Consider the following 67,818-nt stretch of genomic DNA (forward strand, 5'->3'; position numbering starts at 1 on the left):
TCTTGCCTCAGCGAGAGTTATAAGTGAGCTTGCTCTCACGACCAACGACCTCTCGGTCGGGATTCTAAACTCTCGCCCCAGCGCGAGTTATAAGTGAGCATGCTCTCACGCCTCCAAACTTTCGCCCCAGAGTGAGTTATAAGTGAGCATGCTCTCACGCCTCTAGACTCTCGCCCCAATATGAGTTATAATTGAGTCTGCTCTCATGACCAACGACCTCTCGGTCAGGATTCTAGACTCTTGCCCCAGCGCGAGTTATAAGTGACCATGGTTTCATGCCTCTAGACTCTCGCCCCAGCGCGAGTTACAAGTGAGCATGCTCTCACGCCTCTAGACTCTCGCCGCAACTCGATTTATAAGTGAGCATTCTCTCACGCCTCTAGACTCTCTCCTCAGCGCGAGTTATAAGTGAGCTTGCTCTCACAACCAATGACCTCTCGGTTGGGATTCTAGACTCTCAACCCCAAGCGGGTTTTTAGCAAATAGAGCCTGCATTAAACCACCACTCGAGATCAGCATAAAGAAAGAGAGCGCTAGGGAGGAAAGAAGCAGCATGTATAGTTATCCTGGCGAGGTAAATGACATCAAGGACTGGGTCCAGTCCGTCGGACCTGAGCCTCCTTCAACTAGACTTGGGGGGAGGCTTGTGATACGGTACATAATGGTGGGGTCCAATAAAGCTGGGATGTCATAAGTCAAGGGGGCGTGACAGTCCTAAGTCAAGGGGGCGTGGCAGTCAGAAGTCAAGGCGACGTGCTAGTCAGCAGTTAGGAAAAGAAGAGGTAGGACCATCTGACGACATCATCGACGTGGTTTCCGGTCAGGTTCTCACAGACCAGGACCCCAGATTTGCGACACCCAGGTCTGAGACATGGTGGGCAGTCAGGGTGATGCCTGACCTGCTCTGATTGGTCGGGTTTCCACAACTCGGTTATATCCAGGCTTTGTCCTCTTAGCAGGCCAACTCCCGACCATACCGAGCTTCCCCTAGTCATACCTGGTCGGGACAGAGGGTGCTACATAACAATAAGGTCAGAGAATCGTAACTGTCTGTCAGAGAATAACTACTGTATGTCTGGGAATATTCCAATGGTCTGCGGTTATCTGCAAATAGAACCTTCTTCCAGTCCACCAAAGGGTGCCACGCGTCCTCCATCACCAGACAGGTCCTGACACCCGACATTCCTTGACATCAATCAGGCTCCAGAGGTACGCACTGTCATATAAAAAGGGGGTCCTCTCCCTTGCACAGGTACGCTCTCTCTCACATTCGCACTTATTTTCTACTTTTCTTTCTCCTTCCTACACTGTTCTTCTGGGAAAAAAGTACTTGACTTGAGTGTCGGAGGACCTGTTCCAGGGACTTTTTCCTTGGTTTCTGACCTCTAACGTTCCGTGTGCTTGTCTGAGTGTGCATAGAGCTCAAGTACCGCCGGCTCAGTCACTGTTGTCCGTCAACACCATGTGGAGGTCCGTTCTTGTGGGCGCATACGAGAAATGTGTCCCAGTCATCTCTCCGTCAACATCAACAACTATTCATCCGATCTTTATCTGACTCAGATTTCGGACAAGATCAATAGTTAAATTAAGAATAAAAATAAGTTAAAACAACATTAAAAAAAAAACGACGCCCTTCCCACTTTTGCTAAAAATAATATTAATCAATTAATTGAAAAATACTTTTTATGTTAGATTTTTATCAATTAAATATTTATTTTTTCTTAAGTTTGTTTCTCTATTCACTTAAGGACAAGGACGGAAATGGGAGGGGATGACATGGTCCCCCCCTCTCACTCTCGAAGTCAATACACACCTTTGTCCATAATATAAAATTTTTGATTTCGTCCTTGACTAAGAAGTTGATTGGGCAACTATACTAGATAGTGATCCGCCATACAATCAATAAACTCAACCCCTAACAAAAAAAAAAAATTATGTCCCATGGTTGATCATCCCGAGTAACTCCTAATTACTAGACTTGGCTAGCTCTCTAATTGATTGGACTCCAATTCAACAATTATATTGATCAAGTCTTATATATGTTTATATGTTTTTTTACCTAAGCATACGAATCTATTAACTCTCGTAGCGCTCACAGTAGAAGACCATTATTCTTACTCCTCCGATTACATCCACATTTAATAATTCATATAGCTAGATAAAAGAGAAGTCCGACGTATAAAGTTTCAGTGAATACGAGATTTCAGGGAAGATATTTTATAAATGACTATTTTCGATACTAGAAATAGTGATATTTAGATCACTATTTTACAATTTTATTGTTACAATGAGACTCCCTTCCAATCATTCATACAGATACCACATCACATCGATATATCTAACAAAGACACATTTGTGGACCCAAAACATAAATACCGCTTTTGGCTCTCAACCTCCCCGAAGATGTGCCGGAATTTAAATCAAATAACGAAGGACTACAGCGTTCATTGAAGGACTACGACACACACCAACACAAACGACCACTTCGGCGGCGTGGGCCAGAAACTCCACCAAAAGGGCGGTCCCGGCCCCTTCTTCTTCTCATTCCTCAACCTGACAGCTGCCAGCGACCTCCAACGCTCAACCACCACCTCCTCAACCGCAATTAAATTCGTCCGACGACCGGTCCACATATAAATAAAGCAAGGCAGCTAGCAGAGTCCATGTACATCTCAATCCAACCACTCGCCATGGCTCGCTCCAGTGCTGCCGTCCTACTGGTGTCCCTGGCTCTCGCAGCCGTCGTCGCCGCACTCCTGGCGGCGTCGCCGGCGGAGGCCATCACCTGCGGCCAGGTGTCCTCCGCCCTGGGACCCTGCCTTCCATACGTCAGCGGCAAGGTCACGGTGGTGCCTGCCGCCTGCTGCACCGGGGTGAAGAACCTCAACAACGCCGCCAAGACCACCCCAGACCGCCGCATGGTCTGCAAATGCCTCCACTCCCTGCTGACCAGCTCCAATGCCGGCAAGGCTTCCAGCATCCCTGGCAACTGCGGCGTCAATATAGGCTACCCCATCAGCCCCTCCACCGATTGCTCAAAGTCGGTTGCTTCTCCATAAACTGAAAATTAAATCGATGCTAATCTAAAACTTAAATTCACATATATATATTTTAATTAAAATATTCTTGGTACTTAACAACGTGCAGGATACAGTGAGATCGATGGGTGCGTGGATCAGTACGGCGTAAGTAACAGAATAAAGATGGGAGCGTGCTTGGTGTTCGTGCAGCAGTTCTCCGATCCTATCACGTAGCTTTTGTTGTACGTACGTAGCTAGTGATCACTGGCTGTACTATACGTATTTTGTTGCATGCATATACATATATATATATATATATACACGTATATATTATATTTAATTGGTGTTTTATATGCATAATAAACTCATGAACGGATGGATTTAAATCGTCGTGAATAATCCGACCGTTAAGATGCGAGGAAATTTGGATTAACTCGACGAATCATCACCCACCCATAGATTAATATATCATTCTATTTAATTAAAATTTCAAGTCCAGCTGTCCCATCAGCGGGGGTATGATATCAATTTAATAAATCTTTCATGTGGACCCTAGCACGGGCTAACAATGATTGAATAAGATAATAAAAATGTACAGGTCGGATCCTCTGGACCATTTTTGTAGTCTAGAGGATCCTCCCTTACCATGTATTGGTGGGGATGTATGGTCTCCATCTATTTTATATATGGGGATCATGTATCCCCACCAATGCATGGTAAGGGAGCATCCTCTGGACCGTAAAAAGCGGTCCAGAGGATCTTCTCTCAAAAATGTATGTCCGAGCAGACTATAAGACTGGATATGGAACTTATTCTATAATATAATTTGAAATTTAAATTTATTTGAATAATTTCTCTAAGTTATAAGTTGAAGTTTATAGAAGAAGTTTTATTTATTCAATCAATTATTTTCTTATAATCTTTTCTCTCTTTTTGTTTGTCCACAATTTCCTATCAATCTAAACAAAAGAGTTTCGATTTGTCATCCTTCCCTTGTATTCTCTTCATTTGTATATCTATTGCAAAAAATAGGATATAAGTAATGAATTCCAGACATCCCACAAAACAAAAAAAATATAAACAAAGCAACATGTTTAATTACTAACATATTCTTTATTTTGTTGCCTCCAAAAATGTATGCCCGAGAAGGCTATAAGATTGGATTCTCGGGGTTTGAATTTTTTTTACCGGCCGGATATATTCCGAAAAAAATTATGATTTAAAATTTAAGCTCGTCTGTAATGATTCTATTTTTTTATTCCTCTGTTTTTTTTTACCTCGATCGAGTAATATCATTGAATTTTAATACAAATTATAAATATTATATCGTTTTTTTTTAAAAATACAGACAGTAAAGTGGATCTTGTTTGTCTAACAGTAATTGACTAATTAGTACTAATCTGATTGACCGACTTCATGATGTATCCGCGGTCGATAGGTTAGATGTGTGATAGGTTGGCTCCTTGGCCAGGGCGGAGCCACGTTGTTGGCTACTCGGGTTGTAGTCCAGGGTCCAACAACGGTGGAAAGCTGATCTCCTTGAGAAGAAAAGGAAAAAAAATAAAAGGCTAGTCCGGGTGATGTTAACGTGGAGATCCGCATTAGTGGCCCATAGCTCGGGTAATCCTCTGGACTCTAAAGTTGGCCTTTGGTGGGTAGCTTTTTGTCAGGTCAGGTGGTTGTCGGGTCGGCAGTTGTCGGATCAAGCGATGCAAGGTAATATCAATGCAAAAGAGAGAAGATAGCAAAGAAGCAAAAATAGTAATATCAATGTCTCAATGTACCTCGCGATGCTATCATCATTATCTTATACCTTATATAAGGAGCCTTGTATAAGGAGCAAAGAGGCATTCGAGCTCGAGTGCAGTTTGATCTGAGTCTGGTACTTGGATCTGACCAGTTGGACTTAACTTGGATGTGACTCGAGCTAATTGGAATAGAGCTCGACTATCAATTGACTAACTCAACTTGAGTTCGATTATGAGTTGACTAACTCAATCTGAGTGTGTTGATCAAGTCTTGAACTTGTCACATGGCCTTGCTATTTTCGCATAGAAGGATAAAATTCGGTTAAAAATTCACTTTCTTCATTGATGGTCGGACTAAGAACAATCAAAAGCTTATTTCGATTATCAAAGACTTCTGTCAAACTTTGGTTAAGAGCATTCGTAGCACTGCGATTAAGAGCATTCGTAATATGCGTCACATGTTGCAGTTAACAACATATGGTGCACGTTGCAGTTAAGAACATTCGTAGTGCGATGTGTGCGTTGCTTTAAGAACATTCATAGTGCTCTGTGTGTACTACGATTATGATCATTCATATACCACATAAATTATAATATTACATACAGATACCACATTTAATTATAATATCACATACACACAATTATAAAATCAAAACTCAAACAATTATAATACCATATACAACCATAACCACCACACTTAAGTAAAACAATAATTTACAATTAGTAAGAGAAAACAATCCAAACTAGTAATAAAAATTCACTTAGTAATATAATTTCTTTCCTACATATAAAACTATAAACTCAGATAACTAAGTGACTGTGATTTCTATTATATCCTTGAGAAAATATATTTCATCATTTGATCGAATTAGGTCTACCTTCTCCACAAAAATAACTCAGATTTCACATGGTTCTCATAAGTAAAAATGGGATAACAAAGATATAAGTTTATTATCATTGTCTCTCTAATAGCTTGACTACTAGATTTTCTATTTTTTTTCTTGTGACCTTCAATAAAACTTTTGATCCTATAATTGATATATCCGTAGGACTTTCTTTTTCCTTAAGCACGAGTTATATATAAACATATAAAAAATCATTAGGAATAAATAATAATTTTACTAAGTGTATCTACAGAACTTTTCATAAAGTTTGATAACTAATAATATCTATCATCATGTAAGTCAAATGGGCATAACTTCTAGGACTCATTGTGTAAATATGGTCTTACTTTACTCTCATTATTCTTTTTTTTTTTTTTTTGCTGAGAATCAAAATATGTCCAATATATTCATATATAATTGATTGTCTATTTGAACCCATAAAATATATCTAACATGATAATCCTAAATACATCTAAAATATTTTAGTAAATCATAGTTAATTTCAAAGTATTCCTAATACAATAACATCCATTAAAAACAAGATTTGTTAATTAATACTCACTTGAAAGGCGGATGATAGTGCCCTCTTTCCAAATAATTTCCATTGATTTTGATCCATGGAATGAAGATTGATTTTGCTTAGATTTGATTATTATAAATATTACCTTTGCCCTCAACCTTGATATGTGGAATGACAACATCCATAACCTTAATTTTAAAATAACTAAGTAGCTTACAAAGAGAAATTTTAACAACAAATTGAATGCAGCAGCACAAATTAACTTATAAACAAAAGAACAAATTAAGGCTGTTGAACAAAGAAACAATAACAACAGAACATCTGTGGCTAGCCTATAAATGCATGAAGGGAATAGCTAAATTGTTATTTAAGAGTTAAGAGAAGGCTAATAAGTAGCAGGATAAAAGAAACTTTGCTTTATTTTTTAAAATGTTCTAATATTTCATTAGAAATATTAGGTCATCATAATTTCTTATGATGGCTTCTTTGACTAAATAAAACAACACATTGATTTTTAAGTGATACTTTTAGGTTTGAGTGACGAGTGAAGGGTGCATCCACCAATAAATCCCCTATTATTTAGGAACACCGAAACAAATTCTCACAATTTGTCCTGAATTAGAAAACTTGCCTGTTGTCTTGATAGACTTTAATCAGAATCACATGACTCAAAATACTAAGGCAAATTAGTAGTAGTAAACTCATATAGGTCTTATAAATCCTCCTAGTTAGCTAACAACTTCTAATGTCAGAGGACTAAATTGGGATGTCTCCCACTCAAGGCTTGACACTTTTTTTCTAAGCCCAAACTTTCTTGTCGGTGACATGTGAGACCTAGTGACAACTGCACCTCACATAAACAACAATCTTTCTAGTTGGATCATCTCGTCATGCCTATGAGTAGGTTGTTTTTGACATCATTTGTAAGAAGATCTCTACTCTTTTTACAATTTTCAAACTGCCCTAATATCCCACTTCATATTTGAAAATGAAATGGGAAAAGGCAAAATAAATTTAAAGAAAAGGATTGATTAAGGCAAAATACCCAGAGCTTTCGGCGATTGGGGGCTTAGAGTATTGTTGAGACCGATCAACAATGAGGGGCGATGTGAAGCGAGAGCGTCGATACAGAATGTTTGGCTAAAGAGAGGAAGAAGAAGGCGGTGAACATTTTGGCGATGAAGGGAAGAAGAGAGGAAGCGGAATGTTTTGTCTTTTTTTTAATGAAAATTAAGGTAAATATATATCATCAAAAGAATACATAAACTATTTTTGTTGCAACCAAGGGTCCCTACTCATGTCATGTCTAATGAAATGTCTACTCTGAGAAGGTATATGAGGTATGATGTACAAGTGCTCACATGTGTATTATCACACACACACACACTCTCTCTCTCTCTCTCTATATGTATTCATTATCAGAAGTGTTGTAGTCGATTCCCTACCTTTCAAATGAATCACAAGGGATCAGGTATCGACCGGACTCTATTGTCAGTGTCAAGCATCCACCTCCCACAGGCGTGTCTATACTGCATGTACCAAAAAACATCTTTGTCTATCCTTCATCCCTCTATGGATCTGTTTCCAGTGCAGACCAAAATAGGAGCTGAAGGATCTATGGATATATGTTTGCGTCCCCTCCCTTCCCTAGCCTAAGCCATTGCCTAGGATACTCCACTTCCATTAGCATGTGTCATCTCCAAGCTGCACCTATGTGATGATGCATCTATTTTATATAGGTATTTTGATATGTTTTGATGCATCTTTTGACCTCCTTTGTGTACAAATATTTCATGATTTCATCTCTTTATGCTTTATTTAAATACATTTATATGTTGGGATACTGCTCTTGTGCATTTCTTGTGTTAGGGCACGAAATGGAGAGAAAAATAAAGATTGAAGATCAAGTTGGGAGTTTCTAGCACTGAGCACGGGCGCCCATGCCCAGTGGCACGACCTGTGCTCAACTTTCGGTACAGAACACGGGTGGTTGCGCCTAGTGGCACAACCTGTGTTTAGTTTGGCTTCTGATCCAGAGTGGCTGTGCCCAGCGACATGGACCATGCTCAATGACTAGTAATGAGCACGGGTCGTGCTCAATGACCAGTAGTGAGTACGGTCACCCGTGCCCAGTGGCACGACCCATGCTCAATCGCACTCTAAGCAACAACACCCTACAAGTGCGCCCATGCCTTCGGGCACAGCTCGTGTTAGGCTTCTGCTCTAACTACTATTTAAGAAGATCCCTCCATTTGGATAGGAGATTCATTTGGGGACCGTCTGAGGGTTTCAAGGAGGCTTGATGAGGAGATCCAAGGACCATCCACGCCATCTGGGTGAAGGAGGAAAACCAAGAATATCTAGGAAGAGGATTCTTCGATCAAGCCTAAGTCTCTTCTCTCATTTCTCTGATTCTCTGAATTTGTAATTAGGTTTCTGAATTGTGATCATGAGTTGGAATTGTAACCCCACATTTATGGGATAAACTCTAGATTCTAGGATTAGGGAGTAGCTTCGTATGATGTAAATACTATATCTTTTGATCTAAGCATGTTTGAATCTTCTTATTCTATGATATGTGATTTATGGTCTGGATCTACTATGTTAGCACGATGTTGATACCAAAAGTATGATATTCGTATCCCAAGAGGGATTCATAGATGATCCGAAAAGAGAATCCAACCCTCTAATCTGTAGAAAACTGAGATGTAGAGAGTCAGCTATGGAAGTAGATTAGTATGCCACGAGTAGCCCTAAATTATCATAAAGTTTAATGGATTAATCTTAATTCATCGTCACATAGTAAGAGAATGATCATTTAGGGGTCGTGGGGTCTCATGACAAGGCCTTACTTAGGTTATAATCCTTAATTTGATCTATTCCGAAAGTTGTCAGTAGTTGATACTAGTATATCGGTATAGTTCCAAAAGTTTGCACTGGCTACATAAGATAGTCTACCTATACAAATCAACATTGATGATTGAAATTCAAACGTAGATCAAGTGTTTACTTGCATAGAAGTGAAACTGAATTCTAGAATCGCTCTTTCTCAGACTGATAGCATCACTTTATGTCTTGCTACTGTTTTTCTACTACATTGCTACTGTTTATGTGGGTCCCCTCTAATTGGACCATTACTGTCTTTACTATCTTTTTGAGCTAGCTTCCTTTTCTCTCTGTTTTCTCTTTTCATTTTAGCTGTTGATTTATGTGTTTATGACACTGTACATCTATTATTGGGTTTGAACAATTAAATTTGTTTAGTAAGTTGGTATTCAGTTATCATTCCATGTGGATTCAATCTTTATTACTTACGACCCAACCATGCACTTAAGGTTTGTTTACATCAGGTGACCACCTCCCATTCACTTTAAGCAAGTGATCAGCTATCAACAGATTTGGTAAGCCTTTACCTGAGTCATTTTTTGTGGACTAAATATATCTTTTTGGTGTATCTATTCACCCTATTAATTAGGATTTTTGGCAAAACCCCAATCACAAACGAATTTGAAACATTTTTACCGTGAGTCATTTATTGTAGACTAGATAAATCTTTCTGAGGTGAATCTATTCACCTATACTCTTGATATAGTTAGTACCAATGGTCAAACTTAGGTTTTGATGAATGACAAATAGATTAAACTTAGATGGTGTGTTGTCTAACCTTGTTACCAAGTGTGCAGGAATTAACGGGTCTAGAGGACCTGACACCAAGTTGAAGCTTAGTTAGGTCTGAGGACTTGATAATTGGCATGAAGTCCAAATAGATCAAGGAGTGACCATATCTGACAGGAAGTCCAGCTGAGTCTGTGGACATCTGGCCAAAGTCTAGTTAGATTTGTCAATTTGACAACTGGTGGGTTAAAAGGAAAGTCAAGCGACTGTAAATGGTAAGTGAGGTAAGTCATTGGAGGAGAGTGATCTAGTAAGGACAAATTCTGCATTGGTCTAATTTAGGTCAATTTTGGAAGCCTAAACTGAGGCCATGACTAGATCCTAGTCTTGGGAAGATAGGATATAATTTATAACGCTATTTTATTATGCTAACTCTATTTTATAGGGTATATTTTATTTTGTAAATTAACTATTTTTTATAGGGTTAAATACAAAAATAGTCTCGGATGAACAGTATCTAAGATGCCTCAAAGGTATGCGGAGGAGCCTAGGATTAGTGCTTGGAGGTCCCCTCAAGGAGATAAAATTGGCGGATAAGACTTCATGGCGCAAAGGTGCCCTGGAGGTGTTGGAGGCACCTCGGAGACGCATTGGAGGTGCCTCAGAGTGCTTGGAGGCACCCTCACATAGATAGAAGTCGAATGTATTAGAGGTTATCGAGTTCAATTTCCACAAGATCAATTTTAAGGTTGGAGGAGCCTCCGTGGAGGTTGGAGGCACCCTCAACAACCTATAAATGCCCTGTTCGACCAGCAAAATCAATTCAACTGGTCCTCTAGCTTTAAAGATTCTTCTGCTGCTCTGACCATATACGGTTTGCTGTGCTACTCCTCCGTGACATTAGACTACTACCGGCAAACTAACATTAACACATGAGCTCAATCAAGTTAACGTCTTCTAGGTGTTGGTAACAAATATTTTATTGTGCATTTTCTTTATAAACTTTCAAAAGAAAAGTGTAGGGTTGTTACACTTTTCTTATTCCTTGCACTCGATTCTCTTTTCTGACGGTTCTGAAAAAAGTTTTTATGATTGCCCATTAATACGATATGAGGGATCATGGGTCTTGGAGTAGCAGCCAACGAAGGCTCCAAACCAAGTAACTACTTGTGTTCGCTAGTGTTTTTGTTTCCTATTTTATTTTTAATTCCATTATGTACTTGATTTGAAAACTGAAAAAGATACGTTTTTAAAAATCATGTGATTCACTCTCCTCCCCCCCCCCAACACTTCTCACATGCACTGATCCTACATATACATCAACCATACATATATTCTCCCAATACCTCACTGTTAGGATCGGTGATCGCGGCTAGAGAGGGGGGGTGTGAATAGCCGCCCCAAATTCTTTCGTTTCTTCCTACGATTAGGGTTAGCGCAGCGGAAATAACTAAATAGAAACGAAAGCGGAGAATAGCAAACCTCAAACTCGTCGATGTAACGAGGTTCGGAGATGAAACTCCTACTCCTCGGCGTGTCCGTAAGGTGGACGAATCCGATCAATCCGTCGGTGGATGAGTCCCCGGAGAACCGGCTAATAAATACTCCTTGTGGGTGGAGAAACCTCGCCACAATAGCTTGCAACAACAATATGGAAATACAAAGAAGAGCAAGAACAAAATACACAATGAATGTACAAATACTCGCTTGCCTTCTCGTCGACTGAAGTCCCGGATGAAGCACCAACTTCACGGACGAATGCCAACAAGCAACTCAGTCAAAGAAGCTCCCCCGAAGCTTCGGAGCTCAGCAAAGCTCAAGCACAGCTTTCAGAAGAACAGCAGCTCGAGGAGGAAGAAGAAGAGTGTAGTAGAAGCCCTTGAACTCCTTATAACCTCTGATATCCTAAGCCAACCTACGAACCTGCAAGCAAAAAGACTAGAACACAGAAGCCTGAAATAACATAGTCGTTGAGTCACAACGGCTAGTCCTGGACCGATCAGGCTCCAACCTGATCGGTCCACACTGTCCCTGATCGGTCTTGGGGACCGATCAGGCTAAGCCTGGACCGATCAGGCTATGTCCTGATCGGTCCAGGAGGAGTCCGATTGGTCCCTTGGACCGATCAACCTTTCTCCTTCTTCTCTTCTGTTTGCTTCCTGATCGGTCTTCAGACCGATCAGATAATCCACAGAAGCATTCTGTTTGATTACTGATCGGTCACCAGACCGATCAGCCGTATCACTGGATCGGTCCCCAGATCGATCCAGAGCTTGGTTTTTGCCCAAACCAAGTCCCAAACCTTCCAAACCAACATCCGGTCAACCTTGACCTGTTGGTACATCATGCTTAGCATCCGGTCACTCCCTTGACCTGCTAAGACTCTCCACCAAGTGTCCGGTCAATCCCTTTGACCCACTTGGACTTTTCTCTTCGTGTCAAGTATCCGGTCACTCCCTTAACCTACTTGACCTTCTCAACACCAGATGTCCGATCACCCTTGATCCATCTGGATTTTCCCTTGCCCGGCTTCACTCACCAGGACTTTCACCTAGCTTCACTCACTAGGGTTTTCACCCGGCTTCACTCACCAGGATTTCCAATCTGCCCGGCTTCACTCACCAGGACTTTCCAACTGCCTGGCTTCACTCACTAGGACTTTCCCACTGTCTGGCTTCACTCACCAGGACTTTCACCTAGCTTCACTCACTAGGGTTTTCACAACTGCCTGGCTTCACTCACCAGGACTTTTTCCACTGCCTGGCTTCACTCACTAGGACTTTCCACATCTGGTCCAGAGAACGAGCTACCGAGCCCTCTCTGACCACAGTCCGGAGAACGAGCTACCGAGCCCTCTTCGACTTCCATCCGGTCCAGAGAACGAGCTCCCGAGCCCTCTCTGACCACAGTCCGGAGAATGAGCTACCGAGCCCTCTCCGACTTCCCATTTGCCAAGCTTCCATACTTGGACTTCTCCGTGCTAAGTCTCCATACTTGGACTTTTCCCGTGCCAAGCTCCCTGCTTGGACTTTTCACCATGCCAAACTCCCTGCTTGGACTTTTCCCGTGCCAAGCTCCCTGCTTGAACTTTTCCCGTGCCAAGCTCCCTGCTTGGACTTTTCCGAGTCAGGTCAACTCACCTCGGGTCAACCAGGTCAACCTTGACCACGGGTTGCACCCACGATCTCCCAAGCTTGTATCCTTGTAAAACATCAAGGTACAAACATTGTCAAACATAACTCGTCAAATATCAAAACACAACTCGAGTCAAGTCAACTCGAGTCTGGTCAACCAGGTCAACCTTGACCTAAGGTTGCACCAACACTCACAACCGCACAATGTACACTCTCACTTACAGGGTGTGCACTCTCACTCCTCACTATCTCAATATATGCACTCTCAAGGTATGTGTCCAGAGATGCGCCAACCAATCTGGCGAGATGCTCCACAAAAATTGCTCCATCTAATACAACCCTCCTCTCCATATGTCAATACATACATCCACTACAACCTCCAATATCAATGTCTTGGTAAATGTGTCCTCAACTATTGATGTGGTTTGTATGTATCGGAAGTATCTAAGTGTACATGTATATGAAGAAGTGTTAGAGTGTATACTAAAAGTCTAGCTTTTGGTATAAACATTTATCTAGAAATAAGAATCACATTGGTCAAATGTCTACATTTATGATAAATGAAGTTGTTCAATTAATTTATATTGTAGATAACATGGTGTGTGGTGTCACACACAGAGGATCATGTTATCAGTACCTTATAAATTATAAACAGTAGCTCACGACCATAATGGAAAGGAACAAACCATTGGAAGGTCGTAGTGTAATTAGGTATTAGTTTATCTTAACTATATAATTACACTAGTACACTTAGAGTGTATTGAGTAGGATCATTAGAGGTCGTTTCTTTTATACTGACTTTATAAAGAAACAAAGACCTCAGTTATTATGGAAGTGTGTGCTCTTAATCCTAATATAATAACAAGCACATATATTTGATATTTATTTCTTTAATTTATCAATGGGTGAGATTTAGTTCGATGAATCAATAAGTCCGATAAGTTGGGAAATGATATCACTTATAGTGTGTATTGTTGATTATAGAAGGAAACTGTGTCCTAGTGATCTAGGTTGAGAATGTCCCCAAGAGGAGCTCATAAGGATTGTCATGTTAAACCCTGCAGGTGGACTTAGTCCGACATGACGATGAAGTTGAGTGGTACTACTCTTGGAGCTAGATATTAATTAAGTGAGTTGTCAGTAACTTACTTAATTAGTGGACATTTGTTATCTTAAACATAGGGAGACTAACACACTCATAATAAGAAGGAGCCCAAAATGTAATTTGGGATTGGTGCGGTAGTTCAATAATAGTTCTTTAGTGGAATGAATTATTATTGATGAAATTAAGTTGTGTGTTCGGGGCGAACACGGGATGCTTAATTTCATCGGGAGACCAAAACCAATTCCTCCTCTCGGTCCCTATCGTAGCCTCTTAATTATAGAGTACTATACCCACCTATACCCACCTTCTTACCCATCCTATAGGGGTCGGCCAAGCTAGCTTGGAGACCAAGCTAGGCCATGGGTATGTTCATGGGTGAATTCATGTGGCCGTCCCTATTAAAATAAAAAGGAATTTTAATTTAAAAATTTTTCTTATGTGGATAATATAATTTAAAAGAGAGTTTAAAAATTTAAATCCTTCCTTTTATAAGATTCTACAAAAGATTAAGAGAAGAGCTAAAATCTCTTTCCTTATTTGTAGATTAAAAGGTTGATTTTAATTTTGGTAAAAACTTTCCTTTTAATTATATTCATGATTTAAAAGAAAGTTTGAAAATTAAAAAGTCTCTTTTATTAGTTTCTACAAAAGATTAAGAAAAGATTTAATATCTTTCCTTATTTGTAGATTGAAAGGAGATTTTAATTTTTAGAGATAACTTTCCTTTTTGGAAATTATCCACATGTTTAAAAGAAAGATTTTAATTTATAAAATTTCTTTTTATTAACCAATCATGAAGGGATTAAAATTATTGGAGAAATTTTTATAAATTTCTAGAAACAAATTAGGAAGTTTTAATTTTTGTTTTAATTAAAACTCTCCTTATTTTGGGGAGAAGAGTGGCCGGCCATTATAATTTGAAAAGAGAAAATTATTTTAATTAAATAAATTTTCCTTTTCAATGGAAAAAGAATTAAGGAAGTTTTTATTAAATTTTCCTTATTTGCCAAGACCAAGGATTATAAAAGAGGGGGTAGAGGAAGCTTCAAGGGGAACGACTCTATTCTATTTTTCCTCTCTTTTCTCCTTGGATGTGGCCGGCCCTTTCTTTCCTCTCCTCTCCTTTGTGTGGCGAAACCTTCTCATGGTGGAGATATCTTTGGTGGCGGATCTAAGAAGGAGAAGAAGGAGAAAAGAAGCCTCTTTCTAGCATCCCTTGGAGCATGGTGGTGGTGGTGAACCTCTTCATCCTAGGAGAAGTTTTGATGGCGAAACTTGTAAGGAAGAAGAAGGTGCTTGGTGGTTCTCATCTCGAAGATCGTTTCCCACACAACGTCCGAGGTTAGAAGAGGAATACGGTAGAAGATCAAGAGGTCTTTCTAAAAGGTATAACTAGTAATTTTTGTTTCCGCATCATACTAGTTATTTTTGGAAATAATACTAAATACAAGAGGCATACGATTCTAGAGTTTCGAATTTGTTTTCGATATAGTGTTCTTTTATTTTTCTTTCCCTTGTGATTTGATTGTTCTTTTCGGTTAACCTAAAGTTATTTTAGGAAATTAAATATTAGCTTTCTATAAAAGGTTTTGTCTAGTCGGTGGTGGTTGCTCCCATATCCAAGAAGGCCATGTGCCTCGCCACGTCAGTACTGGGAACCAATTATGGAAATTAATATTTAGTGGAATTAATAACTTAAGGTGACTTGGGTCGAACGTGTTAAGTTCCGCGGGAGATCCAAGTCAAAACCTAAAAGAACAAATAGATTAAGTTTTGGATCAAACGTGTTAAGTTCCGCAGGCGATCCAAAATTTAATTTAAAAGAACACATGGTAGCTAGGAAAAGGTTCAGACCTTTGTACAAAATTTTTGTATAGTGGAACCTCTAGGTTTTCCGAGTAGCAACCAACAATTGGTATCAGAGATAGGGTATTACCTCTGTGTATTTGGTATTAGTTTAATTATGCACATGTCATACATAATTTAGGCAGGTTAATAGTAGGATGTGCTAACTTTGTGGATGCATGATCCAACTATTATGGCTTATAGTTATTATGTGTGTGATTGGACCCTTGGACATGTCAAGGACATTTTATTGTGTGTGTATGATTGTATTATAAAATACAGCAGGAGCTGTATTTAGTTTTATTAGGATTTTAATTTTTGATCTAGATACATGTACATTCCTTCGAGGAATATAGGATCGAAAAATGTAAAATTCTATTTATATCGCGGATCGAGTCTTGCAAGGCGTGGAACCTTTTGAGGACCAGAGGCGCAGCGGAACAAGGAGCAAGATGGATGCGACAACTAGACCCGGTGGCGGTGGCCAAAGATGGCAGCAGCTAGGGTTGGCAACACACGGAGGACAACTAGAGATAAAAGTCATAATAGTTGAAAATTAGATTTTCTATTTATTGCTTTTATATTGTGCTGTGTGTGCATGTTGGTTTACATATTTAGTAGGCTAGCATAGTTAAAATTCCTCATTTATAAATAACTAAGTGGGAGAGGGATTTTTAAGTAAATCTCATGGTCTCCATTACTGGTTTGTAAGTGATGCAAACAAGCTTGCGCGTTGGCTCTGAGTGCCTTCCTCCATAACGGATGAGCTTGTTTGTGGATCACTAGAACAGACTTCCATTTTTGGATGACTATAGGAAGTTAATTAAGAGCGTGTGATCTTCCCCAACGGAAGGGGCATAATCTTATTAATGGACTTAGTGTCAAGTAATGGTATACACTTAGACACATTTAATAGTATCCTCCCCAACGGAGTCACTACTATCACTTGTGTGACCAAAGGGAAACCAACTATTGATTTGTCATAAAACTAGATTGGCAACATAATAAAATTAATAAACCCCTCTTACAAATATTTGAATTTGTATACGTCCACACTAACGTGGCATACAAGATTCATGATGTTTGAGGTAATTTTATTTGTCAAAAAGTTATATTGACAAGATAGTCAATGGGTAAAACCCTCCTCTTACAAATGATGAATTTGTATACGTCCACACTAACGTGGCATACAAAATTCACGGTGTTTGAGGTGTTGGTGAATTTAAATAATATTGTTTGAGGAATCAATGTTATTTTAAATTCAAAGAGTTTTGACCAAATATTTGATCAAAGACAGATCAACTATTAATTTTATTCGTCATAAAGTAAAGTTGACGAGATAATAAAATTAATGAATAAAATCTCCTCTTCGATTTTGTATACACAAAATTCATGGAGATTTTAAGGAGTTGATCTTGACCAAATATTTTTGTGATTCTTAGGATGTTTGTCCATCCCTAGTAGTCATACTATAGAAAAAGACTTAGTAGTCCCAATTGTAATGATTGGAAATAGGACTTGGACATTAAGGTAGACTGTCTTCTTAGAACTAAGAACAATTTAGGTGTATTTAATTCATTAGTTGAAACATGTCTAGTGGTGTTATCTACCAGAACCTGGAGTGTAGATACAAGATGCCATTAATCATGTCTGCAATTCATTGCAGGGTTCCAGGAAACCCAACAACTAAATGAAAGGTAAATCACCGTCCACATGAGCACTACTGTAAAAGTGGTAGCTGTTGCAGTGGGGGATGTTTATCCTTTGATAAGAATAAAATATGGATTTTAAGTAATTGTCTTTACGTATCAAGTTTAGAAAGAACCTGATTTCAGTTTCTAAACTATTATAGATATTGTGTCTATTTTGATAACAAAGTTGTTATCAAGAAAAATAGGGAAGTTATCTATTCTGGTATGATGGTTGACAATTTATAATCCAATAACTCCCACGATGCAACAAATGGAAATTAGTAACACATCTTCTAATTTTAAGAGAAAGCAACCTTCGGAAATGAACCAATTATATCTTTGGCATATAAAGCTAGGTTATACTTGAGTAGGATTCATTGGTAGCTGATGAACTTTTGGGTTCATTGGTAGTGGAAATCTTTCCAACCTGCGAGTCTTACTTGGAAGGAAAATAACCAAGAAGCTTTTAAGTCCAAGGGGTATGGATTCAAAGATATGTTGAAATCGGTTCATTCTGATTTGTGTGATCCTGTGACTATCCAGACAAGAGGTAGTATTGAATATTTTGTGTATTTTATAGACAACTATTCAAGATACAAATAAATTTACTTAATGTACCGCAAGACTAAGTACTTTGATTAGTTCAAAAAGTACAAGGCTGATGTGGAGAAATGTTAAAGTAAAAGTCACTATGGTAAGATCGTAGTGGCAAGTACCTCTTGGGAGAATTTAGGAGTCACTTATCAAAAGTAGGGATTCAATCCCAACTAACTGCACCTGGTACACCCCAACAGAATGGTGTAGAAAAAGGAAGGTATAGGACTCTTATGGAAATAAGTAGATTGATGAGTTATTTAGAATATTACCAAAATCATTTTAAGGATATACTCTGGAAACGGAAGTGAATATAGTACCTTCCAAAGACAGAACTCTCTACTCATATAGAATTGCTGAATAGGCGTAAGCCTATTTCGAAGCATATTCGGATTCGGGTAGTCCAGCACATATGCAGAAGAGAGACAATGATAAGTTGGACAGGAATTCACTTGTTTGTGGGTTATCCTAGAGAAATGAAAGTAGGTTTATAGTCTTAAAAATCAGAAGGTCATTGTTGGCATCAATGACCGTTTTTTAGAAAAGGACTATGTAATAAACTATGTGCCCATAAGAAAATTTGTTCTTAAGGAAATAATAAAAAATATGTCTAATCTAGTACCAACTGTACAAGATGAGATACCACAAGGAAACTGCAACACGTATCACAAATGATACACAATTACAGAAAGTGCCTTGTTGTAGTGGGAGGGTTGTTAGGCAACCTAAATAGGTTCATGTTTTGGGAGAGTTTTTGGACTCGATCCCTGGAGGACATGAACCTGATCTCCGGTCATATAATGAAGCACTCCAAGATAAAGATGCAGCATCTTGGCAAAGAGTAATGAATAACAGAATTAGAATATATGTATTCTAATAAAATCTGGAAGCTTGTAGAATCACCAAATGGTGTAAAAGCTGTTGGGTGTAAAAAGGTCTATAATAGGGAAAGAGGGATAGACAGGAAGGTAGTAACTTTCAAAGCAAGGCTTGATGAAAAAGGAAACTTTTTCACTGGTAGCCATGCTTAAGTCTATCCCGATTCTTTTATCTATTTGGCAAGTGGATGTCAAGACAGCATTCCTTAATGGAAGTCTTGAAGAAAGCATCCATATAAAGCAACCAGAAGGGTTCATTGCAAAGGGCTAAGAGCATCTTGTGTGCAAGCTCAATCATTCTATGGATTGAGGCAAAGCTTCAAGGTCTTAGAACATCCGGTTTATCAAAGTCTATGGATTTAGTAACCGGATAAGTCTTGTGTATACAAAAGGTGTGATGGAAGCGTGGTGGTATTTCTTGTACTATACGTAGATAACATTTTTGGTAGTTGGAAACAATATCAAAATGTTGTCAGAAGTAAGGGTATGGTTGTCCAAATAATTCGATATAAAGGACTTGGGAGAATGTATATATTCTTGAGATCAAAGTAATAAGTGGTCGCAAGAAAAGAATATTTTACTTATCCCAAGCTTCATATATCAGAAAAATCCTTGTTCATTTTAAGCATGCAAAACTTCAAGAAAGGTTTCTTAACTTTTAAGGATGGAGTAACTTTATTTAAAGATATGTCTCTGTAGACATCAAAGGAGATAAAGGAAATAAAGGCAGTTCTTTATGCTTCGGCTGTCGGAAGCCTAATGTATGCTATGCACGAGATCAGAAATCTATTTTGCCAAGGGCATAGTTAGCATATATCAAAGTAACTCTGGACAAGGATAGTGGATTGCAGTAAAGCATATATTGAAGTACCTTAGAGGCACTAGAGAATATATGCTAGCTTACAAGGCAGTTAATTTGGTCCTTGTGGGTTGCATGGATTTTGACTTCCAATCGGATAGGGATAATAATAAGTCAACCTCAGGGTTTTGTGTTTACTTTAGGAGGTAAAGTCATAACTATGGAAGAGTGATAAGCATAGGTGTTTTTCTGGACTCCACCATAGAAGTTTAGTATATGGCAAGCCTCTGAGGTAGTCATAAAAGTTGAATGACTCAATAACCTCAAGATAGACTTAGATATGATTTCTGGTTTGTCCAAAGATTATTACAATTTATTGTAATAATATTGGTGCAGTAGCAAACTCGAAGAAACCATAAGTCTATAAAGGCAAGTAAACACAATAGAGCGCAAGTACCACCCAATACGAGAAATCGTATAAACGAGGAGAAGTTGTTGCTGCCTAGAATGCATCAGATGATGACCTATAGATCTTTTCACTAAGGTCCTTAAGGCGAGAGCTTTTGATGGACATGTTGAAGGGTTAGGAATCAGATGTATGGCAGCAGATATGGCAGCTTAGTCTTTTAGTATAAGTGGGAGATTGTTAGAGTGTATACTAAAAGCCTAGCTTTTGGTATAAACATTTATCTATAAATAAGAATCACATTGGTCAAATGTCTACATTTATGATAAATGAAGTTGTTCAATTAATTTATATTGTAGATAACATGGTGTGTGGTGTCACACACAGAGGATCATGTTATCAGTACCTTATAAATAGAAGCTCACGACCATAATGGAAAGGAACAAACCATTGGAAGGTCGTAGTGTAATTAGGTATTAGTTTATCTTAACTATATAATTACACTAGTACACTTAGAGTGTATTGAGTAGGACCATTAGAGGTCGTTTCTTTTATACTGACTTTATAAAGAAACAAAGACCTCAGTTATTATGGAAGTGTGTGCTCTTAATCCTAATATAATAACAAGCACATATATTTGATATTTATTTCTTTAATTTATCAATGGGTGAGATTTAGTTCGATGAATCAATAAGTCCGATAAGTTGGGAAATGATATCACTTATAGTGTGTATTGTTGATTATAGAAGGAAACTGTGTCCTAGTGATCTAGGTTGAGAATGTCCCCAAGAGGAGCTCATAAGGATTGTCATGTTAAACCCTGCAGGTGGACTTAGTCCGACATGACGATGAAGTTGAGTGGTACTACTCTTGGAGCTAGATATTAATTAAGTGAGTTGTCAGTAACTTACTTAATTAGTGGACATTTGTTATCTTAAACACAGGGAGACTAACACACTCATAATAAGAAGGAGCCCAAAATGTAATTTGGGATTGGTGCGGTAGTTCAATAATAGTTCTTTAGTGGAATGAATTATTATTGATGAAATTAAGTTGTGTGTTCGGGGCGAACACGGGATGCTTAATTTCATCGGGAGACCAAAACCAATTCCTCCTCTCGGTCCCTATCGTAGCCTCTTAATTATAGAGTACTATACCCACCTATACCCACCTTCTTACCCATCCTATAGGGGTCGGCCAAGCTAGCTTGGAGACCAAGCTAGGGCCGGCCATGGGTATGTTCATGGGTGAATTCATGTGGCCGTCCCTATTAAAATAAAAAGGAATTTTAATTTAAAAATTTTTCTTATGTGGATAATATAATTTAAAAGAGAGTTTAAAAATTTAAATCCTTCCTTTTATAAGATTCTACAAAAGATTAAGAGAAGAGCTAAAATCTCTTTCCTTATTTGTAGATTAAAAGGTTGATTTTAATTTTGGTAAAAACTTTCCTTTTAATTATATTCATGATTTAAAAGAAAGTTTGAAAATTAAAAAATTCTCTTTTATTAGTTTCTACAAAAGATTAAGAAAAGATTTAATATCTTTCCTTATTTGTAGATTGAAAGGAGATTTTAATTTTTAGAGATAACTTTCCTTTTTGGAAATTATCCACATGTTTAAAAGAAAGATTTTAATTTATAAAATTTCTTTTTAACCAATCATGAAGGGATTAAAATTATTGGAGAAATTTTTATAAATTTCTAGAAACAAATTAGGAAGTTTTAATTTTTGTTTTAATTAAAACTCTCCTTGTTTTGGGGAGAAGAGTGGCCGGCCATTATAATTTGAAAAGAGAAAATTATTTTAATTAAATAAATTTTCCTTTTCAATGGCAAAAGAATTATGGAAGTTTTTATTAAATTTTCCTTATTTGCCAAGACCAAGGATTATAAAAGAGGGGGTAGAGGAAGCTTCAAGGGGAACGACTCTATTCTATTTTTCCTCTCTTTTCTCCTTGGGTGTGGCCGGCCCTTTCTTTCCTCTCCTCTCCTTTGTGTGGCCGAAACCTTCTCATGGTGGAGATATCTTTGGTGGCCGGATCTAAGAAGGAGAAGAAGGAGAGAAAAGAAGCCTCTTTTCTAGCATCCCTTGGAGCATGGTGGTGGTGGCTGAACCTCTTCATCCTAGGAGAAGTTTTGATGGCCGAAACTTGTAAGGAAGAAGAAGGTGCTTGGTGGTTCTCATCTCGGAAGATCGTTTCCCACACAACGTCCGAGGTTAGAAGAGGAATACGGTAGAAGATCAAGAGGTCTTTCTAAAAGGTATAACTAGTAATTTTTGTTTCCGCATCATACTAGTTATTTTTGGAAATAATACTAAATACAAGAGGCATACGATTCTAGAGTTTCGAATTTGTTTTCGATATAGTGTTCTTTTGTTTTTCTTTCCCTTGTGATTTGATTGTTCTTTTCGGTTAACCTAAAGTTATTTTAGGAAATTAAATATTAGCTTTCTATAAAAGGTTTTGTCTAGTCGGTGGTGGTTGCTCCCATATCCAAGAAGGCCATGTGCCTCGCCACGTCAGTACTGGGAACCAATTATGGAAATTAATATTTAGTGGAATTAATAACTTAAGGTGACTTGGGTCGAACGTGTTAAGTTCCGCGGGAGATCTAAGTCAAAACCTAAAAGAACAAATAGATTAAGTTTTGGATCAAACGTGTTAAGTTCCGCAGGCGATCCAAAATTTAATTTAAAAGAACACATGGTAGCTAGGAAAAGGTTCAGACCTTTGTACAAAATTTTTGTACAGTGGAACCTCTAGGTTTTCCGAGTAGCAACCAACAAGAAGAGGTAATCTCACTAGACATATCATAGTCCACCACCTCAGTCCATGTAGAGTCCCGTGTCACTTACGCCTCTATCTCAACTACTAAGCAAGGAATGTTTTTTTTTATCGAGGGCATTTACTTGAGATTGAGGAGGTGCTAGTTTAGTGTTGTATTCCTAGTTCTATACAATCTGTAAAAGAAAAATGTATGTCCGACAGACCTCTATATAATGTACCAAAATGCATAATATGGACTCTACCTAAGTCAACTACTCAGTTTATCCAAATGATCCATCCGATTAGGTGGCCAAAACCTATTAGATCACTGAGATACTACAAACCAGGCATAGTAGATCACTAAGATACTATAAAACTCTATACAAATGTAGGATGCAAGCTCCCAAAATTGTTAATGGGTCTGCCGGGACCTAACTATATGCATGCTCTCCATGAACTCAAAAATGCATGCTCTCTAAAAATGTATACTCCACACCCTTACTCGTGGTACTATCAAAATGCATGTCTTCACAGTCCTAATTAACCTATATGTGTATCAAAATGCATGTATAGTTATAGAGCACGCTCTAAAAAAAATAATGATATCATCCCTGCCTTAGTACCTAATCCGAGTATACGTCAAGCGTCCTGTAGATATGGACTTGTACTTTCTTGAAGATCAACTCCGCATCAAATTTCATCCCTTCAAACATGTTGTGATTCCTTGCCCTCCAATGTGGTATTATAATGTTGATATGGCAAGATGTTGTTCCCTAGTCAAGATGGGCACCCCTCGGTACTAAAGTCTGAACACCCGTAGCATACGCCGGTATCCCATCTCTAGTCACATCCATAACCAAGCTCTAATCGCATCAATAGCCAAGCTCTGATCCTCCCCCATAGCCAAGCCCTGATCCTCCCCCACAACAAGCTTATAGGACTATATCTAAAGAATACATGATTTAGTGTCTCCTCTTCCTGTTGGCAGAAGGTGCATCATATATCCTCTATGTACTCTTTCCTAGCTCGTATAGGGAGTCTCCTTTGTGCTAATAGCCAAAGAGTCAAGGCATGTCTCTGCTGAAGATATTTTTGCCACACTATCTTTACCCATGGCTTCCTGGGCTTAGCATCTCTGAAATGATCATATGCCCTTTGAACACCTCCCATTCTCTAACTAAACCATGCTTCTAGGGTTTGCCTTGTCCTCTCTGGGCTACTTGTGGTTGCTAAGATACTATCTCTAATGTACAACACCTTCTTAATGAGTAGGGAGTCCGTATGACTGACTTGGTACTCCCATATCCCCACGTGTTGTAAATATGTGTGGTGTGCGCATCATATCCATAAAGTATTTTGCTTGTCCTGTATACACCATAGCACCTTAGCCAATAAGGCAAAGTTCCATTCTTTCAAGTTCCTCAAGCTAAAACCACATTCTTTCTTGGACTTGCATAACTCTAACCATGCTATTGAGGGGTTTTTTGTTGTCCACATAAAGAATTTGTAATTACTGTATATGCAGTCTATAACTCCACAGGGAGTGGACTATTAATTGATCCTTCTAGTGAGTGAGTTCATTAATGTGCTATAGTCTAAGATCTTCAATTTCTAAGAAGATATGGGGATCCCAGGTATCTCAAAGGCATATCCCCTACTTAAAACCCCGTGATGATAAGAAGCCGCTCCCGAGTAAGGGTATCTATCCTTGCCATATAAATGTTGGACTTTACTAGGTTAGCTGTGAGCCCAACCATTTGAGCAAACTGTGATAGACAATCCACCAGTGGGTGACTAAAGTCACATCTTCACTTGACAAGAGTAGAAAGTTATCTACATATACCAAATGTGTTATTCTCAGATGCTTGCATTTGGGATGGAAATGAAAGTCCGACCTCAGTCTGTCCATTGCTCTGAGGGTACGCCACGAAAGTGAAGGCTTGGGTTATGCCAAACCCTCGACATCATTCCTAGATCTTGCGTCCTTGGAACCGTCTTCCATTGTCTGAGACCAACTTGTGCGAGATTCCGAATCAGCATAAGATATTTTTCCATAAGAACTGTATAACAACTCCCTCTGTAATCCTAATCAGGTCTTCTACCTTCACCCATTTAGAGAAGTAATCTACTGCTATGAGCAGAAATCGCCTTTGACCTGGGGCCATTGGGAACGACCCACAATGTCCATGCCCCATTGATCAAAGGGACAAGACACTACCGAGGCCTTCAAAATCTCGGTCGGCTAATGGGACAGGTTCTGATGCTTCTGACAAGAAAGACAAGTAGCCACCAGCTACTGGGCATCCCTCTGTAAGGTGAGCCAAAAATACCCAGCCAACTTTGCGAGCTAGCATCCTTCCTCCCACATGATTATCACAACATCCCTCGTGAATCTCATGTAGGGTATACTCCACCTCGTCTGGACCCAAACATTTGAGTAATGGTCGAGAGAATCCTCGCTTGTACAATTACCCCCCGATCAGTGTATAAGCATAAGCTCTCTTTCTAATCGATCTTGCTGATTCAGCATCGACGGGTAAGATACCTTACTGAAGATAAAAGATCATTGGGGCTCTCCAGTCGATCTGTTCTTTCAGGTTGTTCCGCAAGTCAATCTGTTATCAGGAAACTTTGGCTATTAACTTATCCAGGACCCAATTGGTCAAAGAGCTGACCATCTTGGCTAATTCATTTGCTCTCTGATTGTCTGCCTTGAGAATTTTGATTACCGCGACCTCCTTAAAGCCTTCTTTCATTTTGTCATATGCTTCTCTGTAAAGTTGTAACTTTTCATTATTGACTTCAAAGTTACTGACCACTTGCTGAGCCACCAGTTAGGAATCTGAGTAGATGATTACCCGCATGGCTCCTACGTGTCGAGATGCATGTAGTCCAGCCAAGAGCGCCTCATATTCTGCCTCATTGTTGGTAGCTCTGAAGTTTAACCTAACAGCTAGTTGCATGATATCCTCTTGAGGGGATATAAGAAGTATCTCCACTCCATTTCCTTGTTGAGTGGGTGACTCATCTACGTATATCTTCTATGTCTCCTCAGAATCATGTTGATGGATCTCCATCAGAAAGTCGGCCAAGGCTTGTACTTTGATCACTGCTTGAGGTTGGTACTGTGTATTGTACTCTCCCAGCTCAGTTACCCATTTGATGAGATGACCAACTATTTCCATGTTGGTAAGGGCTTTCCTCATGGTACTATTTTTCAGTATTGTAATTGGATGTACTAGAAAATATGATCTTGGCGGTGAGCCATGAGGACCAATCCGTAAATTAATTTTTTGATGGTCGTTATCGAGACTCGACCCCTTTTAATAGATAATTGAAGAAATACACTGGTCGTTGTACATCATACTGCTCTTTCATCAGAACTGCCCCCACGGCCTCAGGGGTAGCTGACAAATACACCCAGAGTGGCTTCCCAGCAATAGGTTTAAATAATGAAGGCAGGGTCTCCAGGTGCTACTTCAGTTCCTCAAAAGTTTTGCTGCATTATTCGTCCCACTGAAACTTGGTGGCTCTTCAGAGCACTTTAAAGAAGGGGAGCGCTCGATCTGTATATCGGGATATAAACCCGGAGAGCGTCGTGACTAGCTTCTGGGCTTCCTTTAGATTCCGAGGTGCTTGCATGTCTCAAAGCGCTTGAACCTTCTCTGGGTTAGCTTCGATCCCCCGCTCGATAACGAGGTATCCCAGGAATTCCCCCCCTCGAACTCTAAATAGGCACTTCAGTGGATTTAGCTTTAGCTCATACTGTCATAGCTCTCCTCCACATCAAAAATAAGGTTTGTTGCCACAGTAGACTTGATGAGGATGTCATCCACGTAGACCTCCACGTTCCGCCCTATTTTTCTCGAAATATTTTGTCCATCATCCTTTGGTAGGTAGCTCCTGCATTTTGTAACCCAATTACATGTCACGTGGTGCACCAAATTAATTAAAATTAGAACGTGTCAATACTTAAGATAAGAGATGTAGTATGGAGTCCCAAGTCGTATTTTTCCAAGATATACTAGTGAATGTGTGCAAATTCTAGAATTGATTCAAATTGATTTCTCCATCAACAAGATCGATTACCCTTCCCATTTAATTCTCATTACAAATTGATCAACAATCACATTCGGATTCTAATGCTTCCTTGAATCTAACTCTTCAACTAAAATCACAATACCCTTTGAACTCATGAGCTTAATTCACTTGCTAAATTCAGAAATTATATTTCAATCTCTATCACAACTAAATTCAACACTTAATCCACTCACTAAGTCTTCAATTCTCACTAACCAACAACAACAACATATTATGGAGGTAAACAATTAAAAACTCAAGTGAATTATCCAACATTCAAACTTAATCCTAATCAATAAACTCTGATATCTAAAGCAAGAGTTTGATCACACATTTAAGAATTAAAACTAAATAAGCAAAACCAAGTTAGTAACATAAATATTCAAAACTAGACATTAGCTAAACACTAGTTATTATCTAAATAATAGTTAGTATCTAACACGGTTTGAAATTGCAGCAAGCTAAAGAAACAAGTCAGAATTAACATAAAGAAATCAGAAATGAATTTCAAACAAAACACCAAGTAGCTGAATAGGGGTTTGGATTACAGAAATCTAAAGGGAATTTGATAGCAAACCTAAGAATTCAAACGGAAATTGTAAAGAAGTGAATCAGATCATAGATCTGAGCAAAGTGATGAACATTTTAACCTAATTTATAGAAAAGCAAAGAAAACAAACGTTTCACACACATAAATCCTTGACGCAAGCTTTCTTCTCCCTGCTGTCAACAGAATTGCCTCAGAGAACGCCCTTGTGGCAATCAGCAGCAGGTCTCGAGCTTCCAACTAATCCAACCAATCGTTCATAGCCTCAGAGAACGCCTATACAGCTCACACCCGATTGGAATCCACATCGCACGAAGAGACAGAGTTGGAATCTGGAATTTTCCCACGCCAATCGATTGATCAGATCGATTCCAGCGTTGCGGATGGAATGGAGAACGTGAGTGTGATCGGAGCCTCAGAGAACGCCCATCCAGCTCCGGTGATGATGGAAATTGCGGATCGGAGAACGCCCCTGCATCCGAATTGCGAAATGGACAGAAACCAAACTTTGTGGACTGGGAAACCCTCTGCCGCTCACTGCAACCACAGACGGTGAACGCCGGAACTCAGGGATTGCTGCCGGTGAAGATCGCTAGCTCATGGATCTCGAATGGAAGAAACGGGAGCTGCGGCGACGCGATGTAGAAGACAGTGAACAGTAAGAAAATCGCGAAACCGAGCCCAGCTCTCATTGTAGCTTCTCGCGGGATTTAAACCCCTCCTCATCTGATCGGACGGTCCATAACCATCCGGGGCTTGATCAACGGCTGGATGAGGTCAGATTTGGATCAAAACTTTTGGACATTCATCAATGGATGAGATCTGCTCCTCATTAGGTCGGATGGACTAGATGTTTGACGGATGGCTCAGATCTCTCCAATCTTCAATGGACAGTTCATAATGCTCCAAGGTTTGATCGCCTCATTAAGCCCTTGATTTGAGCCCAAATGCGGTCTGATTTGATCGGGTCCATGACCCTTTTAATACCTACAAAATAATAATCAAAGATTAGCATCAAATACCATGATAATTGGCTAAATTGTAATTAAGTCCATGATCACATGCAATTATGAAATATAATATATATGTGAGATTAAACTATGAATAAATCATCAAAAGCATGCATTATGAATCAAGATAATATAGCCAAAATCATGGTTATCAATGTCATCCACGTAGACCTCCACGTTCCGCCCTATTTTTCTCGAAATATTTTGTCCATCATCCTTTGGTAGGTAGCTCCTGCATTTTATAACTCAAAAGACATAACTGTATAATAGAAAGTACCGTCTACCGTGATGAAGCTAACTTTCTTCTGGTCTTCCCGGGTGAGAGGAATCTGGTGATATCCTTAGTAAGCATCGAGCATATAGATCCTTTCATAGCCCAATGTTGAGTCCACCATCTAATCGATCCTCGGTAATAGATAGCAATCTTTAAGGTTGGCCCGGTTAAGGTCTCGAAAGTCTATGCAACCCCTCCACTTATTATTGGACTTGGACACTAGGACCACATTAGAGAGCCAGGGCAGGAATTGTACCTCTGTAACGTGTCCTGCTTTCAAGAGCGGATCACCCCGCATGTATCTCTAAGCGGCATGAGACTTCCGGGCTCTGGTGGAGTCTCTATCAATGAGTCATCCGAAGATCATGCCAATTTCCCAGATGGCGATATTTCTCCTATTCTCTTCCTCAAGGGATTCCATTGGCTCCTTACCCCAATCTACCGGCCGAGTTCCCTAACCTCCGCTATCGGGCAGGGGTTTACTTGATTGTCCTCTGGTAGTAGGCGGGTTGGCCAACAACTTTTGAAGCTTGGGCGCTATCTTAGGCAGAGGCAGACCCAGTTCGGCTGCCCGCCGAGAATCTTAGGTGAACTGGACGTAATCTCCTATGTAATGGGTGTGAAACTTATGGTAGGTACAATAATGGGGGCCCCACTGACCGGGTCTAGGGGCTTGGACAACTTCGACTCGTTGCACCACCCTGGATTCCTAACCGGGCAGAAATCCTAGTCGAGCATCTTTGGAGCGGGGAAAGGCTCAAGCGAGAGATTGGGGCGGCCTTCTCTTCGACTTGTTGGCAGGAGCAGACACTTTGTCTGCTTTCCTCCGGACTGCTTGAGCTTCCTTTACATTAATATAGCTTGCTGCTTTCCCAAGCATCTCATCAAAATTCTTCACAGGCTCTCGAATGAGCGCTCGAAAGAACTCCCCTTCCACCAGACCATGGAAGAAGGCACTCATCAAGATCTTTGAGGTAGCGGACGGGACGTATTGAGCTACCTAGTTGAAGAGTTTTATATAGGCCCTCAGGGGCTCTGCAGGCCCCTGCCTGAGAGCGAATAAGCAATGGTTAATCTTCTGATATTTCCTGGTACCGGCAAAATGAGGCAGGAAAGTGTTCTTGAAATCCTGAAAGTAGGTGATGGATCCAAAGGCAATACATCGAACCACTTTTGTGCCGAGCTAGACAGAGTGTTTAAAAACACCCGACACTTAACGACATCGCTATACTAGTGCAACATCGTAGCGTTTCAAAATTTGCGAAGGTGATCTTCTAGATCCTTGCTACCGTCATACTCTCCGATGGTTGGGGCTTATACCCCTTCGGCAGTTTCTCCTCGAGCGCCCTCAAAGAGAAGGACACTTGCAATTCCTCGGGCAACTCCTTCGGCTCCTCCCTGACGACTATGGACTTCCCCTTCTTCAAATCTCTGGGTCGAGAACTTTCGGCCGTGGAGGCCTGGTGCTGCTCATTCTTGTTGTAATAATCCGGCAGGGATCCCGGTAGAAAGCTCGGGGGAAATCCTCGGGTTGTTTCCTCTTAGACCCCCTGTCTGAAGAGTGTGTCTAGTCCTTTGAAACTACAGGCATCCTATGTGGTTGTGAAGTGATGGTGTGCTTTTTGGAAGCCGCTCGCTTCTTGGCTTCCTTGAACAGTTTGTACTCTCCGGCTATTATGGTATCCTCCATCGTCACATTCTAGAACATGTGAAGGAGATTCCCACAGATAGCGTTAAATTGTTCTTGTCCAGAACCTAAGTCAAACGGAGATCAGGGGAGATGGCGTTGGTGTTGACGGAGAGGCGACTTCGACGCACCCTATGTACGCACGTCGCAAAAGCTAACCCCCACATGGAACTCCAAGGTCTATAGTATGAGGAATGGTGGTACTTGAACTCTGCACACGCTCAAACAAGCACCTGGAGCGTTACAGATCAGAAACCAGGGAAAAAGTCCCCGGTGTAGGCCCTCCGACGCTCAAGTCAGGTCCTTTTTCTCTAGAAGAATAGTGTACGATTGAAAAAGAACTGTTGAAGATGAGTGTGTATGTGTGTGTACCTGGCTGAGGAAGAGGACCTCCCTTTTTATATGACACTGCATACCTTCAAAGCCTGCCTGTTGTCAGAGAATGTCGGGTGTCAAGATCTGTCAGGTGAAAGAGAATATACGGTGACCTCCTATTGGTGGAAGGAATGTTCCATTTGCAAGTAATAGTAGACCACTGAAATATTCCATAACGTATGACAGTTATTCTCTGACAGAAGGGTACGTTTCCCTGACATTGTTGTCACTTAGCACTTTCTGTCTCACCCGGGTTCAGCTATAGACAACTCAAGAAGACCGCTCGGATGTACCACCAGGCTCGAGCCTTGATGAGGAGGATGAGTTGTGGCGAACCGACCGGGTTTTATATGAGATTGTGGCGAGAGACCCATCTTTCACGCCTTGATCGCTGAAGAGCCAGCCGGGAGTTGTCTTAGTAAAAGTACTAGAGCCATCTACACAGCCTGAGTTGGGGAAGTCCGATCATTCGGGGGCAGGTCAGGAACTAGTCCAAGCTTCATCTTATGTCTCAGATTTGGGGACATGCCCTGACTGTGACCAACCAAGAATTATACAGCTGATAATGTGAGGCGGTTTAACTCCCTCCTTCTCTTGACTGACACGTCTCCTTGATTATTGACCTCCTGACCTTATCGGACCCCTCCTTTACACACCGTATCAGTATGAATATTTGATCCTCCAACGTGTATGATGGTGTGGATGAAAGCTAAATACCTGATAGGTATGAAGTTGGGTATGGGGATATATTTAATAAATTAATGGGGATGAGTACAGAGGATATGAAATCTAACTCAAATCCTATCCATTGTCATCTCTACTCTCATCACTCCACCTCTATCATATCTAGGACTAGATTGGTTCACATATCCTCCCATACGGGGAATTGTTCAGTATCTGATTTATTCCCTCTCAATGAGGTAGAACAATCATAAGAGAGTCATCAAGGTAACAAATCTTCCCTTTTACCACACAAGGACTAGATTGGTTCACTAGTCAAGGTCATTGTAGTATAGTCGTTTGTATTTTCGCTTATCTTCATGGATTGACACAATTAGTATTTACATATGTTATTATAATAGGTCATGGAACTGATTCCCAACGTGTACGAAATGTGTCGTGGGTCATCTGACCCCATATGTATAGGGTTAATGTGCTAAGCAAAGTTTCCCATAATTTATCTCACTTTCAGATCATGTAGAATAGTATGAGGATTATTAGTCCGATGTTATAATAAATTTGTTCGGTAGATATGGATATGGAGTGTTGTAGCGTAGTCTATATTTAAATCCGTCCTTAGCTATAATTGTATAGTGATTATTTAAATAGTTGTTATAATTATTTTTAATTGATTTTGATAAATTTTAAGGGAACAAATTAATATAAAAATATTTCAATATGAAAATTTTATATATATTAATTTTGATTAAAATAAATAAAATTAATTTTTACGTTTTAATAACTAAAATAATACCCAAAAAAAATTAATATAAAATATTTGATAGTGTTTTTAAAATATTTTTAATATAAAATTATTCATTCGACGATTCATTGAATATGAAACGTTTTTTTTTCAGCATTTTAAATTGCACGAAGTAAGCAGTGGAACTAGAATAGCTTGAAGCCTTGAAGTTAAAATCCAATAAATGTAATAATAAATTGCATCGTTGCAGAGGTTCACGTATCTGGTCTGACACGCTGCATCATGGGTTCATATATCAGGTCTGACACACTAAGTGCCCTACTCTCAAGTCTCATCGCCATTAATTTTACACTTTAATATATAATCCATCACACAATCCAAATGTCGCCACGATATCTAACGCCATGCATCAATGCAGTAGATTTTTTTTTTATTTATTTGAATAAAAAATAAAAGAACCGTTTTATTTTTATTATCATAGGAAAAAAATATTTCATATCGTGAGTATAGACATTTTTTGCCCTTTTAATTTGACCCAAATCACTGTTTTGTCGGCAGGGCTTAGATTTCCCTTTAAATCACGCATTAACTCTCTACAAATATTTAAAAAAACTCAGAATTTAACAGTTCTATTAATTTTAGCCTACGATGACTTATGTACAATTTTACTATGGTACTTATTACGTCAGTGAAAAAATATAAAAAATTACTCTCCTCTAATCGGTCTGGACCGATCAGGCTCCAACTTGATCGATCTGGGAATCTCCTGATCGGTCTGTGGACCGATCAGGCCCTAGGCTGATCGGTCCCCAGACCGATCAACTAACTCTTTGTGAGAGTTGGCTTGTGTTCCTGATCGGTCCACAGATCGATCAGGAGACTCCTAGACCGATCAGGTTAGAGCCTGATCGGTCCAGACCGATCAGGAGCACAAGCCAACTCTCACAGAGAGTTGGTTGATCGGTCTGGGGACCGATCAGCCTAGGGTCTGATCGGTACACAGATCGATCAGAAGACTTCCAGACCGATCAGGTTGAAGTCTGATCGGTCCAGGCCGATTAGAGGAGAGTAGTTTTTTATGTTTTCTCGCTGATGTAGCAAGTACCGTAGCAAAATCGTACATAAACCACCGCAGACTAAAATTTCTCTCACTATATATATATATATAGATATATATAATTATGTTCATCAATCCGCACGTCTCGATTAATTCGATAATTTTTAATTGTTTTTTATTCATTAATTAAGTTAATTAAATTTTATCTTTAGATTTTATGATTAAATTATAGTATTCAAATTAAATTATAATATTCAACTTAAAATATATATAAAACTCAAAAAAAAATAACGAGATATATATTTAAGATGGTTAACAGTATTTTTTTTATTTTTTTATTTTTTTATTTCAGAATTAAGTTAAATAATTTTTATTTTTAAAATTTAGGAGTTGAATTATAATGTTTATGATAAAAAAAAAATTAAATTATAAAATTTTAAATATTAACAAAGTATAAGTATATGTATTTAGAATTTAGGTGCTAAAGAAATATTAATTAAAAAAAATCAAGACACTTGGAATAATTTTAGCCGCTCAAGCATGGATCGTTCCATAATGAACGGTTCATAGGGTAATATACCTTATTGACAAAGCCCTGCGGATTTCGTCTAGATAATAATCAAGCTATTTAGATTGAATCTAGATGCCTCGATTACTCCAGAAGACTTTTTTTTGGTGATTAAATTAATTAGATTTTATATTTAATATTTAGAAGTTAGAGTTATAATATTTAAGATAATAAAAATTAAAATAAAAAAATTATGTATTTATAGTACCTAAATAGGTGCCTAGTATTTTATTTTATTTTATTTTTTTAGAATTTAAAAGTTAAGTTATAACCGGGGCACCGGAAAATACTCTGAGCATCCGGATACAGAGTACGTAAGAATATATATGGAAAAGAATCACATCGCCAATTGGATGAACCGTAAGCGTCTAACACGTGGAGTAATAGCATAAATCAGAGCCATTAATGCAACTGATTTCCCTCCGATTTTTCCATTCTAAAATATATTATTATTATTATTATTATTATTATTATTATTATTATTAATTATTGACGATTCACGTCGACCTCAACGACCACCTACTCCTTCTTTAATGCAATTAAACCACTCTACTTCATTTTATCACTATAAAAGCCCCCCTCGCCTTCCTCCCTTTCCATCCACATCACCATTCCTCTCCTCTCGTTCATTGCTCACTTAGTCGCTTGCATTCCGGCAATGGCTCGCTTTGGTGCAGTTGTTGCGGCGCTCGTGGTGGCGGCTGCCGTCTTCGCGGCGTCGCAGGCCGACGCTGCGGTCACCTGCAGCCAGGTGGCATCCAACCTGCGTTCCTGCATTCCCTACGTTACCGGGCGGGTCGCGGAATTGCCCTCTGCCTGCTGCGACGGGGTCAGGACCCTCAACAGCGCTGCCAGGAGCACCGCCGACCGGCGCGCCACCTGCAACTGCATCCGGTCGCAGGCGAGCGGCATCAACGGCATCCAGACCGGCCGCCTCTCTGGCATCCCCAGCAGCTGCGGCGTCCAGGTCCCGTACCCCATCAGCGCCTCCACCGACTGCTCCAGGTTAGTCGATCGAATCGAGTCGTGTTAACCAAACTATTTAAGAAGTAGTGCAACGTGACATGTTCATGAATTTGGTCTTGCAGGGTGACTTAGCTTAATGGAACGGATCCAGACTCAGCCTTTAGCTCGTTGAATGAGATACTAGTTGACTTATAGTCTAATGTATTGAATAAAGATGGGAGGTTGTATGAGACCCACACGGGCTCAACCCATCGTCACTGTAGTTTCAGTGCTGAGACTGCTTATGTTCTATCGTTCTATCTTTAATTATGGTCGTTTCTTATTATTGTTATTGTTGTTTTCATTCCGATATTCATTTTTTTTCAAAAAACAAAAAAAAACAAAACAGAAGGTCATGACGCGTGCAAAAGCTCTTGATCGTACAGCACAATCGAACCGGGTTCAATTTGAAGAATGAACGGCTGAGATTAAATCATTTCAGATTTTGATTAGAACAATCGAAATAATGAAAATGGATGTTTGAACTAATCATAATGCTCTGATCATGATGATTAGAACAATTGGATAAGAAGAATATAAATAAAATAATTTGGTAAAATTAAGATTTGATCATTTTTTTTAAATATATAAAAATGAAGCTTAAATTTTTGCTAACACTAAACCAATATCTCCAATACATGTTTTTTTTTGTGATGAGATTTAGTCAAAATTATTAGTTATTGACGAATGGTTCAACTTGGTACTTTTCATTTTAAATAAAAATAATCAATGAGTGAAAAAATAACTCAAAGATCATATCTTCACTAATCTTAAATTAAATTGAATAAAAATTATTTTGAAATAATAATATTTTATGTATATAAACTTTAATTAAAATAAAATAATTAATTTTTAACAATGGAATCAGAGGTATTTTAATATACAATATTTATAAAAAGAGCACTCATTCAACATTTGTTAAATATGAAATGCCCTTTCAATTTTTGTCCATTTTAAATTGCACGGAGCAAACATTAGTTAAATTCAAATCCAATAAATATATAGCGACAATGTCTCGGAGGGAGTACATGGAATTTTAGAATGCCCAAAGACACATTTAGATTACATTTTTGCAAAAAGTTGTATCTCATTCTTTTATTATTTTATTTTTAAAATTTAAATAAAAAATTTTAAAAAATAATTAATGGTTAATAAAAAATAAACAAATTAAAAATATTTTTTTAATGTCTAATTATAAAAGAATAAAATTAATAACTATAGTTGATTTTGTTAATAAAAATCCACTTTAATACTTGTGTTTTAAAACCAATCCTATGACTTAAAATATTAACATTATTGTGGTACTTATTTTGATCAAAATTTATCAAAATAAGCATAAATTTTGATCAAAATTTATCAATAGACCTAGAGAACTTCAATGGAACTTATTCCAATTCGTGTGTTTTATAGTACTATGGAGTCCAAATATACATTCTTTGCTGTTTTTAATCAACATCACAGTGTGAAGCTAATTAAGTTATGGTTTTGATCTTTTAAAAATCAAAATCACAACAGCGCTAGTTTTAAAAATAATCAGCATCCTATCAGTGTTGATTTTAAAAAAATCAGCATCGCAACAATACTAATGTTTAAGTTATAGGACTAATTTTTAAACAACAACATCATAGCGATGTTAGTACCAGAGTGATTTTTTATTAATAACATTAACTTAAGTAATTAATTTTTTTATTTTTTTATAATTAGATAATAAAAAAATAGAGAAAGTATTTTCAATATTTTTATTTCTTGTTAACCTTCTTTTATATTTTTTATTAAAATTACAAAAAATAAATTTAGAGGATTATCTCGTAAGTTTAAATTAAAATTTAATTTAATTTAAGAATAAAGAGAAAAGAGAAAAAAAGTTATATGCAAAGGAGAGAGAAAAAACATAGGAAGAGAACGAAAATATTACATCTAATGGAGTGAGAAAAAATAGTTGTTGCATAGGGTAAAATAAAAATGAGATGTAGAATGAAATCTAGATCGCCTTTGTGAATTTTAAAATTTCATATGCACCTTTCATAAAATTAAAGATGTAATAATAAAGCATATGGTTGTAGAGGTTCACTTATGTAGAGTATCTACATCAATTTTTTCTATCACTATATCTAAAATTTAAAATAAATAATTCACTTTATTACAATTAGATAATTACTTTTCACTACATACTACATCAACTATCTTAAATTTCAATCATTCTTATTTTTTTATTATTTTTTTCTCTTATTTTTTATTATTATATTTATGAAATAAACGGAAAGAGATATTGAAAAGAATAAGTGGAAGGAGAGAGATTGAAAATAATGAGTGGAAAGAAAGATTATAAAGAAATATTATTTTTTTTATGATAGAAATTTTATTTCCTAAATTTAAAGAATCATTATTCATTAAATTTAAATTTATGAAATGTATAGAGTAGCCAATATAAATTTTTTTTAACTACCTTATCTAAATTTTAAAATAAAATCTTTAAAATTTTAAAGATAATTGATACTTTTGAGTTCTGACACATTCAATTCATATATCAGATCTACATATCCTCTGGAGGGACATAATTAGTATTTTCATTGATGGTTACTTAGTAGGTGTCTCAATTTTCACAGTTCGGATTCTCTGTCCCGAAGATGCCTCTGTCCCAGTGTCCCATTCAGAAAACGACAAAAAAACGTGCCAAACACGTGCTTTTCTCCTTCACTCTCTGTGCCATGTAAACACTCGCCGAAGCTTGCTTTTCTCCCGAAGGCAACTCCAAAGCTGTGCCCTAACCCAAACTCCATCCCCTCCCCTCCCCAACTCTAAAACCTTTCCTCCCCAGCAACTCCAGCATCTTTGCTTCCGCCGTCGCCGTCGGGCTCGACGACAGCCATCTCCATCCCCTCCCCAACTCTAAAACCTTTCCTCCCCAGCAACTCCAACAGCCATCCTGACTCCGCTGCTTCCGCCATCGCATTCGGACTCGACGACAACCCTCTCCGTCCCCTCCCCAACTCCAACAGCCCGGCGTCTACCTTTCTTCCCCAGCAACTCCAGCAGCCATCTCGGCGACTCCAGCAGCTCCGGCTTCCCCTCCCTTCGTCGACTCCAGCAGGTATGTATCTTCGGTCTTTCTGAACTTTTTTTAGATACAAATACATAAGCCTGTAAATGCATCAATCATAGTATGGCAAGTTTGATTCTTCACCTAATCTTGCATCATCAGACTATTTATTAAAAAGCAAAGTCAAATTTGGTGACAAATTTGATGGTTTTAGACTAGGTAATCTGGAAAAGGATTCAACGACACTTTCAATCAAGTTTGATTGATTAGCAAGCCTCCCAACCTCTCGTTCTATTTACAGAAAAGCAGAGTCAAATTTGGCTATTGAATTAATTGCTATAATATCGAGGTGACTGCAGTTCCAATTTTAATTGCTGTTGTTTAGATAGTTTGTTGTGGGAAATTTTAATATGTTGCTGTTGCATTGCTACTGCATTCCTTTATCCTTAAATACTACCCAAGCGCTTTAGAGGTTTAGGGATTGTTAAATTGATTAAACATGGCTTAATGGACTGTAATTAGATCATTTCAACCAAACACAGCACCTAATAACCTTTGGTGGTTGCTCCAGTTCATTTTCTTGGTACTACATGATTTCTTTTTGTACCTAATATTATGAATATACATTTCTTGGTTGGTTGTTTTTTTTCAGGCCTAATTGTAATTATCATGGAGTTGTCGTTGGTTGAATCTACAAGTTGTCGTAGGTTGAGTTTTGATGTAAACCAAGACTGTCAGAATGATGAGTTTGATGTTAGTAATGAGGATATGAACTCTACCATGTTATTGATGAGTTTTGACCAATCTATCACAGAAGAATTGATACCAAAAATCGGTATGGAATTTAAGACAGAAGAGGAAGCCTATGAATTTTATTTGAAATATGCTAAACAAGTTGGATTTGGTGTAAGAAGGAGCAAAAGCCACAATGATAAATCGGGTAAATTAGTTGACAGAATTTTTTGTTGTAGTGCACAAGGTAAAAGGGGAAAAGACAAACGAGATGTTTATGTGAAATCAAGTCATCCTGAAACAAAATTTGGTTGTGAGGCTAAAATGAAGATTAGTTGTCGAAATAATGGCAACTTGACTGTGGAGCAATTTGTTAAAGAGCATAATCATTATCTTTCAAGTCCAAACAAAACTCACCTCTACAGATGTCATAGAAATATATCTTCTTCTGCAGCGATACAGATTGAGATGACAAGTGATGTGGGAATCCCCCCAAAAGCATCTCATGATCTTATGGTGAGACAAGTAGGTGGGAGAGAGAATTTAGGTTTTATTCCTGAAGATTACAAAAACTACTTGCGATCCAAAAGAACAAGAAATATGAGAGTTGGTGATACAGGAGGTGTATTGGAGTTTTTTGCAGAAAATGCAGTTCGATGATCCCAATTTTTTTTATGCTATTCAAGTTGATGAAGATGATTTGAAAACTAATATTTTTTGGTGTGACGCTAAGATGAGAGCTGATTATGGATATTTTAGAGATGTTGTTTGCTTTGACACAACCTACAGGAAGAATAATGAAGGTCGCCCAATTGCGTTGTTTGTAGGTGTTAATCATCACAAGCAAACCATAATTTTTGGTGCAACTTTATTATATGATGAAACATCTTTGACATTTGAATGGCTGTTTGATACATTTACCAAGGCTATGTGTGAGAAAAAACCAATAACTATTCTTACAGATCAAGATGCAGCAATGGCAAATGCTTTAGCTTCCAGATGGCCTAAAACACATCATCGTTTATGTATTTGGCGCATTTATCAAAATGCTGCAATACATTTGAGTAGAGTTTTTTCTCAGTTTAAAGAGTTTACTAAAGATTTTACCTCATGTATATATGATTTTGATGAAGAGGAAGATTTTATTTCAGCTTGGAACATAATGTTGACCAAGTATGCACTTGAAGACAATGATTGGTTGAGACGTCTATTTCGCATAAAGGAAAAATGGGCTTTAGTTTATGGGCGACAAATGTTTTGTGCGGATATGACTACTACCCAAAGAAGTGAGAGCATGAATAGTATTGTGAAAAGATACGTCACTTATCAACACAAGTTTTTAGACCTTTTCAATCACTTCCAAAGACTGCTTGATGATCGTCGATATGAGGAGTTAAAAGCTGATTTTAAATCAAATACAAGTGTTCCATGTTTATTGTATCCAATTCAAATTTTAAAGCATGCAAGTTGTATTTATACTCCTGAGGTATACAAGTTTTTTGAACAAGAGTGGTATAAATCTCATGATTCTAGTGTAGAAATTTGTGAAGATGTTGGATCACATACAAAATATAAAGTTACTTCTTACAAAAAGAGTTACCATCATATAGTGACACTTGATTCATCGGGTCAAAAAATTGAGTGTAGTTGTAGAAAATATGATTTTGCTGGGATTATTTGTTCTCATATTTTGAAAATATTTGCAATGAAAAATATCATGAAGATCCCAAGTGAGTATATATTGAAGAGGTGGACACGAAAAGCAAAAGATGGATACATTGGTGTTATTGATTTAATTGCAAACAAAGATAGTTTGGATCCAAAAGCTTGCACCAATTTGCGATATAAAGAATTAAGTGGGTTGTATGTAACGCCCGAAAATTCTCAAAACTATATTAGAATTATTGTACGATTTTACTGGAATTTTTAGATATTTTTCTGGAATTTTTCCGAGTAGCGGAAGTAGCAAAAATAATTAGAACCGTAAAATAGCTTAGGCGGGAATCGAACCCGAGACCTATGATTTACGGATAAGTTTAGTAACCGGTGAACCCAGCAGGGCCGTGCTGAAAGAAAGGAGAACCAAATATATTTATATTAGAGTTGGGTTCATTAAACCACTTAATATAAATAATAAACTTAAGTTGGGGTTTGGGTTATTTTGGTTCGGCACATCCTTCTCCACCGAAACCCAACACCACCGCCGCCTCTCTTTTCTTCTCCTCTTCCTCACGCACGACACACCAAGCCAAGGGTCAAGGGATCACCTTCCGGCGACGACTCCAACACGAAAAAGGTTCATCTCCGCGAGAGGAACGCGAAGACGTGAACGGATCGTCGAGAGGATCAGTTTTCCGGAAGACCTAGCGGATAGAATTGTAAGAAAACCTTGCGATTGAGGTAAGAAACCCCTCACCTGCAGTATAATTGCTCTCGCTTGTTAGTTTTGGCGTTAGTTCAGTAATTTTACAGTTTTCAGTTTTAAGGTGTGCTTTTAGTGCACACCAAGCATTCGGTAGAATGCCCAGTTCAGAAGGATGCACCAATAGGCGTCCTAACAGCATGTAAAATATATTAGAACATTTTTATTCAGTTATTTATCAGTTATCACAGCTATATGGATCAGATATCCATTGGGTAGGCTCCCACAGTAGCCTCTAGGTTCAGATAACCTAGCTCTAGGTTCAGATAACCTAGAACAGCAAAGTAAAATAAAACAGTATTCAGTATTTTACTTTTATTCAGTTGGCACTGTACTTGGATCAGATATCCATGGGCTGGACTCCCACAGTCGTCCCTAGGTTCAGATAACCTAGTAACCCTGCTGGATTCGGAACTTGCAATCCCGGGTCTCGTAGGGATGCGCGCACAGTAAGTACAGTTGCCAGGGCCCAACAACATGTTTAGTATTTTCATCTATTATATGTATAGTTTTCAAATTTGAAACCAGTGATGAGAACACTAATTTAGCTTTCAGTTCAGTTCAGGTTCAGTTTACATGATTTGAGTTCGTGTACAGATTTAGATATATACTTGACTAGTTCAGTTTCATGCTCAGTTTGTAAGTATGCCATGATCAGTTTAAAGCATGTTCGGTTTATATGTTATGCCATGCTTTGTGTGATACCATGCCATGCCATGCTTGCATATTCAGTATATTTTTCAAACAGCATGATTTAAAATCATATTTGCATCGTATGCATGTTTTTGTGAGGTAGATGATTTCTTACTAAGCTTATTGGCTTACAGATACTACTTTTCTTATACTGCAGATACCGGTAAAAGAAAAGTGGATTAGCGGAGGCTGGAGGGCGATGCTACGATGATGTGTGTGTGCAAGGGGTCTGGAATAAAGATCCTTGGGATCTATACACTTTTATTTCAGTTTTAGCACTTAACATGTCTAGTTTCATACTTAGTCTTGTTATTAATTGTTCTAGCTTAGTAACTATGTCTTGTTTAGCTTATCACGTTTAGAACATTAGTACTTATATGCCAGAATGTGTTTCCATTGTTTTAGAACTGTTGTGTGATGTTTTGGCACGCCAAAGTGCTGGAATCAGAACTCTCGAGTGAAATCAGACACTGATCGGTCCCCAGACCGATCAGGGTCTGAGCTGTTCCACTGGATCGGTCAGCCGACCGATCCAGCGAGATACAGTATGCTACTGTATCCTCCTGGATCGGTCAGCCGATCGATCCAGCTCGATACAGTAGCCTCGGAGGAGATTTGTAGGTGCCTGGATCGGTCAGCCGACCGATCCAGCATCGAATAGAGGGCGTCCCAGCGTCTCCAGGTTCCTAGATCGGTCCGCAGACCGATCCAGACACACCTGGATCGGTCCTTCCGACCGATCCAGCCTCTGCTGGATCGGTCCGCAGACCGATCCAGCAGGGCATAGAATCGTAGTAAGTTGATCGATCCGTGGATCGATTAGCGGCTAGCTAGGAAGTTAGTTTGAGCTCCTAGCTCAGATGGGAGGTCAAGAATCCTCCTTAGCACATGTACACCAACCAGAAAGGGTCTTGAACCCTTCCTTATAACAGCATGGGTGCATCAGTTGTCAGAGTAACAGAGTCAGCTAGTGAAATTTTATTTTACCCAGTTTTCCGCACAGTACGGCACAGTGGTTTCAGTAGTTAATGTAGCGATCCGGCTCACAGCCTAGTACCCAGGAGTTGGGTCGTTACAGAGTGGTATCAGAGCAAGTTCCTTACTTCCTACACACACATCAGCATTGTGCCTACAGCTTCCAAGTAAGAACATCTCTCACTCAGTTTTGTTTTCAGCTTTCATATCAGTTATATGTGCTTTCATGTTTGCTCTCATGTTGGTAGTTAATTAATTCATGTTTACAGTAATAGTATTTAACATGTTACCAGTAGTTAACTATAACATGATAGCCTAGTTATATTTATGTGTTCTCTGCTATTTAGAAAATGGTACGAGGACGTCCAGCTAAGAAAGCAGCAGCGGCTGAGCCCCAGCATGAGGCAGGCAGTTCAGTGCCTCCCCCAGACCTTACAGCATTAGTGGCTCAGCTACAGCAGCAGTTAGCTGAACAGCAGCAGGAGATAGCCTCCTTAAAGGCTAACCAGCAGACTACTCCCCCAGTCACTCCAGTACCAAACCTCACGACTCCAGTAATCACAGAGGTAGTACCAGTCCCAGTAGCCCCAGTAGCAGGGACTAAGAGAGAAGCTTACCTTATCCAGTGGCAGAGAATTAAACCCGAGAACTTCTCAGGCACCAGCGAACCATGGGATGCACAAGCATGGTTTAAAACCCTGGAAAGCACGATGGAGCTTCTAGACTGGCCAGAGCACGAAAAGGTGAAGTGTGCCTCTTTCTGACAGAGATGCACGCATGTGGTGGAGCGGATTAAATCGAAGTGGCGAACCAGATGACATGGGCCAACTTGAGAAAGAATTCTTCGAGGAATTCTTTCACATGCAAGTCACGAACCGACACTATGACGAGTTTACGGAATTTCTCAGGGCAACCTATCAGTTCGGAGGCCGTGAAGAAATTCAACAGTTTGGCCCGTCTGTGTTCAGAACTAGTCAGCCCAGAGAAGGAACGAGTACGGTTGATGTCGAAGATGCCCGGAGATCGCGATGAATGTGGGTGGTGGCGTTCATAGGCCACAAACCACGGAGGAGCTAGTGAGTAGTGCTCGATCAGCACAGCATCACCCAGCAAGCGTGTTTCCACAGAGCCCAAGGGACAAGCTAGCTCGGTACTCAGAAACAACAGGGACATAGCTCCAACGGAAAGGGAAACGCAAGGCAAGTAGTGACCCAAAAGGAGGACCGGTGGAAAACATTCCAGACATCCCAAGTGTGCTACTTGTGGAAACATCATCCGGAGTTTGCCGCAAGGGTACGCGAGGTTGTTTTGAATGTGGATGGGAAGGGCACATGGCTAGCAAGGTGCCGAACAAGAACATCTTCCTCACCTCGATAGATGGAGCTCAGCCGGTAGCAGCTACACCGATGTATGACCTTAGATGGTCCACAGATCGGTCAGGCGGGTTAGACGCCGCTACTGCTCAAATGCTGATTTTCTCACTGACCGAGAGGACGTAGCAAATGCCTTGACAGTTGTCACAGGTCAGTCAATATTTTACAAAATGCAATGTCTTATTCGATACTGGGCAACCCACTCTTATGTATCCAGGGCATTTGCCGAGAAACTAGCAACACCTCAGAGTTACTCAATAGTCGGTACAACGCTACCCTCAGGAGACATTATGACATCTACGCGCTCGAGGCGGTGCAGTCCATCATAGCGAGGGGAACTTTTGGTGATCCGATAGTGCTAGAAATGACCGACTACGATGTCATCTTTGGAATGGATTTTTGATCGATATGGCGCTTCTATAGAGTGCCGTAAAAAGAAGGTCATATTCCAAGTACAGTTTGAGTACAGGGAAGCCAAAGAGAAAAGCCGGAAGTTTCTTTCACCGAAAGCACAGCAGTTAATGGATTCAGGATGCATGGGATTTTAGCAAATGTAGTCAACACCGGCCAGGACAAGAACCAACTTTCAGAGGTTCGAGTCGTTTGTGACTACCAGCAGTTTTCCCTGAAGAGCTCAGGCTTAGCACCAGACAGTGAGATTGAATTTGAGATAGAGCTCATTCCGGCACAAATCCAATTTCCAAGGCACCGCACTGCATGGCTCCAGCAGAATCGAAGGAACTTCAGAGCAATTACAGGAGCTTCTTGACAAGGGTTTCATACGCCTAGTCACTCACCATGGGGAGCACTGTGTTGTTCGTGAAGAAGAAGGATGGAAGCATGCGCTTATGCATAGACTACCGTGCCTTGAACCAGGTCACAATTAAAAACAGTACCCTCTCCCAGGATATCACCAGGTTAGAGTCAAGGAAGGTGATATACCTAAAACAGACTTCAGGACCAGATACGGACATTATGAGTTCGTAGTCATGCCATTCGGCGTGACAAATGCTCCAGCTACTTTCATGGACCTCATGAACAGAGTATTCAGAGAATACTCTTTCATGGACCTCATGAACAGAGTATTCAGAGAATACTTAGACAAGTTTGTCATCGTGTTCATCGATGACATTCTTATCTATTCGGGCACTCAGGAGGACCAGAGCATCTGAAGACAGTTTGCAGATCCTTCACTAGCTGTACGCCAAATTCACGAAATGTGAATTTTGGCTGGACAAGTAGCCTTTCTAGGTCACATCATCTCCAAGGATGGTGTTATGGTAGATCCCACAAAAATAGAAGCGTAAGTAGCTGGAAGAGACCCAGAACGCCATGAAATCAAGCTTTGGGATTAGCAGGCTACTACAGAAAATTCGTGAGGACTTCTCCAGGATAGCCTCCCCAGTCTCACCAGGAAGAACAAGAAATTTCAGGGGACAGGCTTCAGCGAACTAAAGCGAAGATTGACCAGTGCTCCTATTTTAGCTATACCAGAAAACACAGACAGCTTCGACATCTACAGTGGCGCCTCTAAATTGGGATTAGGAGCAGTACTGATGCAGCAGGGCAAGGTGATCGCCTATGCCTCCAGACAACTCAAGGATTATGAGAGGAACTATCCTACTCACGACCTTGAGCTTGCAGCAGTGGTGTTCGCTCTCAAGATTTGGAGATATTATTTGTACGGAGCTCAGTGCAGAGTGTATACAGATCATCAAAGTCTGAAGTATTTCTTTACTCAGAAGGATCTGAATATGCGACAGCGCAGATGGTTAGAGCTGGTCAAGGATTATGACATAGATATCCTCTACCATCCAGGGAAAGCTAATAAGGTAGCAGACGCACTCAGCAGGAAGTCCAGTGCTACCTTATTATCTTTAGCAGCTATGTCACCACCCCTTAGGAAGGAGATTACAGATTTTAGTCTCGAGCTTATGGTCGGGCAGCTTTCCACTATGTCCTTAGCATCTACCTTGCTTGATGATATCCAGACAGCGGGATCCTGAAATCCAGAAAATTAAGCAAGGGTTAGCGGATCGAAAGTGGAGAGTTGAGTGTCGGTTAGGGGGTAGTGTACTTTGGTGACAGACTTTGTGTTCCATCAGGAGGAACTACGAAAACAGATTCTAGACGAGGCTCACAGGACTCCTATGCGATGCATCCTGGTTCCACCAAAATGTATCGGGATCTAAAGAAATGATGGCCTGGGATGAAGCGAGATATCGCCAGACACGTCAGCATCTGTCTAACCTGTCGGAGGGTTAAGGCAGAACGGACCAGGAGGAGTTCTACAGTATACAGATTCCGGAATGGAAGTGGGAGGATATCTCTATGGATTTCATAGTGGGATTACCCAACCACGAATGGTTTTGATGCTATCTGGGTAATAGACAAGTTGACTAAATCAACCCACTTCTTAGCTATCGAATATCCTATTCCATGGAGCATTTAGCTCGATTGTATCTCAAGGAGATTGTCAGCCGCATGGAGTCCCACGAACCATTATATCGCATGTGACAGAGATTTACATCACACTTCGGAAGTGTATACGTCGTATGGGCACCCTTAAAATTGACTGACCTTCCATCCTCGGACGGATGGTCGACAGAGCGAGTAAATCGGTACTCGAAGATATGCTCCGAGCTTGTGCCCTAGATTTCAGGAAGTTGGTGCAAATATCCGTGTCTAGCAGAATTTGCATACAACAGCTATCGTGCCACTCTCGGCATGGCACCTTATGAGGCACTCTATGGGCGGAGGTGCAGATCACCAATCTGCTGGTAGGAGAGTGGTGAGCAGAAGGAACTAGAGCTTCAGGCGTATCTCGTAGCAGATACCACAGCCGCCATACAGCAGATTCGCCAGAGGATAGAGACAGCACAGAGCCGTCAGAAGAGCTATGCTGATACACGACGCAGACCCCTAGAGTTTTCAGTTGGGGATACAGTTTTCCTCAGAGTAGCTCCCATGAAGGGAGTCATGCGTTTTGGGAAGAAGGGCAAGCTAGCTCCCAGATATGTGGGACCATACCTTATCACGAAGAGAGTGGGCAAGGTAGCATATGAGCTAGAGCTACCTCAGGAGATGTCAGCTGTCCACAACGTATTTCATGTCTCCATGCTGAAGAAGCATATTCCAGACGCCACCCAGGTGATTGAGCCCCAGTTGGTACAGGTCCGTGATGATCTCAGCTATGACAGTCGGCCTATTCAGATAATAGACCGAGCAGTAAAGAAATTACGGAACAAGGAAGTACCATTAGTCAAAGTCAGCTGGCAAAATCACACAGCAGCAGAGGCGACTTGGGAGACAGAGGCCAGCATGAGACAGAAGTACCCAGAATTATTTTAAGTTCGGGGACGAACTTTTTATAAGGTATGGGGATTGTAACGCCTGAAAATTCTCAAAACTATATTAGAATTATTGTACGATTTTACTGGAATTTTTAGATATTTTTCCGGAATTTTTCCGAGTAGCGGAAGTAGCAAAAATAATTAGAACCGTAAAATAGCTTAGGCGGGAATCGAACCCGAGACCTATGGTTTACGGATAAGTTTAGTAACCGATGAACCCAGCAGGGCCGTGCTGAAAGAAAGGAGAACCAAATATATTTATATTAGAGTTGGGTTCATTAAACCACTTAATATAAATAATAAACTTAAGTTGGGGTTTGGGTTATTTTGGTTCGGCACATCCTTCTCCACCGAAACCCAACACCACCGCCGCCTCTTTTCTTCTCCTCTTCCTCACGCACGACACACCAAGCCAAGGGTCAAGGGATCACCTTCCGGCGACGACTCCAACACGAAAAAGGTTCATCTCCGCGAGAGGAACGCGAAGACGTGAACGGATCGTCGAGAGGATCAGTTTTCCGGAAGACCTAGCGGATAGAATTGTAAGAAAACCTTGCGATTGAGGTAAGAAACCCCTCACCTGCAGTATAATTGCTCTCGCTTGTTAGTTTTGGCGTTAGTTCAGTAATTTTACAGTTTTCAGTTTTAGGGTGTGCTTTTAGTGCACACCAAGCATTCGGTAGAATGCCCAGTTCAGAAGGATGCACCAATAGGCGTCCTAACAGCATGTAAAATATATTAGAACATTTTTATTCAGTTATTTATCAGTTATCACAGCTATATGGATCAGATATCCATTGGGTAGGCTCCCACAGTAGCCTCTAGGTTCAGATAACCTAGCTCTAGGTTCAGATAACCTAGAAAGTAAAATAAAACAGTATTCAGTATTTTACTTTTATTCAGTTGGCACTGTACTTGGATCAGATATCCATGGGCTGGACTCCCACAGTCGTCCCTAGGTTCAGATAACCTAGTAACCCTGCTGGATTCGGAACTTGCAATCCCGGGTCTCGTAGGGATGCGCGTAGGGTCCAACAGCATGTTTAGTATTTTCATCTATTATATGTATAGTTTTCAAATTTGAAACCAGTGATGAGAACACTAATTTAGCTTTCAGTTCAGTATACATGATTTGAGTTCGTGTACAGATTTAGATATATGCTTGACTAGTTCAGTTTCATGCTCAGTTTATAAGTATGCCATGATCAGTTTAGAGCATGCTCAGTTTATATGTTATGCCATGCTTTGTGTGATACCATGCCATGCCATGCTTGCATATTCAGTATATTTTTCAAACAGCATGATTTAAAATCATATTTGCATCGTATGCATGTTTTTATGAGGTAGATGGTTTCTTACTAAGCTTATTGGCTTACAGATACTACTTTTCTTATACTGCAGATATCGGTAAAAGAAAAGTGGATTAGCAGAGGCTGGAGGGCGATGCTACGATGATGTGTGTGTGCAAGGGGTCTGGAATAAAGATCCTTGGGATCTATACACTTTTATTTCAGTTTTAGCACTTAACATGTCTAGTTTCATACTTAGTCTTGTTATTAATTGTTCTAGCTTAGTAACTATGTCTTGTTTAGCTTATCACGTTTAGAACATGAGTACTTATATGCCAGAATGTGTTTCCATTGTTTTAGAACTGTTGTGTGATGTTTTGGCACGCCAAAGTGCTGGAATCAGAACTCTCGAGTGAAATCAGACACTGATCGGTCCCCAGACCGATCAGGGTCTGAGCTGTTCCACTGGATCGGTCCGTTCTTTCAGCACGGCCCTGCTGGGTTCACCGGCTCGATACAGTAGCCTCGGAGGAGATTTCCAGGTGCTTGGATAGGTCAGCCGACCGATCCAGCATCGAACAGAGGGCGTCCCAGCGTCTCCAGGTGCCTGGATCGGTCCGCAGACCGATCCAGACACACCTGGATCGGTCCGCAGACCGATCCAGACACACCTGGATCGGTCTGCAGACCGATCCAGCAGGGCATAGAATCGTAGTAAGTTGATCGATCCGTGGATCGATTAGCAGCTAGCTGGGAAGTTAATTTGAGCTCCTAGCTCAGATGGGAGGTCAAGAATCCTCCTTAGCACATGTACACCAACCAGAAAGGGTCTTGAACCCTTCCTTATAACAGCATGGGTGCATCAGTTGTCAGAGTAACAGAGTCAGCTAGTGAAATTTTATTTTACCCAGTTTTCCGCACAGTACGGCACAGTAGTTTCAGTAGTTAATGTAGCGATCCGGCTCACAGCCTAGTACCCAGGAGTTGGGTCGTTACATTATATGTTCAATTGGTTACCAAGGCAGCAGAGAGAGAAGACACTTACAAGGTTGTTAAAGATGGTTTGTTGAGTATGTTTAAGATGGTGGATGAGAGGTTACAAGTTAATGAACCAACTGCCCAACATTCAATTGAAAGAGAGTTTGAAATAGGTGAAGGAAATTCTCTTGGAGTCAAAGGAATTAAAACAAAGAAGAAAACAATTTCAGGTAAGAGGTTGAAAGGTGGCTTAGATAAAATTTCAAAGAAAAGGAAAGCAGCAAGAAGAACCAACCAATCTTCAACAATTGTTAAGGTTTCATCCCCATTCTTACTAAAGTGTTGTTTATTTTTTGTCGTTACATTTGAGAAAATATATAAAATTAAATCATTCTATTTTTTTTTATAACAGGATGTAGAAGAGCATTATGAAAGTATATCGAGCATGCCAAGTGTAGAATGTCAACGGAAGATCAATCAAGTTAAGGTTTACTTTAGTATGTTAACTAATATAATTATGTTATCACTTTCTAAAACTATATTTTATTGTTTTAGCCTACAAATTATAGCTGTGTTGAAGGTTTGAGTATGGCCGAAACTCAATTTCCACAACTTTTGTCAACACAACTATCTCAGGTTCACTCTGATAATGATTATTTTCAGACAAATAATCGGGAAGGATGGTAAGAAATTAACCATGTTTACACCTTTGTTGTTTTTTTAACCATTTGTCATAAGATTAAATTTGTTGTATCAGTATGCTTTTTAACCATGTTTACACCATTGTTGTACCATTTTTAACCATGTTTTAAACATTTATTGTTAACACCTTGTTAGCACAGTTTGAAATCTGGTAAATTGATAGCAATTTGCTTATCGTTACTTTATTTCTAGTATACATGCACATGGGAGGGTGAGTTAAATTTCTATCTGCCATGTTTAGTAGACTTGCACATTGCACATGAGGATAATAATATGTCATCACTAATATTGTGATAGTATAGTATGCGCTGCTTATCAAACTTCACTAGTTCTAGTATCTTTTCATGTTATATATATGATATTTGATAAGACTTACATGGCTTTACTTGTTTTTTTTTTTCTCTCCAGGTGCTTCAATGGTGTGGATGTTGCTACAATGGAATGCACATCAACTAAAGAACACCATAAAGAGTGATTGATGTCAATATAGACATCGTCGGCATCAAGTTACAATGGAATGCAAACAAATATGTAATGAAGCAAGCTCCTCAAAACTCATGTACTGCATATTTTGTGGAACTTTTGTGGTTACCATATCTTGTAAACCTGGCTAGTTTTTGCTGGTCTTCTTTTTCTGTGTAGGTTCACTATGCTTGCTGGAGGACTCTGTGGTTTTGTCTGGTTCCTAGTTTGTTTTCTTCTCATTTTGGACCTTTATGAAATGTTCTATTTGGACATGGGAGGAATATATTCAATGATTTTCTGGTGTTCTCTTCTTTTGTGTGATCATTATGTGTGGGTTTCTTATGGAGCTCCTCTTCCTATGATATTCATGCAATATTGTAACTGCGCTGTGCACAGTGATGTTTGAATTGATGTTTAGTGATTTTTTGGAAAATCTGGAATCATGGTAGTTTCTGGGTTTTAGTGCTGGTTGGGAGATTGTTTCTATGAGTTTACTTTTTACGAAGGTTTGCTCTGTTTGTAGAAAGGTGTTGGGGGGAATCATTATTCACTCTGGGTTTCTCCGTTGGGAGTGATCTCGTATCGTTGATGGTTGCTGCTGGCTTTCATATGGGCATTCTCTTTGGTGTGTATCATTACAAATCCGGGAGCTAGTTTCTGATGCACATGTTTGATTTTGCTTGAAAATGGAGAAATTTCTGTGAGTGTGGTTTTCGTTTCTAGAGATAAGCTAGTGTTTCAGTGGAGCTTCTTTGTCCGTGGAAATGTTGCTGTAATTTGAATATTTGATGTAGGTGGGTTTTTCTTACAAAATATTTGGTTTAGTGAGTGTTATGCAGATTCGTGTATTTAAAAAGGAGTTGTGGCTTCTGGGGATTGATTGGGATTGGTGTTATCTGCTATGTTGTAGTCTGGTTTTCTTAGAGACTTACAGAGTTGCAAGTTGTTTTCCTATCATGAGTATAATCTCCATGGCAAGTATTTTATGTAAATAAGGGCGTGAAGAAATTTAGGTAGAAATAAAATGAGAAGAAATTTGTAACAACACACAATTGTTGCATATAAAAATTGGCACTTACATCATCTCAGCAGAGATGAGAGATTTAATTGTAACAACGCAGAAAAGAAGATGGGCAAAAAAAAACAACAATATTTTTAGTTCATTATCGAATATTAAAGAAACAAATCTTAAGATTGTTACAAATGCATATACGGAACAAATCTCATCAATTACAAATGTTGACATCATTTGCTGATATACAAAACTAACTGAAGTAATGATACATAATTAATATCCATTCATAAACAAAAAAAATAAAAATGTCAACATCATTCATAATTATACATTACATCACTAGCACTACTTAACCAGACCAACTAACAAACAAAACAAGTATACAGCCAAAAAAATTAAGTTTACTATTACTAATATCCAGACCATATGCGGTACATTCCAATTTCCCATATTATGTCCAAGATAAGTAATGTGTTCCCTTCCTATCCTTGACTCCACTCTTGACAACATCCTAAAATGTATATCACTGGTGTCTTCATTTAGTACAGCATCAGATCTCACCCACTTTAACCATCCATGCTGCTTACATCCATAATATAATCTTCCTGGGTTCTTGATTGATCTAGAGACTAGCACCAATGCATTTAGTCCACAGTCCATGCATCGTACATTTTCAAATTTGGTATGGTTGATGCTGCTGTTACTTGATGATGTCATTCAATAGCAACCTAATACTCAAAAAAGTTAGATTCGATAAAATTAAACTAAACAATAACAATTTAGATAAGTAATAAAAAATCACACATTTTTATGAAAAATTTGATAAATTTCACTGAAAGTAACAACAATCATACATTTTTATGCATTTACTCCCCTGAAAGTGATATCAACATAATTTTCACTATCACTAAATGATTAAATCAAGCATTCATAACATAAATTATACTTATGAATCAAAGCAATACATAAAATAAAAACTGCATTTCATAAAACCAGTGACAATCATTAGAAAATCAACAGCAAACGTTAAAAAATTCTACAACATGAGCTGACTTATATATACAAAGAGCATGCTCCTTGTTTTGGTTAAATCATATCTATATTATATTTGTTAAATCAACCATACTCTTGTTGCTATTGTAATTCAATAGCCAAATTTGACTCTGCTTTTCTGTAAATAGAACGAGAGGTTGGGAGGTTTGCTAATCAATCAAACTTGATTGAAAGTGTCGTTGAATCCTTTTCCAGATTACCTAGTCTAAAACCATCAAATTTGTCACCAAATTTGACTCTGCTTTTTAATAAATAGTCTGATGATGCAAGATTAGGTGAAGAATCAAACTTGCCATACTATGATTGATGCATTTACAGGCTTATGTATTTGTATCTAAAAAAAAGTTCAGAAAGACAAAATTTGCTGGAAGTTGACTAGTAGACGGACAAAGAAGAAACGACGAAAGAAAATTGGAAATAGCAAACAGGATATGCAAATGAAAAATGATACCTGCAAAACAAGTAAAGCCATGTAAGTCTTATCAAATATCATATATATAACATGAAAAGATACTAGAACTAGTGAAGTTTGATAAGCAGCGCATACTATACTATCACAATATTAGTGATGACATATTATTATCCTCATGTGCAATGTGCAAGTCTACTAAACATGGCAGATAGAAATTTAACTCACCCTCCCATGTGCATGTATACTAGAAATAAAGTAACGATAAGCAAATTGCTATCAATTTACCAGATTTCAAACTGTGCTAACAAGGTGTTAACAATAAATGTTTAAAACATGGTTAAAAATGGTACAACAATGGTGTAAACATGGTTAAAAAGCATACTGATACAACAAATTTAATCTTATGACAAATGGTTAAAAAAACAACAAAGGTGTAAACATGGTTAATTTCTTACCATCCTTCCCGATTATTTGTCTGAAAATAATCATTATCAGAGTGAACCTGAGATAGTTGTGTTGACAAAAGTGGTGGAAATTGAGTTTCGGCCATACTCAAACCTTCAACACAGCTATAATTTGTAGGCTAAAACAATAAAATATAGTTTTAGAAAGTGATAACATAATTATATTAGTTAACATACTAAAGTAAACCTTAACTTGATTGATCATCCGTTGACATTCTACACTTGGCATGCTCGATATACTTTCATAATGCTCTTCTACATCCTGTTATAAAAAAAAATAGAATGATTTAATTCTATATATTTTCTCAAATGTAACGACAAAAAATAAACAACACTTTAGTAAGAATGGGGATGAAACCTTAACAATTGTTGAAGATTGGTTGGTTCTTCTTGCTGCTTTCCTTTTCTTTGAAATTTTATCTAAGCCACCTTTCAACCTCTTACCTGAAATTGTTTTATTCTTTGTTTTAATTCCTTTGACTCCAAGAGAATTTCCTTCACCTATTTCAAACTCTCTTTCAATTGAATGTTGGGCAGTTGGTTCATTAACTTGTAACCTCTCATCCACCATCTTAAACATACTCAACAAACCATCTTTAACAACCTTGTAAGTGTCTTCTCTCTCCGCTGCCTTGGTAACCAATTGAACATACAACCCACTTAATTCTTTATATCGCAAATTGGTGCAAGCTTTTGGATCCAAACTATCTTTGTTTGCAATTAAATCAATAACACCAATGTATCCATCTTTTGCTTTTCGTGTCCACCTCTTCAATATATACTCACTTGGGATCTTCATGATATTTTTCATTGCAAATATTTTCAAAATATGAGAACAAATAATCCCAGCAAAATCATATTTGCTACAACTACAGTCAATTTTTTGACCCGATGAATCAAGTGTCACTATATGATGGTAACTCTTTTTGTAAGAAGTAACTTTATATTTTGTATGTGATCCAACATCTTCACAAATTTCTACATTAGAATCATGAGATTTGTACCACTCTTGTTCAAAAAACTTGTATACCTCAGGAGTATAAATACAACTTGCATGCTTTAAAATTTGAATTGGATACAATAAACATGGAACACTTGTATTTGATTTAAAATCAGCTTTTAACTCCTCATATCGACGATCATCAAGCAGTCTTTGGAAGTGATTGAAAAGGTCTAAAAACTTGTGTTGATAAGTGGCGTATCTTTTCACAATACTATTCATGCTCTCACTTCTTTGGGTAGTAGTCATATCCGCACAAAACATTTGTCGCCCATAAACTAAAGCCCATTTTTCCTTTATGCGAAATAGACGTCTCAACCAATCATTGTCTTCAAGTGCATACTTGGTCAACATTATGTTCCAAGCTGAAATAAAATCTTCCTCTTCATCAAAATCATATATACATGAGGCAAAATCTTTAGTAAACTCTTTGAACTGAGAAAAAACTCTACTCAAATGTATTGCAGCATTTTGATAAATGTGCCAAATACATAAACGATGATGTGTTTTAGGCCATCTGGAAGCTAAAGCCTTTACCATTGCTGCATCTTGATCTGTAAGAATAGTTATTGGTTTTTTCTCACACATAGCCTTGGTAAATGTATCAAACAGCCATTCAAATGTCAAAGATGTTTCATCATATAATAAAGCTGCACCAAAAATTATGGATTGCTTGTGATGATTAACACCTACAAACAACGCAATTGGGCGACCTTCATTATTCTTCCTGTAGGTTGTGTCAAAACAAACAACATTTCCAAAATATCCATAATCAGCTCTCATCTTAGCGTCACACCAAAAAATATTAGTTATCAAATCATCTTCATCAACTTGAATAGTATAAAAAAAATTGGGATCATCGAACTGCATTTTTTGCAAAAAACTTCCAATACACCTCTTGTATCACCAACTCTCATATTTCTTGTTCTTTTGGATTGCAAGTAGTTTTTGTAATCTTCAGGAATAAAACCTAAATTCTCTCTCCCACCTACTTGTCTCACCATAAGATCATGAGATGCTTTTGGGGAGATTCCCACATCACTTGCCATCTCAATCTGTATCGCCGCAGAAGAAGATATATTTCTATGACATCTGTAGAGGTGAGTTTTGTTTGGACTTGAAAGATAATGATTATGCTCTTTAACAAATTGCTCCACAGTCAAGTTGCCATTATTTCAACAACTAATTTTCATTTTAGCCTCACAACCAAATCTCGTTTCAGGACGACTTGATTTCACATAAACATCTCGTTTGTCTTTTCCCCTTTTACCTTGTGCACTACAACAAAAAATTCTGTCAACTAATTTACCCGATTTATCATTGTGGCTTTTGCTCCTTCTTACACCAAATCCAACTTGTTTAGCATATTTTAAATAAAATTCATAGGCTTCCTCTTCTGTCTTAAATTCCATACCGATTTTTGGTATTAATTCTTTTGTGATAGATTGGCCAGAACTCATCAATAACATGGTAGAGTCCATATCCTCATTAATAACATCAAACTCATCATTCTGACAATCTTGGTTTACATCAAAACTCAACCTACGACAACTTGTAGATTCAACCAACGACAACTCCATGATAATTACAATTAGGCCTGAAAAAAAACAACCAACCAAGAAATGTATATTCATAATATTAGGTGCAAAAAGAACTCATGTAGTACCAAGAAAATGAACTGGAGCAACCACCAAAGGTTATTAGGTGCTGTGTTTGGTTGAAATGATCTAATTACAGTCCATTAAGCCATGTTTAATCAATTTAACAATCCCTAAACCTCTAAAGCGCTTGGGTAGCATTTAAGGATAAAGGAATGCAGTAGCAATGCAACAGCAACATATTAAAATTTCCCACAACAAACTATCTAAACAACAGCAATTAAAATTGGAACTGCAGTCACCTCGATATTATAGCAATTAATTCAATAGCCAAATTTGACTATGCTTTTCTGTAAATAGAACGAGAGGTTGGGAGGTTTGCTAATCAATCAAACTTGATTGAAAGTGTCGTTGAATCCTTTTCCAGATTACCTAGTCTAAAACCATCAAATTTGTCACCAAATTTGACTCTGCTTTTTAATAATTAGTGTGATGATGCAAGATTAGGTGAAGAATCAAACTTGCCATACTATGATTGATGCATTTACAGGCTTATGTATTTGTATCTAAAAAAAGTTCAGAAAGATCGGAGATACATACCTGCTGGAGTCAACGAAGGGAGGGGAAGTCGGAGCTGCTGGAGTCGCCGAGATGGCTGCTGGAGTTGCTGGGGAGGAAAGGTAGACGCCGGGCTGCTGGAGTTGGGGACGGGACAGAGAGGGCTGTCGTCGAGTCCGAATGCGACGGCGGAAGCAGCGGGGTCGGGATGGCTGCTGGAGTTGCTTGGGAGGAAAGGTTTTAGAGTTGGGGAGGGGATGGAGATGGCTGTCGTCGAGCCCGACGGCGACGGCGGAAGCAAAGATGCTGGAGTTGCTAGGGAGGAAAGGTTTTAGAGTTGGGGATGGGATGGGATGGAGTTTGGGTTAGGGCACAGCTTTGGAGTTGCCTTCGGGAGAAAAGCAAGCTTCGGCGAGTGTTTACACGGCATAGAGAGCGAAGGAGAAAAGCACGTGTTTGGCACGTTTTTTTGTCGTTTTCTGAATGGGACACCGGACAGAGGCATCTTCGGGACAGAGGATCCGAACTGGATGGAGTTTGGGTTAGGGCACAACTTTGGAGTTGCCTTCGGGAGAAAAGCAAGCTTCGGCAAGTGTTTACACGGCACAGAGAGGGAAGGAGAAAAGCACGTGTTTGGCACGTTTTTTTATCGTTTTCTGAATGGGACACCGGGACAGAGGCATCTTCGGGACAGAGGATCTGAACTGCAATTTTCAACGGTATAAAATATCCTCTTCTATATATAAAGAATTGCTGCGTTGGAATAAATGTTTTATTCTTTCGTAGAGAGTTTGGAGCCCTTATAAAAAATTATTAAGATGATGACTTTACTAATATACTCTAATATATATATTAAGTCATTAATAATACATAACAGCATTCAAATATGGCTAACGCACTGCATTAATAGATATTTATTTTTGGTCAAAAGTTAAAAGGGCTTGTTTTTTAAAATCACTACGGTAGCGTCTCATTTTTTATTTTATTTTTAATGAAAAGGGAACCTATTTTCACATACAATTATCCAACTATCTTTTTAGTGTACATTAATAATATATTTTTATTATTAGGACATCTATTATCATATACAATTATTCAACTATCATCTACTGTATAATAATAATTTTTTTCATTATTCTATCTCTCTTTTTTTCTGTCTAAATTGATAGATTATAGCAACTATTAATCATAATTGCTACCATTAAACTATCACATAGTCATAATAACTATAGTTTTATAATAATTATAATATGAAAAAAAAGAATACTAAAATTATTTGGAGTCTTCGAATAGATTTAAATGATATTTTTTTAGTCTAAAATTTGATTATTACGAGTTCTATCCCATAATCAATTGTAGATCTCTGAACGAATTTCAATTTGATATATTATACGTCTCATAGTTCAATAACCTAAATAAAAAATTATAGTTTCTCAAAATTTAGGTTTAACATTCACTTTTTAGCAACTATCAAATCGTAACTATTACAACTATGTAGCAGGTAGCTACAGTTTCATAGTTGTTACAACATCACTGTTAAATTTTAAACTCTATTCGATAAAAAGAAAACATCATCTTGACCGTTGTCCTATTTTTTTTTCTACTTGTATGCATAAAAAATAAAAGAATACCCCTTTATTTTCTTCATAGAATAGATATTTCATATCGTAAGTATAGACATTTTATTTTTCATCCCAAAATATTTTAATTTTCATTGAAAAAACTATTATAATTAGAGTAAAGAGCATCCACATCAGTTTCTCTATTACTATATCTAAAATTTAGAGTAAATGATTCACTTTATTAAATTTAGATAATCATTTTTCATTAACAGTACAACAAATACCTTAAAATTTCCATGATCCTTAATTTTTTTATTATTTTCTTTTCTTTCTTCTATTTTTTATTATTATATTTATGGAATGAGTGGAAGGAAAGAGATTAAATGGAAGAAGAGAGATTAAAAAGAAATATTATTTTATTTTTAGGGTAGAGATTTTATTCTCTAAATTTAGAGAATCATTATTCATTAAATCTAAATTTAAGAAATGAATAAGATAACTGATATAAAAAAATTTTAATTAGCCTAACTGATATGGATGTTCTATTTTGACTGATTCTATCAAACTAAAGTTGTTAACATTTAGTCAAAGTTATTCTAATTATAACAGTTAGATCTAAATCTATTAACGATACGCCACTAATTAAAATATTTTTAAAATATAAAAAAAAAATAAATGCCTTTTTATTTTTGCCCCTTTAAGTTTGCCCAACTCACTGTTTTGTCGGCAGGGTTAGATTTCCCTTCAAATCACGCGCGCATTAACTCTCTACAAATATTTTTAAAAAACTCAGAATTTAACAGTTCTATTAATATTAAAACATCTTTTAATATATGTTATCGTGTAAATATGTATAGAAAAGAACCAATCCGATGAGCGTCTAACACATTGAATAATACCATAAATCAGAGCCATTAATGCAACTTATTTCCCTCCCATTCTTTCCTTCCTTCCTTCCTTCCTTCCTTCTTTCTTCTTCTTCTTCTTCTTCCTCCTCCTCCTTATTATTATTCACAATTCATTTCGCCATCATTGACCACTGATCCCGTCCGGAAGTTGAGTCAGATGGGGGCGGGCCTTGCTGTGCTAAATGTTGACGGAAAGTCGTTGAGATGCTGAATCAGCGAGGTCTCTCGTGGACAGGTGCACAAGGGCGGTTGTACTGGAAGGAAAACTCACAATTCATTTCGCCATCATTGACCATTGATCCCGTCCGGAAGTTGAGTCAGATGGGGGCGGGCCTTGCTGTGCTAAATGTTGACGGAAAGTCGTTGAGATGCTGAATCAGCGAGGTCTCTCGTGGACAGGTGCACAAGGGCGGTTGTACTGGAAGGAAAACTCAGGATGACGGCGTTATTGCTTTGCACACACTCAGACGAGTCACACGGTCGTTAGAGACCAGAAACCAGGGAAAAAGTCCCCGGGTCAGGCTCTCCGACGCTCAAATCAGGTACTTTTTCCCCAGAAATCACAGAGAAAGCACGAAAAGTAAAAACTGATAAGAAATGACGAGTGAGCGTACCTGCATAAGGGACAAAGCATCCCTTTTTATACTGCGGCTGAGGTTTCTGGAATCTGGCGAATGTCAGGGAATGTCGGGTGTCAGGCTCTGTCTGGCGGTGGTTGACACGTGGCCTTCTCTCATAGGCTGGCGGAGGAACCAAGAGGAGTATGAGCCTCCCACCGTTAGAATATTCTTTGACATGTGATAATTGTTCTCTCACTACAACAAAAACTGCAAACGACAACACCCCTACAACAACGGTTTTAAGAGAAAGCGTTGCGTATTTGTTCAAAGACAACGGTTTTTGCCAAAACCGTTGTCTTTGAACTCCCCATTAAATATAAAAGACAACGATTTTGACAAAATCGTTGTCATTGAGCAATATTTTTTTAAAACGACAACACTTTTTACAACGGTTTTATAAACCGTTGTCTTTATCCGCGTTTTTAGCGTCTACGACAACAGTTTTGAAAAAACCGTTGTCTTTGGCTTTATTCGTTTCGTCATTTCCGCTCGCAGTTTTGCTTTCCCACTCTGCAAAAATTTTTTCGCGCCGTGTTTTTCCCTTAGCGTTCCCAAACCCTAAGCCATTTTTCTTTCCTCTCCTCGACTATCTCTTCACGCCATGACACCAAATGGAGCGATCCGTTTCGTTGCTCTCCTGCTCGCGACGAAGGCAAGAAGCTATTGCTCTTCCTCTACGATTCTTCACCGGTCACTTCAACGGAGACTTTCCCACTTCTCCGTGGCCCCGGTAGCCACTTCGCCTTCTTTCTCCGCGCCGTAGAAGCTCCTCGTCCGTTGCTTACACAAACCATCGCCCCCTCTTCTCTGGTGGACTTTCGCTTCCGAGGCTCGGATCGACGCCGCTGTGTCTCTTCCCCCAGCTCTGTCCGGGTTTGGGTGGCGAACTCCTCGGCCGAACTGTCCATGGAGAGATTCTGGCTGAATCTAAACCCTTTTCGGTTCAGGCTGCTGCGTCGGGATCGATTCCCCTGATAAAGGTGATGCCTGTGAGGTTTTATTGTTTGCTTGGCTCCCTTTTTGTTGGATTTAGGTGCTCTCTTATTTGGGAAAGGGCTTCCGAACCTTACTACCTGTGCTCACTCCCATCCCACCCCCGCGAAGATATCGTTGCCTCAAGCTCTTAGTGCTTATGTGAGCTTTGTGGTTTTGGAGCCCGATCCTACTTCGACTGGGATTATGTTTATGGGAAGTTGAAAAAAAACCGCACCAAGAATCAACAACCGCAGTGGATTTCCCAATCCACTACGGTTGTTGATTCTTGGTGCGGTTTTTTTCAAGTCCCTTGATTCATTTTGATTGATGGTCCTTGGCCTTGTTTTAATTACTTAGCTCTGCAATTTTCCTTTTGGTATACTGTTATTAGGGGATTTGCCTGGTTTGTAAATGTTGGGGATGAAAGGGGAGAGACGCCTCTACATCTTGCAGCACGGCGAAGATGGACTGAGTGTGTCCGTGTACTCTTCGACCTGTTGGTGCAACATCCCTCAGGTCAAGGTTGACCTGGTTGACCAAGCTGAGTCTTGGTTTGAGTTTAGATGTTTGACAATAAGAAATTGATTGAAGAAGAGTCAAGTACGTCAAGGTTGACCGGATACTTGATTGGGAAGTCCTAACTGGGATGTTAGGTAGAATGGAAATCCTAGTGAGTGAAGCTAGGTGAAAGTCCTGGTGAGTGAAGCCAGGTGAAAGCCCTAGTGAGTGAAGCTAGGCAGATGAAAAACCCTAGTGAGTGAAGCTAGGTGAAATTCCTGGTGAGTGAAGCCAGGCAAGGGAAAATCCAGATGGATCAAGGATGATCGGACATCTGGTGTTGGGAAGTCCAAGTAGGTCAAAGGATTGACTGGATACTTGGCACGAGGAAATACAGATAGGTCAAAGGGATTGACCAGACATCTGATGGAAGTCCAAGTAGGTCAAAGGGAGTGACCAGATACTTGGCATGAATAGAAAAGTCCAAGTGGGTCAAAGGGATTGACCAGACACTTGGTGGGAAGTCCTAGCAGGTCAAAGGAGTGACCAGATGCTAGGCATGATGTACCAACAGGTCAAGGTTGACCGGATGTTGGTTTGAGAGGCTTGGAACTTGGTTTTGGGCAAAAACAAAGTGTTGGATCGATCAGTGGATCGATCCAGGAGCTGGATCGATCAGTGAATCGATCCAAGCCTTTCCTAGCGAACAGAGAGCCTCTGGATCTATCCGTGGATCGATCCAGATGTCCCAATCGATCAGTGGATCGATTGGAACGCGGCTGCTTCGCGCGATAAGCGCTGGATCGATCCATTTTTCCAGAGCACGAGGCGCTCTGGATCGATCCATGGATCGATCCAAAGCCTCCCGATCGATTGGGAACATTCGAATCGATCGGGATCCGACCGTTGGCGTCGATAAAGGCCGCATTTCCTTAGGTATCTCTTCTCCGATTCACTCCAGATCTCTCGCCAGCTCCTCCACAGCACTCACAAAGCTCGGATCGCCAGTTCTTGAAGGATCTTGGAAGGTTTCCAAGTCAAGAGGCGGATCAAAGCCAAGAAGAGAAGCTAGGGTTAGGGTTTATACTCATTGTAAGCTTGTAAGCTTGTATTTCTTGTATCCTTTCCCTCTCTTCTTGTATTGAGTCTTGTAGGGCTTCTCCGCCCTTGGTAGTTACCATAAAGGAGAGTTTTATTTAGTGGAGGGTGTGTGTGTTGGTGTGGATCCTTGGATTAGTCACCTCTTGTGAGGTGGATACCAAGTAAACCAACCGTGTTAGCGTTGTGTGATTGTTTCTTTGTATTTCCGCTGCACATCTTTGAAGAAACAAGCAACGCCGAGCAACGAGCGAAAGCGACGAGCTATTCACCCCCCCTCTAGCTACTTTTGGTCCTAACAAGTGGTATCAGAGCAAGGTTGCTCTTCACCGGAATTATCGCCGGAAGGGTCAAGCATAACAAGAAAAGCTAGAGTGCGAAGGAGTTGGAGCAAATTCATCAAAGTCAAAGAAATCAAAAGGCTCAACTTCAAGATGCAATTCCAATATGGACTTGGATTTGACACAAGGGTGGCTCCACCATACACTTCCACGAGCTTCGATTCTTGGAAATCAAGAATCGAAAACTTTCTTATGATGGAGATAGAGCAATGGTTTGCTCTAATGGAAGGATTTGAAGCTCCAACAAACTCGAAGGGCAAGCTTCTCAAGAGAAGCAAATGGAGCTCGGAGCAAGTCCAAAGGTGCGATGCAAATGACAAAGTGACCAAGTTTTTGGTCAATTTATTGCCAAGCACTATCCTTTGCAAAATTGAAGAATTTGAAGATGCAAAGGAATTATGGAGCAAATTGGCCAAGCTTCATGAAGAGATCCCCTCCACTGTACAAGAGCAAGAAGTATCCAGAGAGGGTGACTCTTTGGAGCAAGACCAAAAGGAGGACTCCGAGGTTGAGAGATGCTCAACCTCCGAAGAAGAGAAATCCAAGAAGAAGCTTCATCCTCAAGGGAATGCAACGAAGGGAACAAGGAGGGAGCATACTCCTTGTTTCATATTCAAGATGATGAAGCCTCCACCTCTAGGATTGAGGGGGAGCAATCCTTGGTGACGCCGGATCAAGAAGAAGTAGAAGCTTCTACATCCGGGTCAAGAGACAAAGAGGAGGAAGAAGATTCTACCTCCACAAGTCAAGAAAAATTAAATGGAGGAGAATCAAAGTCCGATCAAGAGGAAGCTTCTACCTCCGGATCCAAAGAAAATGCCACCCCTACAAGCAAAGGTATAAATATTTCAATTAATAATAAAAATCATATTATATGCTTTGAGTGTAGGGAACATGGGCACTACAAGAGCAAGTGCCCTAAATTGGCCAAGAAGAAGGGCCAAGTGGCACAAAAAGGCAAGGTGAAGCCCAAGGAGATCATCCCCAACACAAAGAAGAGCAAGGAGCATATTATATGCTTCTCTTGCAATCAAAAGGGGCATTACCGAAGTCAATGCCCCAAGGGGAAGAAGGTGGTCAAGGCTCAAAGAGGCACTAGTCAAGGGGGAGCCTCCAAGGTAAAGAAGAAGGTATATTTTATTGAGCCTACCCCTTTACATTATGGTAAAAAGCATGATAGTTCTAATTTTTATCATTTTAATGCGATTTACTATAAGAATAGGAAGCATGAGGGTTTTAAGGAAAAGCATGTGGCCCTACATGCCAAAACTACCCAACCTAAGGTTAGGAAGGTAGATGGACACTTGGGCAAGAACACTAAGGATAATAGATACAAGCCCAAAAACAAAAATGCTCATGGGTGTAATGAGAAATCAAAATCTAAGGATTTAATGATAGAAAATCAAGTCTTGAGATCAAGACTTGATAAAATGGAAAAGACCCTAAAAAGGATGGAAAATATCCTAAAAGGGCAAAATGAGCATAACCTAGGTTTGGGATACAAACCCAAAGCAAAAAGGGATGTGCCTAGTTATCATAGGGTTCCATATAGCTATGGAACAAACCCTAAGTCTAGAGGTCAAGTCAAAGATACAAGGGAAGATATCCCTAGAAGTCTCTTTGCAACCAAAGTGACTAAGACTTCTAAGAAGTCTAAGAAAGTCACTAACAAGGTCACAAGGGAGGCTATCCCTAGAGTTGACCTAGAAAATGTGACCAAGGCTTCTAAGAAGCCCAACAAGGTCACTAGGAAGGTATCTAGGGAAGTTATCCCTAGTGAGTACCTAGAGCATCCAAGGAGCACCAATAGGTGTTGGGTTCCTAGGAGCATTTTCTCTACCTCATAAATGGGATAGAAAGTGTCAACTCTGATTAGAAGGGTAGTTAACCCAACTTTGAGGAAATTGACACTCAAGGAGCATTTTCAAGGTTTTGTTAAACTTTGAAAATGAAATGGAAGTTTTATTTACTCCTTGAAAGAGTAAAATGTGCCTAATGGTGGAAGAATTGATTTTAATCTTAAATGGCACATATTGGGAAATTCAGAAGAACTACCAAGTTGAGATTTTGGTATGTTCTTAAGAAATTTAAGGCAATCCGGGCCTTAATTTAAAAGTGCTACTCTTGTGAAAAATGAAATATGCCAACATTTGAGGATATGCTTAATTTCGACTGACATAATTTAATCAAGGAAATTAGAAATGTCAATTTAGGCTTTGGCATTTTCTTGAAGCACTTTAGGGCAATCTAGGTTTAAGTTGTAAGTTTAGCTAAGATTTTAAGGATACTTAGATAGTTAATCTAGGTATATTTTATTTATGCTAAATCTTGCCATGATTGTTTGCCCATCATATGCCATGACATCATGTCTATTTTTGCATTCATGTTTTATTATGCAAAATCCAAAAATACCATGCCATGACATTCATACATCATGTAGTTATAGGAATCTTTCTTTTGAAAGTTATTTTGTTTTGATGTATGCCATAACATTATCATGCATTAGTTTAATTCCTTGTAATTAAGGACAAATGGCATTTTAGCAACACTTATTAACAAGTGACATCCTAGGTGGATGTCTAATATCTTTAAAATGCCTAGATAGATATGCATGATCCCTAGATTAGGGCAAAACCAAAATCTACATCTCACAAAGACTATAAGGTGACTTGTATGTGGTTTAGTGCACATTAGATATAAGTGAGATGTTAGGATGATGAACAAAGCTTAAGATGTTGAATTAGTGCATTCTTTTGAGTTTTTAGGTTCATCAAAACACATAGTTATGTGTTTTTCCCATCATTGGGAAAGCTAATGTACAAGTCATGTGCATTATGCCCAAGGAACATGATGGGATATTGGTTTTGAAAATATTTTAAAAATGCTTTTGGAAAACCTTGGTGAAGGCTATCTTTTGATAGTAATCACCATTGAATAGTTAGACACAAACTTGAAGAAAACGCTAAAGTTTTAGCAAGTTTTCAATCTTGTGTCAATCTTTGAAAATATGATGTATTTTCATAGAAAACTATTTTTCCATGATTAAGTATGCCCTAAATAATGTCTACACGAAATTTCATGATTTTGGATTTTGTAGAATTTTCTAGGGGTTTCGAAGTTGACTGAAATGGAATTTCAGCAACTATCGAGTCTGATCGATCCATGGATCGATTGAGTGCTGAATCGATCCGTGGATCGATTCGGGCGAATCCCAGGCAGAAGCTCATTGGATCGATCACCGATCGATCCAGTATCTGAATCGATCAGTGGATCGATTCAGGAAGGTTCAATCGATTGGAACCCAACTCCAATCGATCCAAGTTGCTGATTTTGGCTGGGAAGGCCTGATTTCAGCATCTTTGAACCCCTTTTGAGTCTAGGTAACCATACCAAACCCCCCAAAATACATTTGTATACATACAAGGGTGTTTTCATGTGAAAACAAGGATGGATTGGTTAAGGAAGGCTTCATTGAAGTTTAGGTTGAGGTTTGTTTCAAATTTTGAGTATTTGAACCTCAAAACTTCTAAATTTGGGTTTCCTAAAGGTTTAGGGATTCCAAGTCATTGTTGGTGCAATGACAGAAGCTACCACCATGTCTTTAGGGGGAGGGACTCTTTAAAGACATGAAAAATTATCTTTCATGAACCTTGGAAGGTGGTTAACCTTCTTTAAAGAAAATGCTCATGTATGAGCTTTTGAACTTGAAACGGGGAGTGGATATCCTCATTATTTCAAGTGGGAACTCAAGTGGTTAGAAAATGCTCAAGGTTGGGTATTTGTCTACATTGAGGGAGAAGTTAAGGATAAATGAAGGGTATGGGACCTTCATTATCGTGTTGATCACAACGACTGATGTTGTGAACAACGAGGAGCAACTCTTAAGGGGGAGAGTCGTCAACAAATGGATTCGTTGATGTGTACCCAAAATTGGGACATGGGTTGATGTGTGCCCAAAGATGGGTTGATGTGTGCCAATAGGGGGAGAATGAAAGGACTTGTGAATGGGTGTAAGTTAGACTTTCATTACCTAGAGGGAGTGTGCCCTCTTAGGAGGAGAATGAAGAGCTTAATTTATGTGTTCATTACCTAGTGGCATAAAGATTGAGGCTATAGGATTAGCCTAACTTACATGTGGTATTGTAAGTGTTATTGTGGTATTGTCAAACATCAAAAAGGGGGAGATTGTTGGTGCAACATCCCTCAGGTCAAGGTTGACCTGGTTGACCAAGCTGAGTCTTGGTTTGAGTTTAGATGTTTGACAATAAGAAATTGATTGAAGAAGAGTCAAGTACGTCAAGGTTGACCGGATACTTGACTGGGAAGTCCTAACTGGGATGTTAGGTAGAATGGAAATCCTAGTGAGTGAAGCTAGGTGAAAGTCCTGGTGAGTGAAGCCAGGTGAAAGCCCTAGTGAGTGAAGCTAGGCAGATGGAAAACCCTAGTGAGTGAAGCTAGGTGAAAGTCCTGGTGAGTGAAGCCGAGGGAAAATCCAGATAGATCAAGGATGATCGGACATCCGGTGTTGGGAAGTCCAAGTAGGTGAATTGATTGGATACTTGGCACGAGGAAATCTGAGATAGGTCAAAGGATTGACCGGACATCGATGGAAGTCCAAGTAGGTCAAAGGGAGTGACCAGATACTTGGCATGAATAGAA

The 67,818-nt window shown here is 39.0% G+C and overlaps 2 protein-coding genes across 2 annotated transcripts; both read left to right on the forward strand.

Moving 5' to 3' along the window:
- The first annotated feature begins 2,651 nt into the window (after positions 1 to 2,651).
- LOC121985059 (non-specific lipid-transfer protein 1-like) lies at positions 2,652 to 3,360 on the forward strand. Its single transcript, XM_042538311.1, has 2 exons — positions 2,652 to 3,040; positions 3,148 to 3,360. The coding sequence occupies exons 1-2, from the start codon at positions 2,664 to 2,666 to the stop codon at positions 3,155 to 3,157; spliced, it is 387 nt and encodes a 128-aa protein (XP_042394245.1). The 5' UTR covers positions 2,652 to 2,663; the 3' UTR covers positions 3,158 to 3,360.
- Positions 3,361 to 34,623: 31,263 nt separating this feature from the next.
- Positions 34,624 to 35,321, forward strand: LOC121987648 (non-specific lipid-transfer protein 1-like). The gene is made up of 2 exons (XM_042541385.1): positions 34,624 to 35,035; positions 35,119 to 35,321. The coding sequence occupies exons 1-2, from the start codon at positions 34,689 to 34,691 to the stop codon at positions 35,126 to 35,128; spliced, it is 357 nt and encodes a 118-aa protein (XP_042397319.1). The 5' UTR covers positions 34,624 to 34,688; the 3' UTR covers positions 35,129 to 35,321.
- The last annotated feature ends 32,497 nt before the right edge of the window (positions 35,322 to 67,818 follow it).

This window comes from Zingiber officinale, chromosome 5B (assembly GCF_018446385.1).
Source record: "Zingiber officinale cultivar Zhangliang chromosome 5B, Zo_v1.1, whole genome shotgun sequence".
NCBI classification, from domain to species: Eukaryota; Viridiplantae; Streptophyta; class Magnoliopsida; order Zingiberales; family Zingiberaceae; genus Zingiber; species Zingiber officinale.

Excerpts from the sequence above, each read along its gene's own strand:
- LOC121985059 (XM_042538311.1), top strand. The coding sequence starts at position 2,664 with ATGTACATCTCAATCCAACCACTCGCCATGGCTCGCTCCAGTGCTGCC.
- LOC121987648 (XM_042541385.1), top strand. The coding sequence starts at position 34,689 with ATGGCTCGCTTTGGTGCAGTTGTTGCGGCGCTCGTGGTGGCGGCTGCC.